The sequence below is a fragment of the Mus caroli genome, chromosome 2 (assembly GCF_900094665.2).
Source record: "Mus caroli chromosome 2, CAROLI_EIJ_v1.1, whole genome shotgun sequence".
NCBI classification, from domain to species: domain Eukaryota; kingdom Metazoa; phylum Chordata; class Mammalia; order Rodentia; family Muridae; genus Mus; species Mus caroli.
In genome coordinates, this window is record NC_034571.1 from 130,791,568 (window position 1) to 130,863,656 (window position 72,089).

The 72,089-nt window shown below is 41.0% G+C and overlaps 1 protein-coding gene across 3 annotated transcripts; it reads left to right on the forward strand.

Annotated features, from left to right (window-relative positions):
- Positions 1-16,802: 16,802 nt before the first annotated feature.
- On the forward strand, positions 16,803-47,504 carry Btbd3 (BTB domain containing 3). 3 transcript variants are annotated; one of them, XM_021149695.2, is made up of 5 exons: positions 16,803-16,968; positions 39,060-39,348; positions 39,840-39,930; positions 40,467-40,585; positions 43,545-47,504. In XM_021149695.2, exons 2-5 carry the CDS (start codon positions 39,206-39,208, stop codon positions 44,575-44,577), a joined length of 1,386 nt encoding a protein of 461 aa, XP_021005354.1. In that variant the 5' UTR covers positions 16,803-16,968; positions 39,060-39,205; the 3' UTR covers positions 44,578-47,504. The 3 variants fall into 3 exon arrangements, with proteins under 3 accessions (XP_021005354.1, XP_021005342.1, XP_029329862.1); XM_021149683.2 differs by lacking the exon at positions 16,803-16,968 and having other exon boundaries at positions 38,473-39,348; XM_029474002.1 differs by lacking the exons at positions 16,803-16,968; positions 39,840-39,930 and having other exon boundaries at positions 39,048-39,348.
- Positions 47,505-72,089: the final 24,585 nt, after the last annotated feature.

The following is a 72,089-nucleotide window of genomic DNA, read 5'->3' on the forward strand; positions in this document are numbered from 1 at the left end:
TTGCTTATGTTGGTTATTTTGTTTCAGCAATAAGAAGGGTTACTAAAATCATATTTTTTATTTCCCTACTTGCTTAACTATCTCCAAAATAGTACTCCCTCGTTATCCCTTGTACCTGATTACAGAATGAATGTAGAGTCCGCTTCTGTACTAGTCAACCTAAGTTGTTAGGAAAGGTCAAAGAAACACTTCTGCACAGTGTAAAGTAAGACTGTGAGGAAGGGTTTCCCAGACCCACAATCCTTGCTACCTTTCTGAGGAATGGCCCTGTACAAAACTAAGGATGAGTGTCTGACTTCTTATCTCGGACTTCCCTAGAGACACCTGCTCAATGTAAGGTATATAGCAACCTTGATGGAGCAGTCATTGGGTGTGTGCAGATTAGTTTTTTTGTCATGTGAACACAAACTAGAGTCAAGTGGAAGGAGGAAACCTCAGGGAAATAGATGCCATCATCAAATTAGCCTATAGGCATGTCTGTGTGGCATTTTCCTGATGGTTGATGGATGTGGGCAGACCAAGCCCATGGTGGTGGTGTCACTCTGGAGCAAGTTGTCCTTGGGAGGCATAAGAAAGGTCGCTGAACATGAGCCTGGGAGCAAGTCAGAAAGTAGAAATCCTCCATAGGCTCGAGCTTTTAGTGTCTGCCTTTACTTCCTACTCTTGATTTCCTGCAGTGATTAGAAGGTTACCTGGAAGTGTAAGATGAAATAAACTTTCCTCTGTAAGTTTTCCTTGTTTCATGTTTTCTCATGGCAACAGAAAACAAGCTAGGACAGGGAGACAACCATCATTGAGCAAAGACCAATATTTGTGTGATTCTGGTCTAGGAATTTTGTATGAAAATTCTAAAAGAACTCTAAATTATTTTTAAAAGATTTCTTTATTTATTTTACATATATATGTGTATATGTAAAAATATATAAATACACACACACATAGATGTATATATATATATATATATATATATATATATACTGTAGCTGTCTTCAGATCCATCAGAAGAGGGCATCAGATCCCATTACAGATGGGATGGTTGTGAGCCACCATGTGGTTGCTGGGAATTGAACTCAGGACTTCTGGAAGGACAACCAGTTCTCTTAGCCACTGAGCCATCTCTCCAGCCCAGAGTTCTGATTTTTGAGTCTTACTCACGTTACAGTGATTAGCAAAACAGAAGGAACAGCATGAGGCCTCCCTCCTCTTAAGGAAACAGAATCTGTTATGACAATTAATAGAGACAAGAACAATCTAGGCTTAGAATAGTATCTCTTTAACTTCATGACAAGAAAGTTTATTAATCAAATTGTTACCCCTTCTCAATTATCTCAAAGTGCATCTATATTTTCCTTGATAGGGGCTTTTATTCTAATTTGGTGACTTACTTCAGCTACTTGTTTACTCATTGTCAGAGCATTGTGTCTGTGTCTTCATCATCTTATATTGGACTGCCCAAGGTACCCTCTGGGTGAATAATCATCTGTTGATTGACTTGTATAGTGATGAATTGAATCTCCTGTTTATGTTCTCATCAGTGGGCAGACCTCTTTCATCCATCATTAATCACAAAGTCTTGAGAACATCAGTGAGCATCTGTCATATCCATCCTGTCCTCCTTAGCTCTCCTGATATAGTTCAAGGTAAAGGACACAGCATCTCTTGCTTCAACTTTTACAATCTGAAACTCTTGTCTACTGCTGACTATTTCCAATGTTGGTCTGTTCTCCCCACTCTGGTTTTTCTAATACTCAAGTCTTTGTGTTCAACTTTGAGCTCAACTCAAGTCTTTGTATTCACCTTCATACCTCCCTAAGTTCATTTCCTCTCACACTTATGATTCTATTATATGTTTCAGCATGAATAAGCAATGACTTTATATGACAGTTCTCAGTTTCTTTACATAATCACCCACCCCTTTCTGGAATGTCCCTCTCACAGATGCCAGAGTGTCTAAACGACTCCTATTTATCTCCTAGCCTCAAAATGTTTCCTCTAAAGCTTTGCGCTAAGTCTTAGTTTATCACCCCACTTCAACTGCCAATGCATGTTGGCTCTGAAGTTGAAACAGCATTCCCTCTAGTATTTCTTTACCTCTAAGCTGTGAATTTCTCTGTAATGGAGTTTCTCTGTCACTGTATATGTTCTTTCCATTTCTGAAACATGATTGTAACAGGTGGAACATGTTTTGTGCAGGTAAGTCATTAGTTCATTTTGGTTGAATGCAAGATAAGACAAGAATCAAATACCCATGTCTTTGACAAATTAGTTCATCCCCTCATTCACTGACTACATTCTTCCTGAATATGGGTAGGCTACTACAATGAGCTAGTGAAATGGGAAGACTTGAAGCAACCTATGAGGCCAGAGGCACTGAAGGCCAAGCTCACTCACTTCAGTATTCTGTTTAAAGCCAAGGATGTAAACATAATAATAACAATGCCATCTCACACATTTATAACTTAACCACTTTTGAAGCACTTATCATTGTATAATACATATATCATATATTAAATCATTATAAAAATTTGGGAGAGTCTCCTGGGCTATAATCATCCCTTAATTATTGACAACAGACCTGAGTTTAGGAAGATTAGGTAACTTGCCTGAGATGACCTACCATGATAGAGTACAAAACCACCCTGCTCCTCACCCTCACCTGTTTCATGCCTCCAGCCATGCACTTTGCTGCACCTCCCAGTCTGACTGTCACAGCAGTCACATGACTTGTCTTGGTTAATAGGATGTGAGGGGTGTAGACATTCACAGGCAGGACAAGCCTTTAGACGACAGGACTTGCTCACACTTGCCCTCCTGTCTTCTTCACTGCCATGGATGGGACCTGCCTAGTCTAGACTGCTACCCAAGAAGCAGGAGAAATAAACACCTAGAACAGATACCAGTTACCTCTGTCATCCCAACCAAGACTTTGTAGACAGCTAGGAAGAAAACATGTAGTAAAATCCAACTAAGACTGGGAAGGTTGCTCAGTTTAGGACTGACTAAATTGCCAATCCTCAGACTCATGAGGTAACTATATGTTTGTTGTCTTACATTCCTATATTTGGAGGCTGTGGTTTATAAAGTGTTACTTCAATAATCTACCAGTGTACAAAAACCAAAGCTAAATGTAAAGAAGATAAAGAACAACGTCTTCTTGTTGAATTCTTTTCTGTAGACATTGGCTGCAATGAAGAGGTCTATAATGCATTAAACACCTATAGCAAGCATCAAATTTGAACATATCCAACCAAAATTGCTCTTTTATTCATTTTCTGGAGATTTTCCATCTGAAATAACTGTTATTTGACAGTGCAGACATGTCCATAATGTTCACTATGTGTAGTTGGAAGCAACTTCTCAAGGGAGGTTAGGTAAAGTTCCTGGGTCAGAAATGGCAGGAGAGAAAAAGCTGGGCAGAGAAGTCAGAAGCAATCAAAGACAATTAGCCACTCAAAAAAGGTCACAAGGCCAGAGACATGAACTAAAATATAGAACTGAGTATAGTTTGGCCCACAGAATTAGGGTGTAAGGACAGGAGGAGAGGAAGACATAATATTTTATAGCTTAAATAACAAAGAAAAATCCTAAAAACATGAATATGGCTCTCATGACACGAGAATACAATGATTTTTTCCCGGCTCAAGCTGGTCTCTGGGTTGGAGAATGATCTCCTTGGTGCTATGAGGCTGAAGAAAGCAACTGATAAAAAAAAGATACAGGTTTCTGTGGAATGCAAATTGACGGGGTCCTACAGATAAAGGACAGTCCTTGGTGATGTCAAGATTAGGTGGGTTAGAATGATAAAGACCTATAAAGCAGACAGGACAAAAATTATTTCACCCTCTCTCCAATGAACCTGTCTTATCTCAAGCTGCTGTCAGGGTCAAGCACATTCCTAGCACCACGGTAAGGTTGTAAAGCTTCACACACCTCTCTAATTGCTTTGTTTACTTACAGTGTGCTGGCCAACTATGTAGGAAAAACTGCCTAGGGTTACTCAGGAGCAATCACTGGTAGGGATGATTCAGAATGGCTGTAGGTATGTCAGGCTGAATCCATGCTATGCTCTATAGTGGTCTTGCACTTTGTCAGGGCTTAGGAGTATTGCTCAAAATCTCTTTTGGTGTAAACATAATATTGACTCACTGGGCTTCACACTTATTGTTCTAATATAATCACATGTTCTGCTTCATAGGCACCAAACTCTACTGAAGTAAACAGAGATGATCTTCAGGTTTCTGCAGTCTCTGTGGATACTTTGAAACAAATAGGTGGCTTAAATAAGACAGACTTAAGTCACTGCACCTATATAAGGTGAGGGCTACAAACAGAAAACTTTGGTATTTGTTTTTTTGAAGCATTTTTTTTAACTTACAGGTGAACAACACCAAGAGATTTAGGTTCCAATTGTTAAAACTGGAACAAAATATTCCTAATGGTATGTCATATGACACATAATGGTCATGATGAACCTACAGATAATACCAAGAATAGACAAGAATAAGACATAATAATTCTCTGACAACACTATAGGACTGTAAGTTCACACAAGCACTACTGGAGAATGTCAATGAAAGCACCATATAGCTCTCATCACTACTTCTAGGTATAAATTTAACAGAAATTTACTTACATTCACTGTGTAGAGGGAGGTTCACAGTATCAATGTTTATAATGGAAAAAAACTGGAAATAAGCTGTTTTTGTCAATAATGAAATCTATTGTTTTTAAATATAACCTGTGATACAGTACACATTGATAATCTAAAATGTACAATTACATTCACAATCAAGAGGACCAAAAGGAATGCATCCCCTGAGACATCCTCTATATTCAATTCAAATGCAGGTCAAGTGAATTCCTGGTGAGCAGGGAGAGTAGTGGTTCTCTGGTGGAAACAGGCAGTGGGCTCAGGGCTTGAGCCACAGTGGCCTTACTCCATTTGTTGATATAACAATGGAGTGATGGCTTCATTGGTAGCTTCAGGTTGTGAAGAGTCACCGAGCTTGTAATTTGTGTACACCCTTCCATATACACCTACTCCAAAAACTATTTTAAGAGTTGAAATTGAACTCCAAACTACTGCGATTTGACCGAAATACATCTGTTTTCCAGTTGCTGAAGTAGAAAATTATTCTTACTGGAAAATTATCCTTTAGTTGTATTTAAAAATAGAGACACAGGTAACTTTTCTGTCTCCTCATTTGAATGAGTTAAGAAATCAGGTGAGGTCACTGGCCCCAGTGAGGTAACCTTTGTAAACTGGAAAAAAAATGTAGACTTGGAAGTATCCTGGGGGACAAAATTAAGTGTGGTTTTCACTTTAATTTTTAAATGATTTTGCACTGTTAATGAGTAGCTCCCTTTGCAAATGATAGCCATTTAAGTGTTTTAGATCAAGTTTTATAAAAGCAGGTTTGTCAATTATATAACGATCTTTAATGTACCCAGATTGTTGCTTTTGTTTCGGGAAACAGAAAATTGCATGGTAGCTTGTAAATGGCACAGTTAATTTCACAGGCTGGCAATGCCTGCAAAGCGAAAGGTCTGCATACAGTGCAGGGACTCACATTTAATCGCATCAAATGATACATAATTTGATTCATTCAACCACATTTTTAGAAATTAATCACTGAGTGTCAGAGTCTTTCCATCCCACATGACTCACTACATCAAATGAAAACAGGTTCTTTTCTATAGCGCTGCTAATCAGTAATAGTCGGTTCTTTCGATTTAGGATTTCAGTCTAGTGCTCAGCATCTGGAAACATTTGAAAAGGTCAGGTTGCTACTCCGTTAGTCAATTTAGTAAAGTTTCAAAATTCCTAATGAGCTTCCTTGTGCCTGCTGACATTCTTAGAATCACCTTTAGAAACCAATGGGAACTTTGCTTGTTAGATTAAAAATTGAAAGCTTAGGTTAGCAAAGAAAATTGGGACGCATAGCCTGGAGCACCCTCCTTTCCCATTGATACGGTCCATCTGTCTCTCAGTTCTTCTATAGGGACTCCATAGAACTTTGAGGATGTACAATGATGTGAGGAATGAAGAACAATGCTTGGTGTAGGATGTATGTTGGTCAGCTCTGTACACTTGATTGGCTATACGTTGGTCAGCTCTGTACACTTATAACAGACACCTATGGCCATCAACTTCCTAGAAGAAAAGGTTTGTCTTGGTTCCCTATTTTGGAGGTTCTAGTCTGTAACCTGTGACAATCAAAACTCAGTAGCCATCTGCCACAGCCAAATATCAACTCAGATGTAGGAAGAAAGCGAAACAGTGTAAATTTTCCTTCTGAGGTAGATGATGAGAGAACTGCTTGCAATTTTGCCTTTGGAATCCTTCAAGACATCTGTGCCATCATAAAAAAATAAAAATAAAACAACAACAACAACAAACTTCTTAGACTTTTTAGAAAAAGCCTGTGATACAGTACATATTGATAATCTAAAATGTACAATTACATTCATAATCAAGAGGACAAAAAGGAATGCATCCCCTGAGACATGCTCTATATTCAATTCAAATGCAGGTCAAGTGAATTCCTGGTGAGCAGGGAGAGTAGTGGTTCTCTGGTGGAAACAGGCAGTGGGCTCAGAGTATATCTTCACAGAGTATGCAGCTACCACCTGGTGATTTGGGCTTGTTGTCATGTAGGCATGAGAGTCGCTCTCCGCTGTGTGCATCACTAGAATATGGCTGTAAGAAAGATTTTGAATTTTGAGAGAAATGGAGGAGGCAGCAATAATAAAGATAGGAAAAATGATAAGCCTTCAGAGGAATGAATACCGTGTTCAGATAGCCTTTGGAAGAGACTGTGTGATGTTGCTGTGCCTCCATGTTCAGGACATCCTGCTCTGTTCTGTTAATACAAGTGCAAGATCACTAGACGTCAATGGTCAATGATGAGCTACTGAATCTCATTTCCTTTCTTTCTGGCCACAGAACTCTTTTCAGCTTACCCACAGGAACTGATAAGGGAAAGCTCTAGGGAGTTAGTATCTCTGAGAACACCCCAAATCATTGATGGATGACACCTACTGGCTAATGGTTCTACTTCTCTAGTGACTTGATCAGCAGGAGGTAGTGAGTAATGATTTTTGAGTTTCTGGCCCTTCATTGGAACACAGCTGTGTGTGTGTGTGTGTGTGTGTGTGTGTGTGTGTGTGTGTGTGTGTGCGTGTGTGTGTGTGCTCTATGCCAGCTCCCAGAGTCCCCAGCACACTGCAGCTCCAGCTGCCTGCAGCCTTACTTGGCTGCTTCTCTCTGATTGTTTCACTTCCCTCCCTTACCACCAGCTTTCCCATGGACCACTGCCAAGCAAACCACTTTCATTTGAATTCTATTTGTGAATTCTGTTTGTTTCTGAAGAAAACCAAAGCAAGGAAGTCGAGTGGTATGCACTTGTTTTGCTGTCATATTGGACCCTGGGAAGCTAACCTGGGAGGAGCTGGAACCACGGGGAGTCCAGTTCAAGTTAGGATCTGGTGGGGAAGAACAGCTACACACAAGAATATTGAGTCTTTCCTTCATCGTGACCAGGCACAGAGTGCTAAACCTTCTCAAACGACAAAGAACAGAGCATGCCCAGGTGGTGTTTTGTGGCTGTTGTTGTCTACTTTTTGTTATTTCCTCATGTTGGCATAAAATGTTGCATGGCAATTCAAAGCCGCATGGAGTGCAATTTACTTGTATAAGGTTATTTACACTACATGCTTAAAGGCATTAAAAAGGAATATACATACATACATATATAGATACATACATATGTATTCATTATATATATATACTTCTGAATCTGAAGGATTCAGTTGGAAACTGGATTGAAACTGGACAGACACCAAATAAGTCTTCCTACAGAAGAAAACATACTTGTCTTCAGTCTTAAACCAAAGCTTAGTCATGTTGCCAATTGGTAAAACACAATGCCTTCTACTGTAATGCTTGGTTCTGTGTACGTCTGCCTCAAAAGACAACAACAACTAAAAAGGTTTTGCATAATGGATCAATCCAATCTATCAATTCCAAAGAAGTTCGGAGAAAAACAAAGGTTCCAGCCCAAACGAGCCAGAAAAAGCGTGCTGTCATTAGCATATGCAAATGAACATATATTTAATTTGTTGAAATCGGATTCAGAATTGTACTGTCTGGTTTTATGTGTCAACTTGACACAGGCTGGGGTTATCACAGAGAAAGGAGCTTCAGTTGAGGAAATGCCTCCATGAGATCCAACTGTAAGGCATTTTCTCAATTAGTGATCAAGGGGGAAAGGCCCCCTGTGGGTGGAACCATCTCTGGGCTGGTAGCCTTGGGTTCTATAAGAGAGCAGGCTGAGCAAGTCAGGAGAAGCAAACCAGTAAGAAACATCCCTCCATGGCCTCTGCATCAGCTCCTGCTTTCTGACCTGCTTGGGTTACAGTCCTGACTTCCTTGGTGATGGACAGCAGTATGGAAATGTAAGCTGAATAAACCCTTTCCTCCCCAACTTGTTTCTTGGTCACGATGTTTTGTCCAGAAATAGAAACCCTGACTAAGACAAGAATTTTGACAAAGCGTACAGCATTTACAGGCTTTTTGGAATTCAAGAAAATGTATGAAGACTTTTTGTTTTATTTAATATTTTTATGGTTTCCCGATCAAAGATTATATTCATTTTTATTATTTATCCACTTAGTCATTTTAAAAAGAGGTTTGTAAAAGTGTAAAGATGATTGAAATATATATAGAGAAATCCTTTTTAAAGGGAATATAAATAAAATTTGAAGGAGACATCTAATTTTAAATAATTGGCATTGTGATGATTATGGTAACATTGCAGAGCAAGAACACTGGAAGGGAACATAGTAAAACATGACAGGATTAATGACATAAACACTGTTTGTATACATGGTGCCTGCAGCCTGGATGCATTGATGAGTCCACACCCTCTGCAGAGCCTCTCACCTGATGCTCATCTCACCCACAGAACTGGCTTTGGCCACTTCTATGGGAGCAGCTTGATACAGCTTGTGCTTTATCCCAGTCTGTCTTTTATTGACAGAATCATAGCGTAGATTTGCTCTTGGTTCTGTGGCTGGATTTTAAGAGAGACCACCAGGAGCAGAACTGAGTGGTCTCATTTAAGGTTCAGCTAGAATCTCTGGCCTCCAGCAACCCACCATCTAAGAGGAGTTGTTGGAAAAAGTCCAGGACAATTTACTGGCAGCCTTCCTAAGAGCAGATTCACCCAACAGACCAAATAGACTAGGAAGTTAGTAAACGCTGAGAAAAGAGACTTCAAATGGTATAGCAGTGAGGTCATGCATTCTTTAGTCTTAGGATAAATGTGGGATACATGTGAAACATGGGGCCATGGTCATTCAGGTCATCCTGACCCAACAGAATATGCCTCTGTGAACTCGGTGATGCCATAAAGATAATAAAGAATTTCCATGCAAGAGTCTTTTCCTGTTTGTTACATTTCTAACATGGAATGTGTAGTGTAAGGGACCAAGGATGTCCTGTGCTATTCTTGCTGCTTGTGCTGTCGTGCTGACAAGAACGAAGGCTCACTGCACAAAATCCTCCTCCTCCTCCTCCTCCTCCTCCTCCTCCTCCTTCTATTTATAAAACCCAAAAGCCTTTGGAGCCACTTTGGAAACACTTATTCTAGACAATGAGAATTATTATTTTCTCCCTGATGGCATTCCACATTCTGGCATGAATAAACTCTTTGTTCTTGGACTTGGTATCTTGGTATGTTTCAACTTGCCTGTTAGATTGATTGTGATTGATTTAAAACAGAAAACTTTTACCATCTTAAAGGCATGGAAAAGACAACTTTAACCTTGGTAGACAAAACAGCATCATGAATCTGTATCTTTTAATGGCCAGGCTCAGTGACACAAACCTGCTATCCCAGCTATTTGAGAAGCTGAGGCAGGAGTCTCACTTGAATGTGGGAGTTAGGATATAGCCTGGAAAAAAGCAAGATCCTGTCTCAATACTTAAATACACTCATTAAATAGCATAAAGAAGAAATGATGTTGTTTGCCTGGTTCCACTTGAAAATCATTTTTCTTCCCACCCTCTCATAAAGTGTTGCTCATAACATCCATCTTTAGATAATCATTGTTTCATAAATTATATTTACCCACTCATTTTTAAATATGACTTTAATTCACGTGCTCCAACCATGGACAATAAGAGGGTAGAGGAAAATAATTTCCTTCTAGCCAAATCTTCTACAGAGGTTGCACAGTTTTATGACAAGTACAAGATTAAATTTCAATATGGAGTGGGCTATGTTGTAGAGGAATGTGGCCATATTAACCAAAGTATCAAACTTTGACTAGCAAGTAATCTTAAGCTATATTAGTGATACTAACTTACAATGGGTGTTAAATATACAGCATTGTGAGTATATTTCAGCATAAGTTTTATAAGCTGATGCAAGTGAATAGATGTAACTATACAGTTGCTATGCATTCATACCAAGCACTTGAGATTTGTCTCAAATTTTACATATGTGTGTGTGTGTGTGTATACATATATATACATATATATATATATACACATATATATGAACCACTCAAAGAGTTTATAAAAACCTAAATGATATCTAGACCAAATATTCACAACTGTGGGATTATGACACAGACATAAGAAAAATTTCAAATTTCTCAGCTGATGGCAACATACTCCTGGTTTACTGCCTTCTACCCTATAATGAAGTGTGACATGGAAATAAGTATTCGAATGTTTATGTGATCTTAGAGAAACTGGCTTAATAAAGTGTATGCTCACAGTCAAGAAAATATTGTAAATTTCCCTTAGAGATTAATGATTTTGTTTTGTTGTTGGTGGTGGTGGTGGTTTTTTGTTGTTGTTGTCTTTAAAAAAGGAAACTATAGCTTGAGGTATAACTTCTACCTTTTATTATTGCTAACACAAAGTGTTTTACAAGAATTTAGTTTTCAAGATTGCATTACATTTAATATTTTAAATATAACACCAATACAAAGCATCTTAGTTTGGGTTTCTATTACTGTGAAGAGACACCACAGTAACTCTTATAAAGGAAAGCATTTAATTGGGAGTGACTTACAGTTCAGAGATTTAGTCCCTTGTTACTATGGAAGAAAGCATGACAGTGCACAGACAGACATGGTGGTGGAGAAGGGGCTGAGAGTTCTCCATCTAAATAGGCAGGCCAGCAGGAAGACAGAGTCACACTGGGCCTGGCTTGAGCTTCTTGAAGTTCAAAGGCCACCTCCAGTGACACATTTCCTCCAATGAGGCCACACTTCCAATAATGCCACTAATTAAGAATCTATGGAGACCGTTTTCATTCAGACTACCACACAAAGTTCACATAGGATTGAAGATACAGGAATAATTAAGATGTGCAAAAGTTATCTTGTTGCTTTGGAGGGGGTTGTTTGTCTGTTTTGCTTTGGGAGATTTCGGATTTTGTTTATTTGAGAAAAGGGACTCACTATGTAGTCAAGGCTTGACTTTAACTCTGGATCTTATTTTCTCAGCCTGCCAAGTGGTGCAATTATAGGCATGTGTCACCAAACCTAATGTCATCATGTTAAATGCTTCTTCAACATTTGTCTATACAACAACCTTAAAAAAAAAAAAAAGAATAGGAATAAGAAAGTAGAATTTGAAAATATTACTGCCATGTTTGCTGACCTCTTAGATAGATTTTAGTCATTTCAAGATCAAATACTCTCCCATTAAGAAGTCTCTAGCGTGACATTGCCTGCTAATAAAGACACAACCTTCTCCTGTAATATGGACCTATGTAATGAGGTGTTCTGAATAGAATTAGTATAATGAAAGACCATGGAAAGGGCTGCATGTGACTCAAGGTAGAATAGTTGTGTTTACTTTAAGGAATCAGGAGGTAGCACATTATGTAATTTTGTAAGGCATCATTCCAAGGTTTAACAATCTTTGAACAATCTGGCTCATGATATAGATTGCAGCTTCTATGATCACCACTACTATTCATCAAATGATAATTTTCTTTTACAGTTTGAGACCAGTCCCATCAATTTTGTTAAAACTCTTCTATTTCTAGGACAGATTGCCCAGATTAATTTATTTCCAATTGTTGTGACGTGCTCACAAAACGAAGGGATTCACAAATTCTCCTAAGAGCATATCCTGATGGTTTAAACATTTTTTCCCCCTGATCATTTGTTTTTGTGAGTTCTAGTGTTGAAGTACTTCATAGAGTAATATTTTATGCGTTGCTGAAAAGGAAAAGAATACTAGCTAGCTCATAGTGTGGCTGGTCACAGAAGTATGACAACATCATCCTGCTCCACCTTGTCATAGCGAGCAACCCACTGTCCCATTAGCAGCCCAAACCAAACCTTTTGTTATACTTGCTTTTCATGTACTTGAGTTACAAATTTCCATCATGCCAGGAGAATTATTATTTTATACTTTACACTTGCATTCTCCTTTTTAAAAAAAGTCATCAAGACAACAAGAAAAGATAAAAGAAAGGAGTTTTAGACCTAAATAAGCTGTACTTCAGATTCACCCCACCTTCCAGTGTCCTGTCATCTGAGAAGCTGAGAATCAGTGAAATGAGAATATTAAGTTATCTAAGACTTATCAACCTCAAATGAAACCTATTTAAAATATTCTGTCATCCCTCATTGGCTTTACCAACCTGAAATGAAAAGTTAGGAACCATGGTGAGGCCAGCATGAGGAAAGAAAGCCCCTGGCATTAACTATCTGATGAAGCATAATTGGCCAAATCATTCATTTCCTCTTAAGGTACCTGTCACATTCTTCTAAATTATAGTCAGGATTCTTTTTCCTGGACTATTTAATAAATTCCCTCAAGATAGAGGCATTGCCTAGAATAACAAATTGTGCTATTTGTAGACTAAATGGAATATTTTAATCATTTTTGCATGCTCCCTCAGCTGTTGGACTCTCCAGAAAGAAATCAATAAAAACGCTGATATAGATTGAGCGCTACAGCATGCAGCCACTCTGGGAAGTTGGGAATTTTGTCAGAAGTAAGCTCCTGGGTTTTTCCCATCCTAGGAGCAAACAGAAAGAATAGAACCAGAACAGAAATTAAAGTAAAATGTGCCAATGTAGTCTTCTATGTCTATCCTTGTAAGTCTGGTGTTTTATCATATACCTAGCATCCATTTCTTATCAGTATCTGTTTAGGAAATTTATTAATAATCAATATATATATATATATATATATATATATATACCCCCTTTCCTGTGTTGGAGCTATGGATATCAATCTTTTTTTCTTTCACCTCATAAATCTGGCTTTTAAGAATTTATTACCCAGTGAATGGAGAAAGGTATTTTCATGGTGCAAATATCTACCCCTCCTGCTTTTATTTTATGTTTGATATTCATTAACAGATGATTGCAATTGTCACTTAATCAGCTTTTACTATGTATTGGGCTTTTACATACCAGAATTTGATTTTTCATAGAGTAGCAAGCTAAAGATAATAATGCTTGGTTTTTAATTAAAATTAATTTACTTAATATTCTTGAGAAAGTTAAAAATTGTATTAGCCAGTGTTGTCCGAAGACACAGAACCAATAGGGTGAGTAGTGTGTGTGTGTGTGTATGTGAGTGTGTGTGTGTGTGTGTGTGTGTGCACATGTGTTATTTATGTCAGCCAAAGCACAAAGCTTAAAGTGGGTCCATTGGCTTGCATTTGGCTTTTGTCCATGAACCAAGCAGTGTCCAGTCTATGAAACAGAGAGTTGTTCCAGTGAGTTAAACAAAGAATGCGAGTTTTACAGGCAGAAGAGATGGAAGAAAGATGGGCCAAGAAACAAATAGAAGTTTGCATGCTTCAAGGACATTTTTATTATAAAGATATAGCACAGATTTGTTAGTTTGCTAGTTTACGAGGATGTAGTCATCATTTCTATCCGTATTTGTCGAAAGATCTGATCTTACTTGTAAAGAGCTCTGTTTTGATTTGGGGATGTGAAACTTTTTTATGAATGACTCAACTTCAAATTTTCCACTTTTCTTTAATTTTCCTGTATTTGTCTATGTTAGATATGCAGCTTATATGTGTACATACTAAATAAAACACAAGTATAGACACACATATACTAGAGTTTGATATAGAGCAAGAGGAAAGAAAGAGATAGAGACAGCAGCACTCACAGAGATGAGAGAGAGAAAGAGAGAGGGAGAGAGACCCTGGGAAGGACTGCCTAAGGCTGTCTGATGGTAAAATTGTTTTAGATTATGGAAAGTCGGATTTTGTATTGAGGTTTTTCAGCTGATTGGATGAGAGTCACAACAGTGAATAGTAAAGTGCTTTTCTCAGAGCTACAAACGTGTTAATGACATCTCAGACACACCCTATCTGAACCATGTAGAAAAATAACTACAGTCGAGAACTTATGCCAAGAAAGTCCACCATAAAATTAAGCACTGTTCAGATAACTATTATAATCCCATATCACAGATGGGGATGGTAAGGCTCAGAGACATTAAGTGATTGGGGTACTAGCAAGCTGTTTATTATGACATATGCATTCTATCTAAAGGGTTTTGAATTGGAAAGCCCAACTGTCTTTCTTATATACATCCTTTTCATATTAATGTTTTTCAAATAAACAAAAAAAAATTTCACAGGGCCAAACTCACACTGAAATGAGCACTTAGCACCTATGTCTGTATATCTTTTGGGTATCATTTTCTGCTGATCAACCTTTGCCAAGGATGATACTGGTCCAGTGCTATATGGAACTTGCCTGCCTTGATAAATATGTCTCTACTTCAAAGGGGAACTAAGCAAAGCTAGAAGACATTCTGTCTCTTATAATCTTTGGAACTTTTCCATCTGTACTTCATATTCTTTCTCTTTATTTCTCCTATATTAATTATACATACTAGTGGGCATGACATTTTTGTACACATACATAATGTATTTTAATCATATTTAGCAACCAAAATCCTTTCTTGCCTATTTGCTCCCATTGCCACACTCCTCTTTGTCTTTTCTTTCATTGTTTGTTCTCTTTTCTTTTCTTTTCTTTTCTTTTCTTTTCTTTTCTTTTCGTTTCTTTTCCTTATGATCCCTGAAGTTCAGTTAGGATTGTTCACAGGAGCATGGGTAAGGGTTATTTTCTGGAATAGCCTTGTACCAATGACTATATCACTGAAGGAAAGGTCTCTCCATCCCTTAGCAACCAGAAATGAATTCATAACCTCAGGGAGTTGTAAGGCCTGCTGAGCTCTTTCCTGCTTCGTGACAGAGTGTTGATGGCTCCAGCCTTGAGCAGGCCTTGTGCTGATAACCATAGTAACTAACAACTCAAGGATGTGAGACCATGCCACATTCTATAATAAGTTACTCCTTCCTCATCTCTTATAGTCTTCCTGGATTTACTTCATAATGTTCCTGAGCCCTCTGGGGGAATGATACAGATGTTCCATTTAGAGTTTAGCTTTCAACAGTTATTCTCAGCATGTTGAACAGTTATGAGTCTGCAGTAATGGCTGCTTACTGACCCAAACAAGTCTTTTTGACCAAAGCTGACAATAGCGTCAATCTATGGACATAAAAAAATATTCAGAAAGCAACTTGACAGATATGACACATCACATCCAGTTAGCAGAATGTAGCAGAATGACAACAGTAGCTTTCCCGTGAGGGCCCATGATCTTCTAGCCACAGTTTTTGGACTAAGTCTATGATAGCAGATAAAGATTTCTTCCTGGGAAGCAAGCCCCAGATTAAAAACAAACTAACAAACAAACAAACAAACAAAAGACCAGAAGGGGTTGGTTATCCCCCTAACAGATTTGCCAGAACTACACCAGTGAGTTCATCTTGCCTGGGAAATTAGGGATGTAGCATGCATGCTCCACAACTAAGTAAGACTGGTTGTGACACTTCTCCCTCAGCAGCCTGTACTGGTATAGTCCAGCTTGGTTTCTTTATGTTTTGTAACCAAAGCAGGTGTGGTTTCTTCAGCAAACAACAGAACAACAATTGTCTGTATTGCTTTACCTTGCTGACCAGTAACTCACTTAAGATTCCACTACTTCTTCCACAGGCGATAGCTAAGCATTTCAGACATTGTACCTCAAAAGGCCAAGACAGGATTCCTGTCTACCATCTTAAGCAATTCCCACTTATTCACTATTGGAATCTTGGACTAAGGGTTAATGATTATTTCCAGAGGAGTTTCAACTACATTTCCAGCTGCCACTTTAACTCTCCAAGCAGCATCCGGAGTATTCTTGCCTCTGAGTGTTCACAAGCTCATAGTTCCCTTCAAAACTTCTGCCCTTATGTTTATCTTCCCTAGCAGGTGAGTTTGTCTTCTCACCTCAGCGCTGCCTGTTTCTACATCTCCCAACTAAGCTTTCTTTAGCACTCCAGCCATTCTCCTTCCTTCTACCATTAAAGAGTGTAGTTAATGTTTGCTCTTTCAAATGCTGAGTGATCTCCTGTTCATATGCTCCACTCATCAGTCTAAAGGGAGTTCTAAACTCAAAGGCAACATGCCTATTACTCCCGAAGACTGCTCTGGAGTCTGCAAAATAGATGCTCCATAAATATTTCGTATCTGATGTAATGAGTGAACTAGAGGAGGAAGTAGCAGTTTGTGGGACAAGGACACGGAGAGCTCCAGTAAGATTTGCTCTAAAGCGCCTCTCCAGTTTTCCCAGCCAGTCTTCCAGAGTCCCCGCCCACTACTCTCAGGGCCGGGGAAGGGGAGGGCTCTGCGCATGCCCCGTATCCAGGGCAGCCTCCGGGAGCGCCTCCCGGCCCCTCCTGGCGCTCGGGCGTGCGTTCACGGTCCCGGGGAGCGTGCCCTGCGTGCGGGTGCCCGCCTCGCCCGCCGGGCTCTGGATCCCTGAGTTCCCGGACCGGGCCTGCGGAACGGGCACCTGGTCGGAGCTGCGAGGGGCGGTAGCGTCCGTGGCCACGCAGAGAGCTGACGGTGAGTGCGGGCGAGTGGCGGCCAGCTGCGCGCGTGCGCGGCGTGGGCCGAGGCGGGGGCGCGCGCCCGGAGGCGGGAGTGGCCGAATGAGGGGGCTCGGGAGGCTGCAGGCGAGGGGCGAGGGGGCGTGGGGGGCGACGAGATACCCGAGCTTCGTGCGGGTTGCAGGGCCGTGCGTGCGGAGCAGGGCGGCCCACGGGACCCCACGGGGCGAGGCGAACCTGGCCGCGACCCGGCAGACGACGTGGGCCAAACCACCTCGGTGGGGGCGGAGGTCCGGGACGGGGTGGCGGCCACTTGCATCGTGCAAGGCCGAGTCCGTCCCGAGCGCACCGAGAGCACCTAGGGGCCGGAGCAAACTTCTCCCAAGAAACTTATTGGGGCGTGGCCGTCGGGGTCGGGGGCTGGGGATCCTGGGGATCCAGGGGATCCACGCCCTGCCTTTTCCGCCCCGATCCCTGCAGGTGCGCCCTCGCCGGGGTCCTGTTGCTGCAGAAGTGCATCCTCCAAGTTCCCAGTGCCTTGCAGGGCCCATTCGCTCTAACCTAGAGGTTGAAGTTTGGTGGCTTGGTTCTTGGTTGTTCGTTGCCTCGGGAAGGAAAGACTCTTACTGCCTTTATCTCAAAGAAAGTAGTATTGTTAGGGCGTGCTTCATAGTCTGTGTGTCAAGCAACCTATTGTCCCATGTGCGCGTGCAGAAGACTAGTTCATTCTATTTGCTCATTTATTTATTTATTTTTAAAGAAGGCCGGTGGAGATAAGTGGGCTTTTTCTTTTCGAAATACTCCCGCCACCTCCGTAGTTCCTGCTCTAGGATAGTTAGTTGTCTGTGCGGGAGCTTCGCCGGCGAGTTTTAAATCTCACGTTGAATTGACTAATTCAAACCCAAGGCATTTATTTGTTAAACTATCTGCATGTAATTCTAAGTTCAGAGACACTGGTTTGGTAAGAGAAAGTCAGGACTTTAGGTTTTACAAAGTAGTAGCATTCGGTTTGTAATTGCTGGGATGAATCTCCTTGTCCGGAACACAGAACAGCGGTTTGTCTCCCACTGAGAAGGGGGGAAAAGACTCAAAATGCACAAAAGTGGTTTGTTTTCGGCAGAGGAGGGAGAAAACTTCCTAACAGTCAAAGTCAAAGTTGAGCTAAACTATATGACTCTGGCATTTTAAATTCCTGTTGGAACTACGGTCCTCCCCTTGCCTCCCGCTTGGCCCCTTGTTACAGCCATGAGGCTGTCTATCTCAGTTTAACCTTTCCTCCCAACCCTCTAACAGGGCCTCACACTTAATGTAACTCAGTCTCTGGGAGAATATCCCTTCTTAGGCTTCTTGAATCTAAAGGGTTACTGTGGGTTTCCATAGCAACGGGTCCTCTAGGGGAAGTGGGCGGGACCTGCTACCATTGGGTTCTAAGCAGGACTCTTCCTTTTCATTCCCCCGTCTTAAGTTCTTCAGCCTCATTGCAGGTAAAGATGAGGTCCGATTCCAGGTTTTTGTCTCTGAGATAATTAGAGATTTCCATGGAAGGATACTTCTCAGAGTTGAGTAGTCCTCACCCCTTTCAGAAACACTCATCTGTCCACACTTGATTTGTTTAGCAAAGTTCCATGTTCCTAACACTTTTCCTTCCACATACATACAAACCTGTGAATTGTGAACGATGTTTTTTAAAGCACTAAAAAATAATATGTTTTACCATTTTATAAACATGAAATATCCTACAGCCAGGCAAAGTTAAAAAGGAAACTGAAAAAAAGGAAAACGACTCTCTAACAATTTGTGAGGGGGAAATGCCACTGTCAGCGTTTTTACGTTGTTTTATTCCTAGAAGGTGTTTTCCAAGACTATTTACAAAACTCAAAACCACTTGTAATATAATACTTTAAAAATGGCAAAGGGAGAGAGGCTCGGAACTCCTTCCTAGCAACACACAGTCAAAGGTTTTTTGTTTTTTGTTTTTTAAAAACAAAACAACCCTCCAAAACCCCAATAAAGTAGGCTAGACATATGTTGCCTATGTGTTTCAGACTTCACTGTAAGTAATGAGTGTTGTGGATTCAGGTGTATCCTTAGGGCTGCAGTGATGTGAGCATGCATTGGCCCTCTTTTGTTTTTGTGTGCTGATACAGTTTCTGTTAACTTGCTATTAACCTAAGCTTGCACCATTGCACTGTGGGAATGAAATGTTGCTGGGGATCTGTTGTCTGGACCTGGTAACCTCATGGTGCAGAAATAAGATTTTATATTTTTTTAACCCAATTACAGCTTTTCTCCCCACACATTAAAAAAACTACCAACCCCAGTCTAGTACAATAAAAGATCCCCGAGGACAGGTATTAATATGCCTTCATTGATAGGTTGTTTTGAAAAATTAGTTGCAGCTATAGCTGAGTATTTCTGCTATTTCCAGGGTTTTTAAAGCTTTTTAAAGCAAATAGCATTTACCTTTATTTCAGACTTTGGGGGCTTACTGCAACAGATAGTAAGGAAATTAAAATCATAGTCACATCCCCTGGCCGTCACCATCTGTTTACTGCTTCTCCCTTCTATTTGGCTTTTTGTGCTTTTCTATAAAAGGTCAGACACAAGTTGGCTTTTTAAAGTTTCTGTTTGCTTACTCAAACAGTCTCACTGTATAGCCCAGGCTTGCCTGGAGCTCACTGTGTATTCCAACCATCCTCCTGCCTCAGTTTCCTGAGCACTGCGATTATAGGCATATGTCACCATACCTGGCTTTATGTGCTTTTAAATAGAACATTTTAATTAGCATTATATCACACTTGTCTCCTCTGCCTTTAAATCATATGAACAAAGGTTTTTATGATGGATAGGTCCATTTGATTGAGTCTTATTTATTTAGAGGTTTTTTTGTTCTGTTTTTTAAATACTGCTTCTATTTTCAACTCCCAGAATATACTGTTGTAAAGCCTAGATTGGCTACTTGCTGGGTGGCCTTAATTATTTACTGTTTAAATATCTTTTCTTAGGATAAGGACAACTGTAGTGTGGAGCTTTGGGGAAATGGAATGGACAGGGAGAGCAGTGTGGTGGCAGAGCCTATGGGCTCAGTACAGTCTAGGAAACAGGCACAGCTTAGGTCAGTGCCCTGTGTGGAGGAAGTCCTAGCGTCTATGATTTGTTGGGCAAGATTTACAGCCCAAGAACTAGGTGAACTTCTTTATGGCTCCTGAGGCTTGTTAACCTGGCTTTTGCAGTGACCTGTCCCTTCCTGACCTACACTGTGGTCAGATGTTCCAGCACCCAAGTGTTTAGTCCATTCTGGTCTTCTGTAAAGATTGATTTAGTTTTAATATGCTTTATATCTATTGAAGTTGGTGATTTACTGCTGCTGGGAGTTGTCTGTACTAGTACCAGTCCTGCTTTGCTTTTAAATGGTGATTTTTTTTAAGTGAGTTAAATACATGATATATAATTTTTTAATTATTCATTACTTGTTTTGGCTTTGGGTCTTTTGAAGTGGAGTTGAGATTTATTGAAAACTGCATATAGATTTTAAGAACAAGGTTTAAGAGGAGAGATACTCAAGAAGAAAGGCCTATTTGGAGGTATTAACGTGGGCTCTTCCCAGTCTCTTAATTACTCATTGGTGATTTGTGTTATAGTATTTTCCAGACAACAAAATACTTCCATTTCTTTAAAATAATATTTAACCCATTTTATATTATAATGCACTGTACATTATTATCACAATTTTATACTTCCATGTTTTTAAGTCCAATTGTCTCTTTGTCCTTTATGATTTTTCCTGATAAATGGTCGTGTTTCACAAGTCTGGGGTAAAGTGAACCAAGCAAAAACTTTGGAGACTTGAATCTGTTGGCCCTTTTTTCATCAGTACACCAATCCAGACCTTTATGCCAAAGTCTTTTATTTAGAACACATAGAAAACGAGTAGATCAGGTTACATGGTTTAAGAAATCCGTTTATTTACCTGTCCTTTCAGATAAAGATGCTAGATTTAAATTAATCTGTAGAGTTGTAAAGGTCTCCCAGACTTGTTGTATCTGTGGCCTTCTATCCCAGTCTGGTTTTCTGTCTCCCAAGTGGTAACCGAATGAAAATAAGAACGTGACTCCTCCCAGGTATAGTTAAGGGGAAGGGTTTACTATAGATATGAGGGAGAGCATAGACAGGAAGCATCTGGAAGGGTCTGGAGTGAACTGGGCCAGCAAAGTGGCCCGTGAGAGGAGAAAGTTGGGGAGAGATCCACAGGGAGAGAAGAGAGGATCAAAAGAGCGTGTGGGAACCAAGAGAGGAGCCAGGAAACCATGTGGCCAGAATGACGGAGGTTGTATAGGATCTGAGGTTTAGGATGGGGGACAGAGTGAGAAGCTGGGAACTGCCCAGGTACTGAGTGAGACTTGTTCCAGGTTTCTTTGAGACCAGACAGCAACCAGTTTGGGCTGTTGCTTTTTCCTGCATATTTCCCGGACTCTACTTGCCAGGTGTTCTTCTTGGACTGGCCAGAATAGTCTTTCAATGACCTCCACTGAAGGAGGGTCTAGAATTTATGGAGGAATTTGGCTCTCAGCACCCTCTTTGCGTAGTTTCATAAGTGTGTTTACTTTACTTGTTGACGAACACGTCCGTACTGTTGGGGTCTAGAACTCTTAGTGTTGCACAGTGAGGAGGTGGAGAGGGCATCTGTGCTTTGGAGAAAGACCTCTCGGCTGCTACTTTAGTGTATGTGGGAAGGACGTGATTGTTTGAATCTTGAGAGCTAGAAATCACTGTTGCATTTGGCAAGCACCATGCTCCTGTAGAGTGGTCAGTGTTCCTGTTGGGAGACAGGAAAGGTGGCTCTTCAGACCTCCCATCTGCCTCAGGAGAATTCAGTTTCTTCAACAAGGCCCTGACCTTTTTCTGCTGGAGCTCTTCCTTTGTTCCTCTTGTACTCTATCAAACTGGCTGGCCAGTATAAGGCATGGTGGTTTTGTGTATGTATTTTATGACTGCCTGTTACTCCAAAAGCATTGCCTCTTATTCTCTTGGGTGCAGATAATGACACTTGTATTTGCTGTTTCATAATAATTACGTTTCAAAATTTTTCCTTATGGTGAGTTGCACTGGCATTTTGTAGTCTTATAAAATGATTCTGGGCCATGATCAGTAACTGTTCCTGTATGAACTTGTGTTTTATTTTGATAGACAAAAGAGGAGAACAGTTTGACTTCTGGTTTGTCATGGTTTCATATCAGGACAAGGGAATTTATCCTATTTGATTTACATTTGAGACTTTTTAATATTTGAAAGAATGGTATTTGAACATAAGCAAATGGCCATTGGCATCTGTCACTTACCACTGGCATTTCTTAAAGTATTGAACTGATTTGAGCTTCAAGTATCAGTTTGGATCCATTCCATTTCTGCATAATTCTTTAGAAAGTTCAGTTCACGAGAAGACTGAAATGTAGCATAGTCAATCACAGTCATGTTTTCTTTGATGTGGGATAGGAGTCAATTACTGTGGGGTATTTGGAAGAAAATATTCCTGGTTACTAAACTCTCCCCTCGTTTGTGGACAGCTTTGGAGATAATCAGCCGTCTCTTCTTGAGTCACTTCTGTAGTTGATTTGTATAGGCTTTTTCTCTTTTTTACTAACCTGCTACTTTGAACTAGACCAAAGCTTACTTCCTCCCAGCCTTGATGTGATACTCACAGTATTTTAATATAGTATAGTGCATCTCCCTGCAGTTTCCAAATGTATGTTACTACCTGCCCAGACAGCTCCAAATACTTTTTTCACTAAATTGCCTTATAAGACAGTCTTAACAAGCCCAACACTGAATGGTCTTTCTCTGTAAACCTGATCCTTTCTAGGGCTATTCATTCTAAAACCGTGGATGTGACCTTAACTTTTCTCTCCTAGACCTACATCTGGGGTTATTCAGAACTGTGCCTTCAACCAAAACCAGAAAGTAGCCCCTTTCGTCACCTCTCCTCTTAGCATCTTCGTCTCTTTCCTATCAATTCCTGCTGGTATTATTGCAGTGGCCTTCCAAGGGAAAACTAGACTCCTGTCCTTAACTTGTTCCTATCAGCGTAACTACTGGAATGGTTTCTTTCTTCTCTCCTGTTTTGCCTCTGCTGTTACCTCTTCTACTTTTCCTAGTTGTTGTACCCAGGGCTTTGCTCATGCCAGAAAACTGCTCTGTCTACCACTGATCTATTCCCTCCACAGCAAAATGGTCTTTTCAAATTTTAAATCAGCGTAGGCTTAAAACTCTCCAGAGCCCTCTGTGTCCCACAAGCCAGTTCCTTCCGATTCACAATCCTGTCCCACTAACTATAACCTTGCCCCCGTTTCTCCTCTCCTACTCTCCACTGTAGCTGTTCATCCTTTCTTGCTAACCCTTGGACACAGTAGGCACATTCCCATGTTAAGTCTACGTGCTGGACTTTCCCTCTGCCTGTAATATTACACACTCCCGTCATGCAGATCCCTCCATGAGCTCCTTGACTCCTATAAGTCTCCGAACCCTTCCACCTTTCTTAGCGACCGCAAACCCGAACATAACGGTAAGAGGTACACTCCTTGCAGCATGTGCCTTTTCTATACCATAACTTACCTTAGAAATTACGTATAAGATATCATTATTTTGACTTTGTGAATTGCTTCTCCCCTCCATTCCTGTTATACCCTTGGGGCTCAGTGGGACATAGATTGAAGTCTGTTGACTGTCCCAAATGGCTATTATATAGAGGATGTATAGTAGATATTTTTTGTGGGTGAGTATAGACTTCTTACTTCCTTTTTTCCAGTGCATTTCTAAGAAAATAGTATTTTCATAACCCTTTGGCACTTGTGGGCCTAACACTGATGATTGATCATCCTACCAGCAAGGATGAAGTTCAAGAACTTGTAGCTTATGGTGAACTGTAATGCAGAATGGCTCGGAGGATTAAATGGGATTATTACCTGTGAAGTACTAAATTATACACATGTGTGAGACCAGGTCATTTAGCTGTCAGGAAAGCTGCCTTGGCCTCCCTATTCCCATCTTATTATGTAGGTTCTAGAATCTTTGAATGTCAGTCTTGTAAGGTGGCAGTAGTACTGCCTAAGACATCTTTTTAAAACATGCTTGAGTGCCTTGGTAGCTCTCAGCGATGTTCTTTCCCTCTGCTTGGTTCTTTACCCATCTGTGTCTGCTTCTAAAGTTAAGATAGACCCTCTTTCTCTCTCTCTCTCTCTTTCTCTCTTTCTTTCTCTCTCTCTCTCTCTCTCTCCAACTGGAGATTTTGGTATCAGAGCATCTTTTATGTGTCCCTTAAGTCTATTTTCTTCTGGTGCTCTTTCTGAAATCTCTTCAGTGACATGATTTTGACCCTGCAGAGCCATTCAGAGGCACATTATTAGATGTAATATTAAATCTACAAAAACAGAGTGTCTCATTTGTTTACCTTGAGTTTTCCAGAGAAGGGGCATTGCTGTCCTCCTGCTTTGGTCACTAGTTGTCATTTTAGTTTGCTTAGTTTGTAGCCTCTATTTGGGTCCTTCAACTCTAAGAATGCAATAAAAACTCACCCCCTTTCCTTTTTCTATGGGAAGACAGTGTCCTCTGACCTTCAGATTCATCCTATGAAACACACACACACACAGACTGAGAGACTAATTTTAAATCATGATGGTGCTCTCTCTAGACATACATGAAACCAGTAGCTCTCATATCTAAATCCAAAATTAAGGATTTTTTTCTTTTTTTTTAAATTTTTCTCTCACTATGTATTTAGTTCCTTATGTGTATGGATTTTATGGGTAAGAGTAACCCTGCATATTCAGTTGCATAGTGTAAAGATTTTAGCCATGATCTGCACACAGAGACTGCATGCTAGAGAAGCATTGTTCTCATGCATTTGCCTTGTCTTTGAAGCTGACTGGATCCACAGTTTGTTATTAGGACAACTTAATAGCACAGTTTCAACTCATTTTATATTGAGTTCTCAGTAGTCAGTACCAGTGTCCAAAACCAAAAGGAAAGAAAGGCTTGACCTCTTGGACGATGAATCCTGTTTCCTGTAGGTTCAGCCATTAATAGGCATGCCTTAGAAAAACACACCCTTTTCTACCTTGTTGAGGGTTGCCTGTAGGTCCTTTGCTCTTTTCTAAGCCCTGTGAAAATCTTTGGTTTTATTATTTTTTAATGTACTCATTTATTTGTTTTGTCTGTTTTGAATTGCTATCTCACTTCTCTGTATCAGCTGTTTTTGTTCTGTTCTGTTTTGTTCTGTTTTTATGTCATATTCCTGTTCATTACTGAGGGACTAACTCTGGACCTTGGCTGCTGTTATATTTTAAGTCTCTGCATAGAGAAGGGTTGCTAATAAAAACCACCTCCCACTTTTTTAATGTTTGTTAAAGGAAGATGTAAGTAGCTTAAAGTCAAATGCTTTGAATGTGACTTAGGCTGATCTACATGCCTAAATAGCCTGGAAATCCATTAAGTTCTTAATCTTACTATCAACAGTGCAAATGCGGGGAAGGTTCCCAGAAGCACCTTTTTAGGAGGAGGGTTCAGGCCTCAAGGAGCTGATGGCAGCTGGCAGAATGTCAGCCAGTGCCCTTCCCCCTGCTTCCTGTCCTGCTGTGAAGACTGGGTTGAGAGCTGCTTCTTCCACTCGCCCTCCCTGGTAGATTAGGGCCGAAAGACTCTTGAGTGCTTGAAGCTGGAGTGCCTTGGAAATGAACTGTTCTCAATGTGGCCAGGAGTGGAGAGAAGGGTGTGCAGTTGAGCCATCCCCACAGGACGCCACAGGACGCCAGCACATAATTAGTAAATGCATATAGCTGCTTTATTTGAGTAGAAGTTCCAGTTAACTTGTGACTTACCATTCACGAAGTGTTTATGTGAGATCCGTTCGTGTCTCCCCTGAAGTCTCTAGCTGGTTTCTTCCCATCGTGTTGCCAATGAGCATCTCCGCACAGCCTGCATCTGTCCTGAGCCCTGTTAGCAAATGGCTCTGGCATGGCCTCAAGGTCACCGTCAGGCAGGATGTGCCTGCGACTTTTTTTTTAAGGTTAATTGCCCTGTAGATTTCCAAAGCGGTATTGATGAACTTTTTGTACCTCTGTCATGCTAAAAGCTGTTAGATCTTCTTGTACTTTGGATGGATTTTTTTTTTTTAATCAGTGTATGGTTTTGTTGATATATGTCTCATTTTTTATCCAGTGTGTGATTCTGAGCATTGTGATTAGAAAACACTGGTTCCCTGAGATGTGTGAACCTCTCAAATGTTGGCACGTTTCATTATACAGTATCAAGGAGTCAGGTAATACTATAGCCACTTTCATCAGAACAGTGTTAATTTAAAGTATTGGGAAGTTTTCTGACTTGGTCATCATGGTTTCCAAAATTTCTGATTTTTTTTTTCCTGAGAGGTTTGAAGTGCACCATCGGAGGTAAACATTGTCCCTTTCTAAGGCCAGGCTTACCTTCTTTTGAGAAACTGTCAGAGTCTTGATAAACACACCTTGCTAATTCTCTCAGGTCACAATAGCTTACAAATGCTGCAGGTTTGACTCACACAAATTCCACAAAAGCTTCACTTGAGGCAACCATTCTCTTTCAGTTTCACCAGAAATGCCTTGTACGGGCTTCTCGTTTCTTAAGGTGGTATGAAAAGGTGTTTTTCTGCGGCTTCTCTTAGGTGCTATGAGACATGACTTGGGTGACACAGCTAAGGAGTGTGGAGATGGGCTAATCCTCCATCCTGTAAGCTGCTCACCAGTTGTATAAAGGCCCCATTACTGGTGTGGCTGGGGGAATGAGGAAGGAAAGCCATAGTCCTCCTTCAGTATGTCTTACCTTCTGCACGTGCATGCCCACTGGGGTGACCTTCCTCAGGCTTTGCCAGGCTGTGGAGCAGTCCTTTCCCTTGACTTTGTGAAGAAGATCCCTTCCTTTTCTGTTTGTGGCACAGAGCTCTCCTGTGGAGACTCTGAGTTCTGCATCACTACTGCCAAATGCTGTTCTGGGAGACTCTCACTGGTGCCTTTCTAGCTACTTCCCCAAGCAGTGCTATCCAGAAGTCTTTAAGATACATGATACTTTTAATTAAACAGGTCCACACAGAATGTATTTACATTATACCACCTCCCAGAAATATGTATTTTTTTATAGCCAGAAGAATTTACTATTGATTTCTTTTTCTTTTTATTCACCAGAATAAAGTCCATTTTATCCCAGTCTTGTGAGGGAATGTGTAGATGAGAGCTGAACTGTAGATCTGCCTTGATCCCCATTTACACGGCTGACAGATTGACACAAGGGCCTAGAACAAGACACAGACGTGAGCAGTGAACCCTTCCTCTGTTAGGAAGTGATCCGAACCTAGGTGTGTGCAGGTGGTGGTTTGCTGGGAAGGCATGAGGCTTTGGACTGCCCTATTCACACGGGCCTGTTTTACTGATACGTTTAAAGATAGGGTTTGTCTAACGTAGTGGAAATTCATCCATTCAATGTTAGATACAGATGAGAAATCTCTCAGAGCCACAGAAAAGTCTTTTTAATTAGAATTTTTTGAGTTATTCATATGACTGCCTTGCTTTTTTCATGTGGATCACAGAATTTATCATCCTTTCCAGTTCATTACATCACTAAAACTCTCTACTGGTGCTATAAATAAATATGCGCAACCATGAATTGAGTTTGGTTGAAAGCAGCTTTGTCCTGGTAAGTGATCTTGCCCCTGGTTAACCCACTTGTCTGTGAATGTCTGCATTGCATTAGATGTTAGGCTTCTAGTGAACCAGAGCCCTACTTTAAACGCATGTAGGGACTTGCTTTAGGTTAAGCGTTAGTATTTTTCAGTTGCTTTAGCTACAAGCTAAATGTAGTATTATAAACTTCCTGTGTGCTGGGACTTGTTTGGGAGAGCCTCAGGATACATTTAATGGCTCTAGGTTCTTTGCCACTGCACCTAGTCTAAGCTTGCACCACAGACACTTGGAAACACTTAGACCCCAGTCTCAGACCATTTTACCTTCGGATCACTTGCACTGCTTACATTTAATATCGGCTGCTAACTGGACTTGGACTCGTTGAGCTTGAACTTTGCTCTTATGTAACCAGAGAATGCCAGGTGTGTGGGTGTGGCCTGTTAGCTCTCCATAGAGATATGAGATGCAGCCCCAGAGAATGCACTCTCATCTGGTACATAAAGCAAGGGAGTGCAGTTGGATGTAGAGAGTCAAAATGGCAAGGAGTCCTGGGCTGCAGAGTGAAGGAAGGGGCTTGCTTGTGATCAGCCCATGGTGAAAGGGGGGCTGTGAGAATGACAGGGTGCAGCAGAGCATCTGTACTACCAGAAAAAAAAGAGGACAAGTCAGGAGAGCTCTAGTGAGGGAGCCACAGTGGGTCATAGAGACCCAGAGCACACTGTGAGTCCTGTGGCTTTTTCCTGATTGTGAAAGCAAGATAGGGCCACTTTTGCCTGTGGAGATATTTGTGTATTCTCCTGGTGTGCAGCAGAGTCCATTCCCATTGTGTTGTGATAGGGTTGTTTGGTTTTTTTGTTTTTTGTTTTTTGATGGAGAGCATCTCAGTACAGCTCATATTTGGCCACCTGCCATTTAATAAACCTCTTTCTTTCTCTCTCCTCTCTCTCTCTCTCTGATTGATGTTATTTTAAATTTTACTAGAGGATATTAGTGTAAACAAATAGTGAATCCTTACTAGTTCCATGACTTGCCCACAGCTGCCTATGTAAAGAGAACTAGATGACTTAGATATAAATTATGTTCTGTCTTTGGAGCCTAAGGTTGGCTTTGCTCTGATTCCACTTGTCATCACACTGACGTGGATATCCTATGAGACCACGCAGCTGTAAACTGTGTCAAAATGTGTTATTAAGAAGAGTTAAGAGTTACCCCCTCTAAAGATGTATGCTAACTTCAGTGACAGTTAAGGGCCACAGCACATGCTGTGTCTAAGCATTGTGTGATGTATATTGGGAAACCCAGATTTAATAACAGGTTTTTGAGAAAAGAGTCAGATTTTAAGAGCAGTTAGATTATTTTATTTTTACCTGTGAGTAGTACAAGCACTGACCTACTTAAATAGTAATCTTATGACAAAAAAATAAAGTTACTGAGCATATTACTGGGATTGAACTTGTGTTTCAATACCTTATTTTCTTGTTGTATTATAAGAACCCAGGGTAAGTGTAGACATTCCTTAACATCTGTTCATTTTACAACAGCAAGAGAAGGGGGCAGCAAAGGAATGCTTTACCAGTGCCACCCTGTTTCCTGTGGCAAATGGAGGGTTTCTCAATGTTTCTTGGTGTTGATGTCATTAAGGTTAAACAAAAATTTACAGTACACTGTACCTTCATAACATCTTTCACAACACACCTAAGGAATTGCAGTTTGAAGCAAATTAAAAACCCAGTCCAGGAGAGATGCAGTAGGTGTTGAGAGTGCATATTGCTTTTGCAGAAGATCTGGGTTCAGTCCCTGCAACCAAATGACAGCTTACTATTACTGCCTGTAACTTTCGTGCCAGCAGATCCAGTGCCATCCTCTGGCATGCATGAGTAACTGCATGCATTTGGTGCACATAAGCTCATGTAGACACATAGATACACACACACACACACACACACACACACAGAGAGAGAGAGAGAGAGAGAGAGAGAGAGAGAGAGAGAGAGAGANACACACACACAGAGAGAGAGAGAGAGAGAGAGAGATCTTAAAATTAATTAAAAGCAGCATAAGCCATGTTTAATTTGAACTTAGAAGAGATTTTGCTGGAAGTTAGTTTTTACAGTATCCCCACCATAGGCTTCTTTTGCAAGGAAAGTTGTTAATAATTTTGGTAATGCATATATCTTCTTAAACTTTCATTTGAAAGTGTATATTTCAGAGAAGGTATGTTAGAACCAAGCATGGGGGGTGGGGGTGGTGCAAACCAGATCCTAGTACCTAGAGACTGAGACACTGGGATTCCTCTGAGTTTGAGAATAGGCAAATCCATATAGCAAGACCCCACTGGAAGGAAGGAAGGAAGGAAGGAAGGAAGGAAGGAAGGAAGGAAGGGAGGGAAGGAGGGGGAGGGGAGGGGAGGAAGGAAGGGCAAGCATACAAGAGAAGGCTGTGAAGGTGCTCTGTCATCTCAGTCACTGCTGTTTTCTTGTTGTTTCCTAGACTTCCCTGAGCATCCAACCGTTCAACTTTGTATCATAATCAATTAATGGAAGTTATATTTTATTCTAATTATATGTATTATAAAAATGAAGAAAGAAACCTCATTAAGTACTAGTTAACTGATACCATATGGATGTATGTATACTGGTGAATCCAAACACAGAATTTTCTATATGAAAATAAGGTATTGGAACAAAAATTCAATTCCAGTAATAGTATCCTTATAATACTAATCAGGCACATTAAAGAATAAAATTGGAAAGGTCTTGATAATCTTTATTGATGAAGTGTTTTGGTGTGACCAGATTGTGGTAAATGAAGGGTTATTTCTATAGGGGAACATCATATATTTGGGTAGCATTTGTTTAGGGTACTTATTTTTTAGAAGCGTTTCATTAAGAGTTATGAGTGCAGTATAATTTTGTCTGTGACAGATTTGGAATCCCAATAATGATCAAAAGCGATGCAGAATAAATCTCAAGTGGTTTGGGACTCAGCTGGATTCTTTGTTCCCATTCTGTGTGCTCATTGGAGCAGGGTCACTTTCCCATTAGAGTAAGATGTTCGTTATTTAAGTTTGTGAGTGACAAGTGTTTGCGATTTCGTGATCTGATTGTGATGTTCTTGGTGATTCTCCTCCTAATATGGGTAAGGGTTGAGTCCACCAAAATAAACCACCATCTTTGTGGTATACTTATGTGCTGTTTTGTTTTGTTTCTTTTTTATAATTTACCAAAGCACATTAATTTTCTGTCTCTGTCATCTAAAGCAAACAGATGATCTAGAAAAGGTCACAGTAATGGTTTGGAGTTGTTCCATTGTGGTCATTCCCAGTAAGATTAGAGTTCCCTGTTGGATCAAAGCAGCTTTCCTTCAGAGATCTTCCAAAGAGATCTCAGGGCCTGAACTTTCTTTGGATTCATTGTTTTTAAGTATATCCTAAGTCATATGGGAGAGGGTATGTGTTCATTACAATCATGTTTCTCACTTTTAAACTAAGATGTTAATATATGTTATTCTGTTGGTCTGAATATACACAGTATCTTTTTGGTCTTGGGCCTCGCCATTAAGGGCTGTGTTATCTCTCTAGCCCATACACATCATCTTTGTTTGTTTGCTAAAGATAGATTTATTTATTTTATATACAGCGATCTGACTACATGTATGCCTTCAGGCCAGAGAAGGCACCAGATCTCATTATAGATGGTTATGAACTACCATGTGGTTGCTGGGAATTGAACTCAGTATCTCTGTAAAAACAGACAGTGCTCTTAACCTCTGAGCCAGTAACTGAGCATCCTTCAAGGACTTGTTCCCCACCCCTGGCCCCCAGTTTTATGTTACACAGTTGTTAGATTAGTCTTTGATAAATCTCTCTAGCAGCTTATTACTCAGAGAGAGAGTTACTGGTCTCTATTCATTTCTTTTCCTTACATGTTTACTTGTGCAGTGAGAAAAATCACGGAAGTGGGATGCTTTGCTGAGCCTGGCAATGGACGTTCTCAGGATTTCCACCTACATTTTCTACCATGTAAACGGTTGTCATACATAGTAGCACCCTCAGTTGAGAATACCCTTTATCAGATGCCTGCATGATAGAAGTGCTGTTGCTCTAATGTGGGTCAGCCAGAATTCTAAGTCCTCATCTTGTCTGCCTCAGAGAGTAATAGTTAAGCAACCTAGAGAAAAAGATGGCTTTCTTGCTTTGAGTTGAGTTGGATTATTTCACTGACTTCATTATTTTATACCATTTATCCCATTATTTTATAGAGTACAAGAAAACTAATGGTTACAAACATTAGATGTCTTAGAATCATTACAGTCCAGATTAAAGTCTAAGTTTGTGGGAGAACTTAGTAAAGCATTGTATACACATTTATGCATAATCATAGTGTTAAACTATGTGTTTATATACATGTCTTTGTATATGCCCATACGTGCCAAGAGAGGGCGTCATATTCCCTGGAGCCAGTCAAAACATGTGCTGGGAACTAAATTTCAGTTCTCTTGAAGAGCAGTAAGTGCTCTTAGCCACTGAGCCATTTCTTCAGCCTAGAAGTAGATTTTTTTTTTAAATTAAAAAAACCCAGCGAGGAAATTATTTATAAGATCATTTAGGGTACATAAAATGTTTCATCTAAATATTTAGAAATCTAAAATACTTTTATCGGGGTATCTTAACCTTAATAGCTATGTATAGAGTATCACCTGATAACCTTAAATACGCCCTTTCAGGATCATCTCATTCACTGTCTGAACGAATCATTTGAGATTTAAATGAGTTGTTTAGTATTCTAAACAAGGTGTGTACTGAGGTACAGTGTGTTACAGAGCTCTAATTATTGGGTATATAAAATACTACAAAGGCTTTTTTTTAAAGAATTAATTATTCCTGCCTACTGACAATTGATGTGTTCTGAGTTTGAATGCTTCCCACCTGATTTCAAGGTTAGCTGGAGTTCTTTGCAGTAAAGGAGGTGACTTAGTAAACTCACCATCAGCCTTCCTTACCTTTCCAGACTGAGGTATGCCTTGCCCAAAGGCTTGTATTAGGTGTCATCACTGTGGTGCTAGAGCTCAGAATGGCTCATTGAAAGATTCCAGTTAGAGATGGCTCCTGTGAGCATTGCTGGTCAGGAGGCTAAATGACTGCTTGCAGATTCTGGCTTTGTTGTAGGTACAGAAGGGCACTAGCCAGCCAGCATTGGCCACCTCCTTGTTTGTGGCTTGCGGTGTTGGTTCCAGGTGTAGATTTGGTGGTAGCCATGCAGGATTCTGAGATTGCCGAGGCCCTGTTCTAAACACATAGTTCAGAGTCATGATTATCCAGACTTGAAAATCAGAGCAAGCTGTAAAGTAACTTGGAACCACAGGTAGGGCCAGAACACACCTGGAGGGATGAAATGTCCGCAGCTATGCTGCTTGAAGACGCTGAGAGGATGGTAAGGCAGAGCCTTATATTCTGGTTGAGTTTACTCTAAATGGTGCTTTCTGCGTGAGTCCAATTGCCGCTTACCGTGAGAGCTTACCTTTGTAGACCACTTTAACATTTATCAAAGTGTTTTCACAAACATGTAATTTTGACTTCACAGTAAATGTGAGAGGGCTGAGCCATATGTAATTATTCTATTTGGCATATGAGGAAAATGAGGCTCTCAGATACCAAGTAACCAACCTTCAAGTCACTTGTTAATGGCTTTTAACTTTTTCACTATTCATGCTGTCTTGGTCAGCTCTTCATTTATCTCCAAAATTAGAAAGCATGTCCCATGTTTTCTGGCAGCTGCTGCTATCTTTAGAGATGGCCAGCATTTTGCCACTTATCTCTCTAACCTCCCAGACCACAAGCATAATGCTTGCTTGGTACTGAAAGGACACATAAGCCAATCCCAGGCAGCATTCTAACCCAACTCATCAGGTTGAACTGTTTCCTGTTACGTCCTGTGACTCGGGGTTGAGAGTGACACACTCTCAGTCTACCACATTGCCTTGGTTTTTACCTGTCCTGTAGTAAGCCACGTACAAGTCCGGACAACGAGACTAGAGTTAGAACAAGCTAAACTAGAGTTGCCAGTGTTGTTGTTGCGGACACAGAATCCCATGTTAACCTGGAGTATCTGGTTTTCTAACCTTAGGTTTACGTGGAGAGCCTCCTGAATATCAGCAACTTCCCCAAGGCTCTTCCATCCCATGAGAGGACTTTCTAGATCCTGTCCATTTCTTGCCTGAAATGCCCCAACAGGGGTGTGGACCATGTATGTTATTGGTGTGGACCATGTATGTTATTGGCTTTTGTCTTTGTGAACTCTGTACATATATTTTTCTTTTATAGTAGATTAGAAATACAAACAGAGGATTATGTGTGGTGTGGTTGCTGTAAGTGATACAGCGGGTTGTGTGGGACAGACAGAATATGGCCAGCAGACCTGCCTTGCAACCCAGGTGTCTCCCTCCTGTTTACTGTGAACCTTTCTTTACAAATCCCTCACACTTCTGTAATGCAAGTGGTCTGTCAGTTAGACTGCTGCTCTCCAGGATTCCAAGAGTCCCTTTCCCAAACTGCCTATGTAAGTTGCACTGAGTTGAGCCAACTGGGAGTCCTGTGAAGAAAGCATGATCCTAGTGAGCCTAAGCTCTGTTGATAATTTTCTCATTAATTCAGAATCCAATGAAGATAGATAATGGTGATTCAACTTTCTAGCAATTATAAAATCAATAGAAACCCGCTGTGATTCGCTAGCCTTTGGACCCAGGTTTCTGCTCCTCCCTGGTACAGTGCAGGCTCTGCACTGTGTATTTTGGAAATGCTTTCTTTAAAGGTTGGAGGGCTTCTTGACCTAGTTACCTCACTAAGGGAGATTAACTATGACTCAAAATGCTCTACAAAAGAGAAAGTCTTGGAGCAAGTGAAACAATGCTAGTAGTGACGAGGTTGTCGATGAGTTTTCCAAACTGTTGGTGCTGTGTCTGGATTGGAGAGTGGGTAGATGAGATTCTGTTTATATCTATATGAGGGGGTGCAACGTATTTAATATGTAGCAAAGTAGAAACAGAAGCAGAGAACAAAGATACAGGGATTCATACTAGCTTATTTGGTTTTCCCTCATAACATTTTACTGCTGCTATTTTCAACCTGTCGTGACCCCTTTGAGAATTGGATGATCCTTTCACAGGGGTTGCCTGAGACCATTGGAAAATACAGATTTCACATGAAGATTCACAACAGTTGTGAAATCACAGTTATGAAGTAGCAATGGAAATACTTGTAGGTTGGGGTTACCACAGTATGAGGAAGTACCTTAAAGGGCCGTGGCTCTGTTTTCCTGTATCTTGGGTTATGCATTACTCTGAAAGGCAGCTGACAGCTGTTGTCCTTCCAGAAACATCATCCACACATGCATGCAGTTTGGTGGATTTCGTGTGCATTCTGTTAAGTACATGGGATCTAACCATTTTTTCTTTCTGATAGTCCCTTGTCTTCAGTTGTTGATGGGAAGGAGCCTTGGATATAAAGCTTTAAGTACCCCAGAAAATAATTCACTTTCTCAAATCAGTCTTTAAAAGGCTTGACTGTATCAAGAGCAACATCAAAACATAAAGAATAAAATAGAAAAAAATCAGTTTGAACTTTATATTTTCAACTCTTATATGTATGCTCTGCTCTAAGTCAGAATATAAAATATGACTCGAACTGGATTAAGCATCGTTGGTTGGAGAAATGCTTTTCCAAACAAACCTCACTGTTCAGCTGAGAAAACTGGGTCCCTTAAAGATGGATAGGATTTCAGAGCCCCCTTCCCGTGCTCTGGCAGTTAAGTGGCTTAGCCAAAATGGAACAGTTTCTTGGTTGCTGCTGATGCCAGTGTGCACAGCTAGCTTTCTGAGACAGAATTAGGGAGTTGATTATTTAAGGGTTGGCTGTTTCATCTGCTTGGTATTTTTGAAACCTGTTGTTTACCTCTGAGGATCTGGAGTAGATCTTCTCGTCCAGACAACCATACACTATAGACTCTGACTTGCCTGGCCGCTCACCTGGATCTTAGAATATGCCATTAATCAGAACAGAAGAATTTTAGAACAAGATAGGAGGAGAGGTTAAATTCTTGGTTCAAACTAGATTAAATTATCTTGAATTGTTTGGTCATCTGTTTGAAGAAACTATGTTGGCGGGCCTAGAACCCGGATCTTTGGGGAAGTCTTTCTCAAACTTCAGTGCTGTGCACAGTGTGGAAAACTTGTGAAAATGCAGTTGTGATCCAGAATCTTATGATTCCAAATTCCCTGAAGGCTCCGGTGACTGCTGCTTTTGGCCCTGGGACTGCAGGTTTAGCAGCAGTGTGTGGCCTGTCTTTAGAGGAGGAGAGGCAGCTGTGTGTGTGTGTGTGTGTGTGTGTGTGTGTGTGTATCTCTTAACAGCCATCTCACCAGCCCCTGGCCATGTGAGAGAGAGTGGCCTTCTACAGCAAGCACTGTTCTAGGGCGTCCATAGCACTCAGTTCTCCTATTCTTTTCATTTTTCAAGTTTTTCTACAAAGCTTGGTCATTCCAGATATCTGGGATCTTTAGGTTCAAAAGAGGGTCTTCTAAAGCCTTATGTAATTTCCTTTCTCAAACTACTACATGCACTTTCCCTCTTCTCCTTAGTGAGGCAGAAGCTGTAGTTTTGGAGACTTTTTGTGGTGCTAGTCATAGCCTTATATAAGATGAGTAAAGACCTCAAATCCTTACATGTTGTTCTTTTGCTTCTTCTGTTTAGTCTTCTTCTGTTGCCAGTTAATAGTGACAGCCTCAAAACAGCTGGTTCCCTCTTCCATTCTAATTGATTAGTTCTGACCTGAGAAGCCAGATATAGGGTCTGTTAGAAATGTTTGGGATTTACGCTCAGAAGTGCCTCTTATCAGAAGGGCTTTGCAGACAGGTTTGATTGAGAACTTGAGGAGCAGCCAGTAGACAGGCCGTCTGTTTGACCTGTTCCTGGTAGGCAGCTCACTCAGGAGCTGCTTATTTTCTTAGTGCCTTTTCCTCGGTGTTCTGTGTGGGTGAGTGAGAGTCTATCTGTCTGTCTGCCTGTCTGTCTCTCTGTGAGAGTGTGTGTGTATATTGGACATAGCTGTTTGTGTGTTATGTGTATGATATGTGGGATGTTTGTATGTGGTGTGATATGTGACTGTAGTGGGTGTGGATGTTTGTATCTGTATGTTTGTGTGGTGAGTGATGTATATATGTAATGTATATAGGCGTGCACGCGTTTGTGTGTGTGTGTGTGGTGGGAGGCAGAGGTTGACATTGTCTTCCACTGCTCTCTGTTATTTTTTGAGACGAAGTCTACTCATTTACCTGTAGCTGACCAATGAGCTAAGGCTAACTGGCTACCAAGGCCTAACTAATAACCCTTACCTACTGCTAGAGTTAGGGTTATAGGTACAGGCTGCTGGGCTGTGCTTTGCTTCTCTTCCTTCCTTCCTGTGCTGGGGATCCAAACACTGGTTTCCATTCTTGTATTACCAGTACTTTATTTTACTTCTAGATACTTTCCAACAGGTTATCATATCTCTAACATTAGCCTCAAAGTACAGCTGAAGGTGACTTGCAAGGGTATTGATGTGCGGTGTCTTAGCCCTGCAGTCTAGAATACAATGATTGTCATAAATAAGCAGCAACTTGGTTCCATCAAAAATGGGGATAGGTAGCCTTGTCTGTGTCTCTCTCATACTCTGTGCTCGCAGAGGCTTTCGAATGGCTTTAAATAATGACAACACAAAGGAACGCCTTTGGAATGATTTAGGATTAAGATGCTAGGGGATTTAAAAACTTATTCTGGTATGTAATACTGTTAGTTATAGTAACAGTGTTCTCATTTGCTGAGGAGTCTCCATGCAGGCGAATGTTGCATAGCACACAGGGCCAGGACTCTGAAGGATCAGGGACCAGAGGCAGCAGATAGCCTCTCTACTTTGAACAAACCCGAGTAATCCCACAGATGGGGTGGGAGTCACTCTAGTCACTAGTCTGCCTCTACAAACTGTGAAGCTCCAGTAGATGCTGTTTTACCGGCAGCTGCCCGAAAGCCTTATTCTCATGTAAAGCAAAGAGATCTTTTGCCTTTTAACTAGTTAATAGGAGACTTTGATCATTTAAAATAGCCCTACTACTGGTGCTGTGCTAGAGTTTATGGATTATTTAAAATTTGTATGACAAGATTAAATGTAGGCTTAAGAGTAGCGTTGGATTTTGAGATCCCGAGCAGTGCCCCATCTGACTTATCTGCAGTGAATCACAGGGTTTAGACACTGATTATCAGAGTTGTCTCATTTGAATGAATGCTATTTTCATATCTACAGTCTGCCTTATGCTTGAGTACAGCTAAGTATGCTGGTGGAAGCTCATCGTAATTAACTGTGTTTTGTGACCTGGGACACAGGTCCAAGATCAGTGCCCAGCTAGAGAACATTGGAAGCAAGCTAAATGCGGAGCCTTAGCAAAACATCCAGAGACTAAAAAAAGACACCCCCCCTCCCCTACCCTGGCTGGGCTTAAATGTGTTTGGTTTAATTTCAGCACATTGGTTCCCTTTGGCTTTATAGTCTAGGAGATCCTGTTCAAAATACTTGCAAGTAAATGCTGCTAGGAGGAAGATTGTTGCCAGAAAGAGAGATTAGACATATGTGTTCCCATTCTTTGTTAATGGCTTTTGCTTGTTTTGGTTGAAATGAAAATGTTCCTGTACTAAAGAGAAATAAACCCCTCCCTTCCTGTTTGCAAATGTCTTTCATTTGCTGTTTATCTTAATTAAATATACAGTAGAAAAGAGAATGTAACTGCTGCTCCTTTAATATCAGAGCTGTGCACGCTACAATAGGTGTCACTGTTTGGCTTCATCCAATCCTGATTGGTGGCTTCAGCTATTGGCTCGGAGCTCTGGCTGTCTGACTCCGTCTGCAGGGCTGTAATACCTACTCTCCTCTCCCGATCCATTCACCACACAACTTCACCGGCCGGCCGCACTGACTCGCTGGGCTCACCACGTCTTGCTAACCTAATTCAGAAAGCAAGCGCCTCAGCTCTCTCTGCCTGCCTCCTTTGCTCAGCTTTGCAGGTGATCCAGAAAACGGCTGGTTTTATGCGCAAGTAAGAAAACCAGGAATCATGATGGGAATGTATTTAACAGATCCGGTCCTGGATAAAACTTAAAGCCAGTTTCTCTTCAACATAGTGAAAAGGTCACCTTGCCTGGCTGGGAAAAGCAGGAAAAAAGCAGCCTGTCGGTCTCTGTTAACATCTTAGCTCCGGCTAGCCTCTTTGCCTTGATGTTTGAGCAAATTTGCGAGATCTAGCTCTAAAGAGAGACATCCTGTACTCATGGTAGATGATAAAGAAAAGAACATGAAATGTCTCACCTTCTTCTTGATGCTTCCAGAGACAGTAAAGAACAGGTCCAAAAAAGGTTCAAAGAAAGCCAACAGCAGCGGTGGCGGTGGCGGCGGCAGCGTTGGCAGTGGGAGCAGCAAGTTGCCCCCAGTTTGTTATGAAATAATTACCTTGAAGACTAAAAAGAAGAAGAAGATGGCTGCTGATATATTCCCCCGTAAGAAGCCAGCCAACTCCAGCAGCACCACTGTCCAGCAGCAGCACCAGCACAACCTCTGTAACAACAACCTCATCCCGGCCCCCAACTGGCAGGGTCTTTATCCCACCATCAGAGAAAGGTAAGCGCCCTTGCTGGCAGGCCAGCGTGTTTACTCTCAAAGTTTGCCAGTGGTGAAGTCTCTGTTTTTTCATGACCTGTAATGCAGTTTACCACGAATCCCGGCTCCTCTTCCCTGGAGGCTCTACTGGAAATGGAAAGCTGCCTTGTATCTTTTCCAAAGCAGTACAGCTGTTTTCCTCTTAGATAAAAATATTTTTGCAAGCTGTAACATTTAAGCAGCAGGGTTGTGTCTGTGGAGCACAGAGACAGGAAACCCTTCATTTGTCCTAAGCCCTGTAAAAGTTTAGATAACTTTTAAAACTTGAGTTCCTTGCCATGTGTATGCAGTGATTTCAGGCAGTGGTGTGGCTGGACCCTTTGTATGCTCTTTAGCTGGGAAGTAGAACGCTGAGCTGTTGTTGCTTAGCTTAACTCTAAGTTTTGTGTGTTGGGGAAGGGCTGCTAGGAATACAGGCTGTTGTGAATTAATGACTCGCCTCTTGTTTGTAGAAATGCGGTGATGTTCAATAATGACTTGATGGCAGACGTACATTTTGTGGTTGGGCCACCAGGTGGGACTCAGCGGTTGCCAGGACACAAAGTAAGCAACAGCTGCATTACCGGTTTAGTCCTGAGATTTACATAGAGGGACCCTGTCAGCACAGAGCTTGGTGTGGGCAGGCAGCCCGCCGGCAGCCACTGCATGGTTCTCCCAGTTACAGAGAATGGAGACCTTTGGCCACACTTCATTTTGTCTTTGTTTCCTTCTACACGGTTGTATATATCAGCCAGAAACGTGCCCTCCTCATTCTCCAGGGCTAGGAAATGTTGTAACTGGTTTGGAAAGTCCTCTGTTTACTGTACCTATAGAAATCCGATAAAGAACCCATGGTTTTATTTATTTCCCAATGGGGTGGGAGTGTATATTAATGTCAAAGCTTTGAGATATTGATAGAGAGCCCGTTTTGTGTGAAAATCTCATGCTCCCCTGTCAGGGTGCACCATAGCCTGGCTGTTTAAAACTGCGGGTTATGGACTTTCCATGTTCCCGGCCCTCATTGGCTAGCTGATTTTTGGGATTGACTCTGCAACTGCTTTCAGTTTAGTGTGTGAAGTGAGCTCTCCCTTTCTCCACAGTACGTCCTCGCTGTCGGGAGCTCAGTGTTCCATGCAATGTTTTACGGAGAACTTGCTGAGGACAAAGATGAAATCCGAATCCCAGATGTCGAACCTGCTGCTTTCCTCGCCATGCTGAAGTAAGCATTATGTGTGTGTTTGGAAAGAGTTTGCTTGTGCTGTGTTCCTGCTCTGCTGGCCTCTCAGTCAGATCTGAGTTTCCTGTAAGCGAGAGAGAGGGGGTGCTGCTTGCCTTGTAAATGGTCTTAGAGAGAACCGTGCTTCTGTCCTATGGAATGTCGCAGGCAGTTAGAGTCATTCCTTAGCCTACAGCCTAGGGGCAAAGAGCTCAAGTGGTGAGCTGCTTTTAGGGACATTTTAAAAGAAAAATAGCTTTCTGGAATAAACACTGTTTAATAGGGATGCTCTCCTTCTGAAAGCAGTACACTTTAAGGAGGCGTCAGAGAAATATACCTTTACTTCACAATGAGAGCAGTGGTGTACCTTGTTTCGCTAGCAACACTAGGGCGACACATGCCTTCTGTGTTGTCTAATGCCACCAGAAGTGGAACTAAGTATCTCATCTTTGACTACATATATTTCACCCACAAAATTGGGAATGCAATTTTTTTGATGAAGAGATTATTGAAGGGATTGTTTCCTATAGTTATCTGTAGATTAATACAAACAATCTTAAATTAGTAATATAAAATCGTAAAAAAGATTGTGGTAGTCACATATTTACATAAAAAATTTCATATCTCATAGATCCTTTACAGACTCTAATGCATGTTAATCGGGTACTGGGAATCATCTTTACCAGTGTCTAATGCTAAACAATGAGATTAAGCCTAGTTATTATAAGTTGTATTTATAAGGTTTTTCTTAACTGTTCAAGGTTATATATTGATCTGTGAATTTCATTTCATTGGAATAAATTTAAAAAACAATGTTTTTGAAGAAAAGTTGCCAAGTGGGTCAAAAAGTTTGACAATATTCTTACAATTTTTAAAACAATCATTATTTTTTATTTACTGCTTACTGAAAAATAAGTTCTAGTCAGTTTCAGAGTTTTTAAGTATGTAATTCCCTGGTCCTGTAATGGCTTTGAAGCCTAATTGAACTAGAATGCTCCCAGTGGGGAGCGGGAGCAGGGAGATTAAAGGCAAGTGAGCATGTGAAGGACCATAACAGTAACTGCTTCATCACTTCTTAACCTTCAGCATCAGTCCATTAGAGACCACCACCGAGAATCCTCTCGACCTGTTTGGATCCATGCCCTTCCTCACTGCCTGTGAAGTCCGCTCTGTGTGTGACAGTGCCATCTGTTGTTGGTGGAATGCAGCCCTACTTAGCATCTTGGCCTCACTGAAGTCCAGTAGAGTGTTGTTTCCCAGACACATGTACAGTCAGGAAACAGGAGCAAGAATGTCGGAAAGTTACATCTTGATCAAGTCATTTGATACATTGTTTGCCAAATATCTTCTCGTGCAAATAGATGTATTACCTAGAGCATATTAGTGCAGTTTTTAAAAATTATGGAGTCAGGTGGGGTGGAAAGAACAGGGCGTGAGTGAGGCTCCATTTGCCTTGTTGCTATGCTACAGTTGCAGCAGTAGGAACTGAGGTTTCCCTCTCCTGTGTCCTAGGGGAGTAGCTGTACTCAGAAAAGGAGTGGCAGCTCCCTTGAGTTCCAGCCCATATTCTGGATGCTCTCCTGGTCCTGGCCCTAGGCAAAGCACAACTGTACTGCAGCTGTGTTGTTGAGTGGTCTTGCCGGTGTAACCGGCTTAGCCTATAGAGAAGACAGTTTCCTGGAAGAAAGTGTTTATTACTGAGGAAACCTTTTGGCTTGTTTATGTTTTTTTTTTTTTTCCTCTCGAAAGCTAATCTTGGTTTCTTAAGTTAGGTATGTTTTACAAACATGAAATAAAATTACTATAAAAAAAATCAAAGTACCCACTGCTTTAGCTTAAAAACTTTGATAAATTTTCTCATTGTTGTTCATGGGCAAAGTTCTCACTGATTATCCTTTTGTCCTGTAATATAAGATAGCAGGTCGTTTCCACCTTCACAGACTGTCTCAAGAAATTGCCAGTATTCCCCCAAACAACAAGAAGTATTTCATCTCCTAAGATAGCTACAGCTCCCTAAAGCACAGAATCAGTGTGCATGTGAGCTGGCTCTCTGCTTTGTCTCTGAATAGATGCAGGGGAAAGGAATGTTTGCTTTAGTTCTGAAAATAGGACCAATAGGAGTTTAGAACTTTAATACTCGCAAGATTTATGGAATTCACTGAAAAGGTAGTGTTGAAGTTTATGTGGTGATTTATTAAACTTGGAACCACTTCAGAAATATTTAATATCAGGTTTTATTTTGTGTTTTAGGAAAGTCCCAAATCATTAAGATTTTTAATTTTGACCTTATAGTTTCAAAAGACATTTGTTTTTATTGAAACAGAAAGTGGAATAGAGCTATATATGTCTACTTTAAACTTTGCTGGTGCTGAAGAGAGAGATGGCTCAGGGGTTAGGAGTGCAGCTTCTGCAGAGGTCCAGGATTCGGGTCCTAGCACCTTCTCAGGTAGCTCACGGCTGCCCATAACTCCAGTTCCAGGGAGCCAGTGCACTCCTCTGGACTCCCAGAGTTCCCAGGTGCCCAAACATACACGCAGGCACACATATATAATTTTTTAATAATAATTTTTTTAATAAATAATTTTTAAGCTATAGGATTGGGAATGTCAGTGCTTTAACATTTAATACAGTATAATAGAAATTTTCTGTGTTTTCGTAATCTTATCTCTGATATTCTTTTAGATAATTGGAGTATCTCTTATTTTGTTGAAAATAGACTGAATTTGTCTTTATAAGATAGAAGATGAATAGCAACACAGTTAATCCATTTAATTATATAAGCTTACTGCTGAGCTGAAATCCTAATACCTTATGACTGTATTTCAGAGGCTTCTTTAGTGTGTTTGTAGTGACTGTCACATGAAAGTATGCTCTTGGACAGGCTTGAAAGCAGTGGCTTCCTTCCTTGCTGCTCATGTACGTTGTGTGGAAATCTGCTTACATGCTGGCTACTTTCTTTCAGATACATCTATTGTGATGAAATTGACTTGGCTGCAGACACAGTGCTGGCCACACTGTATGCTGCCAAAAAGTACATAGTCCCTCACCTCGCCAGAGCCTGTGTTAATTTCCTGGAGACCAGCCTAAGCGCCAAGAACGCCTGCGTACTTCTCTCCCAGAGCTGCCTGTTTGAGGAGCCAGACTTGACACAGCGTTGCTGGGAGGTGATTGATGCCCAGGCTGAGTTAGCGCTTAAGTCTGAGGGATTCTGTGACATCGACTTCCAGACGCTCGAAAGTATCCTCCGCAGGGAAACGCTGAATGCCAAAGAAATAGTGGTTTTTGAGGCAGCCCTGAACTGGGCTGAGGTAGAATGCCAGCGGCAAGATCTGGCTTTGAGCATTGAAAATAAACGCAAGGTCCTAGGAAAGGCCCTGTACTTGATCCGCATCCCCACCATGGCCCTGGATGACTTTGCAAATGGTGCTGCACAGTCCGGGGTATTGACTCTCAATGAGACCAATGACATCTTCCTCTGGTACACTGCATCCAAAAAACCAGAGCTGCAGTTTGTGAGTAAAGCCCGCAAGGGCCTGGTCCCCCAGCGTTGCCACCGATTCCAGTCATGTGCCTATCGGAGCAACCAGTGGCGCTATCGGGGTCGCTGTGACAGCATCCAGTTTGCCGTTGATAAGAGGGTGTTCATCGCAGGCTTTGGGCTGTACGGCTCCAGCTGTGGCTCTGCTGAGTACAGCGCAAAGATCGAACTCAAACGGCAGGGCGTTGTCCTGGGCCAGAACTTGAGCAAGTACTTCTCAGACGGATCCAGCAATACCTTCCCTGTGTGGTTTGAGTATCCAGTGCAGATTGAGCCAGACACCTTCTACACAGCCAGTGTGGTGCTGGACGGCAATGAACTCAGCTACTTTGGGCAGGAAGGCATGACGGAAGTTCAGTGTGGCAAGGTGACTGTCCAGTTCCAGTGCTCCTCAGACAGCACCAATGGCACTGGTGTACAGGGAGGGCAGATCCCCGAACTCATATTCTACGCCTGAACTTTTCTTCTTTTATGCAGCATGAGGTGCCCGCATGGGCCCTCCTTGCCTGACGCTTAGCTCATCCGCAGATACGTGGTCAGCACAGGTCATTTGTAATGAATGAAGCAGTAGGCAGTTTCTAATGTCTTTGAACCTTGTAATTATGTACAGGCTAAAATGCAACATTCCGCTTTTAACTCTATGCTTAGAAGAGCCAAGTTCTTACTCAGGCTTTGTGGGTTTCTAGTTGCGTCTGTACGCCTAGGGAGATCGTGTGCTTTTCCAAGTGCCCACCAACCTCCTACTTCTGTACCTCTGAAGAAGATTTTGGATCAACTTGAATTTCCTTTGATGAATGGAAATATGTATCCTAAAGTAGTATCATTATTTTTAAACAGAACCCCTTTCTCTCAATAAATAAATAAAAGCAAAAACAAAGAACAGGTAAACCTCAGTGTACAAATTTGAAAGAATATTTGCTTTGTAACAAATAAACTTAGAAAGTAAACACTAGGCCAGTAGTCAAGTCTGACTCTGTTCTTTTACATTTGTGGCTTCTGGGCCTTGCTTTTAGAGTCTTTGTATCTTACATTCATATATGTGTTACTCACTAAACAGTTCAGACTCTTGATGTAAGGAATTAGATATTTGTTTAGGCCATGATTCCAACTACAAAGCAGACTTATATTCTTTCAGGTTAGAAGACAAGATACCAGAATGCAGACAGCTTCCTTCAGAAGTGATGAAATTGGAAAATGTCATTGTTGATAAAAAGAAAGTTTGCAAACTTGCTAATTTATACTCTAATGGGTAAAAGGGAAGCCTGAAAATGCCTATACAACCAGCAGTCAGGTTACCAGTGAGAAAGAAGCATATACAATTCAGAAAAGCCACTCTGGCCTGGTAGTTTTGGACCCCCCACGAATACACACTCACACACACACTATTGGTTTGTTCTTAAGTCTTACTGCATAGGACTCCCGTTTCTCCACCCCCTCCCCTGTTAAAAGAGGACCAAACAGTTCTTTAGAGGTATGGAGTAACGGTTTTGTAGCACTACTTGTCAGTGTGATAAAGTACTTTTTATGCTTTTTCTTTTAAATCGAAACATTCTTTATCTGATGTTGACCATAGACGATCTTATTTGTTGATTATGAACAAGCTTCTGGACTGCTAGAACCTGGCCTCTGGCCATCTTAAAGTGCCAATATATGACTGCAGGGTTTTTGAAAAATGGTTCGGAGTGACACTGGGTTATACCGAGTATTCACCTCATCAGCATCACATGCAGTTCTTATTTGTCCATGATACCATCCGCAAAGAGGGAAAAGCTCGCAGACAACTTCTCCTTTTCCATGATGGCTCGTGTTGGCTTAGTGCCTGTGGCCCTGGTAGTGTCCAGTGTAGTCACTTGAAGCTGAAATATCCATGTGTTTCTGGGCAGCTTTTCTGCTCAGTGTGATCCTGAGATGGCTCCCCGCCACCCAGAGTGTGGTCCCTGGCCGCCTCCTTCTCCTGCTCTGTAAGCCAAAGTTGACTTATCTGGAGCAGGGGCTAGTCCTGGGGTGTGTGTGTCTGCGCAATATGTGCATGCAAATGTGCTTGCCAACTCAGGAACTGCCTCCTCTCTGCCTGGCTAGTGGTGGGTGTGTCAGAACTAACCCACACACCCCCTGCCGGTACCAGCAAGGCCCAGTGAGTGACTGCTTTTACTCACTGGGCATCTGGGCCATTTCTTCCCTTGCAGATATGGGCTTGTGGCCTTTGGCCAGCTTCCCTGGTGGAGGAGAGCACTGGATTATGGGAAATGTTTTAATCATTTTGCCATTACATACATCTGTTAACATAGTTGACCAAAAGCTGTTATTGATGACAACTTTCCAAAATTATCTCTTAATTGCTTCCTAATAAAGGGGATGACAGGTTGTAGTTTTGGCAAAGCATCAATGAGATAAAGGTAACATTGTCAATTAAAATTACTTCAACAAAGGTTTTTGTTTACAATTATGGTTAAACATTTCAGTAATTCATAGCTACCATACAAATTGGTATGGTACATGCAAAGTGACTGGAAGGCACTTAATTTTAAGCCAGAGGAGAAGGAACTTTGTTTAGCACAGATTGCATCCTGTAAGATAGTTGGGCTGGGTGTGATAGCCTTAAAGGGGCAGTGTCTATCCCCAACTCTCTCTTACTGTGACTGAGCCACCCTCCATGTGGCTGGGCAAGTGCAGTTCACTGAGGATGGAAGAACTTAACTTACTATTAATCATTATTATGTTTCCAAAAAGATATATCCACTTTCTCACTTGGCCTATGCCAAGAACTGTGGGTAAGATTGAAATGCTGTACCTAAAGTAAGAAATTTTAGGTTCTGAACCTATTCTCCTGTATGCATTTTCAGCAAACTGAAAGATAATGCGCTTGCTTTGGTTTTCTTTGGTAATTTTGAACTTTGTAGTTTGTAAGAATAAAAATCATTGTTCTGACAGGGCTGGCAGCTCTAGTGTATAAACACAACTTCATTAAGCAGAAAATGCTGTAGATGCTTTGCCCAGCATACCTGGCAGTCTTCATCATTGTTCATACTGGGGATAAGGGTAACTAGGCTAGCAGTTCTAATGCAACATTCTTTAATCATATCTTAAGATAGTATTTAAGTAAATGGTCTAATTTCTACATAATTATTGCACTGAACTGTCTTTTTTTTTTTTTTAAGGTGTTTAAATAAGCTCAGCTAATTCAGGACACTGCATCCAACCATGCATCAGTGTGCTTGACTTTAGCAGCTTACCGCATTATTTATGAAGGAAAATATATAAATATGAAGTACCTCATGTTGAATGTTATTGTACTGTATTTTTAATGTAACAGTGCAGATCTTGTTAGACACATGAATGTGTATAATCATGTTAAATGCAAATAAAATAAAACTGGTTCATAGATTTGCTTTTTTTAGTATTTTTGTTGCCCTTGAAATAGTAAAAAATTAATTCTGTCACTTTTGGTGCCACTGCATTTACGACGATTGTTTCATGGGAACATTTGTTTGCAAAGTGTTCGATATCTTTGATTCCTAAAGAAGGTGTAGTTTGAGGCAAAAGCATCAGAGGACAATGAATGTGTTAATCAATTGTATTGTTCGAAGCCTGACTGCTCAGTAAATAAGAATGAGTGAGTGAGTGAGTGAGTGAGTGAGTGAGTGAGTGGATGGATGCCTGTATATTCCTGTCATGGAGTTGGTGGTTGGCTGGCATTCGGAGCTGTAGTCGCCATAGTTCTCTCTATGTACCCACTGTACTAAGAGAGCAGTGTACTGAACCTCATCTGCCTTCTCACAGGACCTGCATTGCTGTTTGCCAAGGTCTTAATTGGGTCCAGAAATAAAATAAACAAACTCCCAAATAAGAGTTTTAGTGTAGTTGTTATATACTCACTTCATTTCCCATACTGCTTCCCAGCCTCAGTGCTCTTTGGCCTTTTGGATAACAATCAGATGTATATCCCTGTGTCACGTATATCTCGCTCATAACACAGCCATATACTCAATCGTAATTCTATACATAGTTATACACACATACATATTTTCTTTGTACCTTTCCAATAATTGTTCTGTAGACTTTATTATGAATCTTTCACCTATCCAGGTTCAGACTGTACTATGGACTTGCTCAAAAGATTTTTGGAATTACTCCTAAGTATGAGAACTGGAACCCCCCACCCCCACCCCACCGCATCCTCATCTTCTTAACCACAGCTACAACCTGAATTGCAAAGATCTTTAATCCACCAAAGTCTCAGCTTTCATCTCTTCTTTGCTGCTATTTAAAGTTAATCCGCATGTTTGGTTGCATTATCCCAAGACAGTTGGGAATGATCCAGAGCCATCATTGGGACCCAAGATTAACATGGCACTTAAATTACACCCTCTGGGTTGACTCGATTGCCTTGGAAGACTTTGGACCAAAACTTGAGAGAAAACTGCAAAGTAAACTAAATAGTATAAAATGTAGGGGCCCATAGAAGCCAGTGGGTTATGAGGATCTGCCGAGTCTTTGAGAAGCTTCAGTGGAAGCTAATCACGCCTTTGCATTTCCAGGGATGACGTTCCTATGGCCTTCGCAGCAGTATCTTCCTCTTACTGACCAATTGTTTTTCTTGTTTTAAACGCTTCCCTCTACCTTTCATAATATATATTCCAATAAAACCACTTCTGGAGAATTTTCTTTCAAAACAGAGGTTATGCATCTATTTCCATAACCAACAGTGGTGGGTGGAAAGTTTCCCAGTTGAAAATTGGCCAGCATTGGGTAAGATGAAACTGTAAAAATGGATTGAGACTGCCACTCTGAGGATGCCATGATGCTGAGTGCGTGCTGCTGGCTGCTGCCTGGGGCATCTGAGGATCCTGGGCCCTGTTTCCTTCACATCAACCTCTTCCCTCGGTTGCCTCTTTTGAGCCTTTCTAGTGGGCTAGTAATGATTTCCATTATGCAGGCTCTGTCCTTGTGATTACTGTCTAGTTGTCTATTAACTGGATGTCCAGTGGAAAGGATTTTTGCTCAAAGACTGTTTTAATGCTCTTAAGTCTAAAAAGCCCCAAATGTGGAGCTAAGTTGAACAGATCTGCCATATCTGCTTTTTGGGTCCCTCTGTAGGACTCTTTTTTGTTTGTTTGTTTGTTTGTTTTTCAAGACAGGGTTTCTCTGTATAGCCCTGGCTGTCTTGGAACTCACTTTGTAGATCCGCCTGTCTCTGCCTCCCAAGTGCTGGGATTAAAGGCGTGTGCCACCACCGCCCGGCCCTCTGAAGGGCTCTTTACACATCTCTCTGAGCTGCTAGTAATGAGCAGAGTGGTTTGTTAAAGGTTTCTGGGAGTCTTCCTTCATTAAGGCCATAGTAGTATAAAAAATGACTTAAGTTAGGACGTTCTTTGGTTTTTATTACTTTGAGGAAAGTTTTATATTTAAGAGACTTTCTTTTATGTCAACTACTTCATCTGTCATTTTAGAAGAACTTTTGACAAAAAAGCTAAATAAAAACAAGTCATCTGAGTGACCTTGTTAATTTTAACATGAAGGCTTGTGTGAAACCAGAATAATCTGAGATATTTTGATATATGCCAGTCTTTACAAGAGATATCCAATTTGCATTTGCCTTCCTCTCAGAAGAATGGTAATGACTATTTAAGGGTATGTGAATACCCTTCAAAGAGAGTACCACCTTCTGTTATCCTGCAGAATGCCTGAGAATGTTCTTTTGAGACATTCTATGCATCTAATGGAATTCTAATTTTTGTGCTTCCCAAACTGTAAACCTTAAAAAGTATTTCGGCATCTTTTATTACAGTGTTGAAAGTGCACGAATCCTTAACTAATTCAAAATTGAAAGTTGTCATCAATCTTTACTCTTAAAGAAAAATTCCACGTCTAAGAATATTTATAGACAGTAGTGGACTGGAGATCAATGTCTTTCTGGCTCCAACAAGACACAGAAGGTTTAATGAGTCATTCAGAGGATTAACCCACTGCTCATTCAGTCATTGATCTTTTATTGGTCCTTTGCTTAATCACAAGCAGTCAGAGGTTCAGGCAGGCAGGCCAGGAAGATGAGTGCTACATTGTTTAGGGAAGTTGTGGTTGAAATGAAGGATGCTCTAATGTTGGATATAGAAGAATCATGGGTGACTGAACCCAGTTCCTCAGAAGTTCTGATGTCAGTCCAAAATGGTGTCCAAGTGACTATATCCAACAGGCTTCCTCCCAATGCTACTGCTGCTGTCTGCAGATAGCACCAAGTATCACTGACCCAGAAAGGGCTATGTGAGTACAAAGCAGCAGAGCTGAGAGGAAGGCTGGAACTCCTAGCAAATCATTTACATGGATTAGCATTACCTTCTGCCTGGAAGAGAAAATGATTGCTAGCATAAATAGTCAATTGTAGTGTGGACTATAACAGAAGAAATCCCAAAACAAAAATACTGAGACATCCCAGTGTGCCAGCAGTAAAGGGTCCATGTAGAATAAAGCCACAGCCTGTGTGCTGGGGTTGGAATAGGGCACTGACCTAGCAGGAGCAGGAAGCAAGCATTCTATGGGTCAGACTCATTTATCTGGCTTTTTAGTCAAAACCAAAGAGGATTGAGAATAGATAAGGCAAGCTTTTATTTTAGGCACAGATCTCTGGGCAGGAGAGACAGGATCAGGCTGGAGGCCAGGAGAATGTTGGGTTGAAAGAATAATGTAAGTGAAGACTAAAACAGCTAGGAAATGGTTAAAAGGATGACTATTTGAAAGCATAGAGAGATCCCCAGGGTATGGCTGAGTTTTGAAATAACCATTATAAAGCAACTTAATGAAGATGGAGAAACCTTGCCTTACATTTATTCTTAGGGAGTTTTGCATTAACTAAGTAGTTGTCTTATAGAAACCCTTTGAGATTCTCCCCTTACATTCTTTAAAGAAACTGAAATAAAATGTAGAGTTGATATAGCAGCTAGTGGCTCAACCTGAAGCTGGATTGTCATCCACATTTAAACTTTGACTAAATCTGCATGGTACCTGAAGCAAGTTGCTCTGCCTCTAAACCTCATATTTCCAGGAAAATGGCGATAATACCTTCTCCTAGAAGAGGTAGGCGATGACAATATCCCAACACTCCTGTGGCAGTGCTTGTTGAACAGAAGATACACCTATAAGTGCTCAGCAAAACCGGAGATGAAAAGTCACAAAGTAAACCATAAATGTTCCTCATGAGTGCATATGTACTTTCAATTTACACATTCCTTTAGCGAGTTGTCAATGTAGAGAGTTGGACAAAGCCTTGGTGCTGCCGTTTTAAATCCTCCCACTCAGTAGCCACCTAGTTTGTAAAGCTACAATGGGCTGTATTGTTGAGGAATTCTCATACTCTAATTAGCTTTCCAATGCGAACTTTAATTTTATCATGTTAATGAGATACAGAAATGATTTATTGTGGTGTGGATGGTTCTGACACATCAGATGCCTTCTCTGCTAGGATTCTTCAGATGACTGTAAAAGCTGGAGGAGGGTGCTATAAAGGATTCTTAGGCATTTTCCAACACAAGTCTATTTTGAAGGTTTTTATTTTAATTCTTTATTAATTATAATAATCTCTTCTCATAATGCAGTCTTGGAGGGTTTGAGATATGACTCCTGCAAATATTATGTGATTAAAACTAGTTGTAGCATTGCTATTGTTTGTTGTTGGCAGAAAGTTTGACCTTTACCGAGATGGATATGAATGGCATCGGAATTTTAATGGTGAGTTACATTCATTTGAGTAACCACAGGTGTCTCAGCAGTACTGGTGATTCTAACCTGACCCCACAGTTGTTGGCAATAATATCTACCTTGCCTGGGAGTGCCTCCATTCCTTCTAAGGCTACACTCCAGCCAGCCAGAGCCAGACCTCTTTTCCACGGGTACTGACATCTGGAAATGAGCCCCCTCCCTCCCCATTTTTGTTCCTTCAGATTAGATTCTCTGCTCTTTTCTAGAAGAATCCTTGAAGGAATTCATTCTCCAGAGATTTGTATTTAGAAGGTGGACGGAGGGCATCTGATTTGTGTGGTACTGAGAGGAGTGGTCAGGATCCCAGAGCAGCTGACAAGCAGAGAGCCCCTGAAGTGGGCTGCTTGGGCTGAGGAAGCTCGGCTTTGTCTCTCATCCTCCTGGGGGATCATTCTCATGGCACCAGAAAATGACCCACAACAGGAAGGACCATTTCTCATCTCTCAAGACTTACATTGGAAATCATCATTTCTACAGCATTCTGTTGGTCAAAGCTGGTCACAAGGCCACTCAGCTACATGTGGGGAGTTAAGTGCCCTACCCCTTACTGAGGAATGCTTCAGAGATACAAGAACAGGGCCAAGGATTCAGAATAGGGTGACTGATTGGGCCATGAGCACAGTCACCAGGATGTAGCATTTGACCTAGGTCTTTTGTTTGTTTGTTTTCCTTTTGGAGACAGGGTTTCTCTGTGTAGCTTTGACTATCCTAGAACTACCTCTGAAGATCAGGCTGATCATAACTCAGAATCACCTGCCCCTGTCTCCCTATTACTGGGGATTAAAGGCATGCACCACCACCGCCTGGTTTGACATAGGCCTACGAATAGATTTTATGGTCTTTCTTATTCTAGAACTAGATTCACATAGAGTTACCTACAGAGCCATTATTTGTACTAAAATCACTAATGGTGAAGAATTGATAGGGGAAAGGTAAAGTCTCCACCACTCCCATGACTTCAGTTCCCCCAAACCGGTGTGGCAGCTTTTTCTCTCCACAGGGCTCTGCTAAGCCATCCTTCTCAGTTCTTGCCCTCCAGGCGAAGTTTTCCATCACTCTCAGATTCCTGAAGCCCATGAACACCTCAGACGTATTTTTTTTTCTAGTCACAGCTTGACTTTCAACTGTAATCCTGTGGACCCCACTGTTCCGTCTTCCTTAAGAAGCCAAAATAAGAAGATGTGAAAACAAATTGGAGTTTTGTTGTGTTTCTCTGCCCATCTTTAGTGACAGCATTGCTCTCTGAAGACCTGCCATGTTCCTAGGCTTCGTCTGGGTACAGAATAATGAGGACACACTCAGTTCTGACTCAAGCGAGTCAGAAGGAAAGGAGCTGTGCTTTCCTTAACAGCCTACCCAATTGCTGTAAGAAGGAGCTGGGCAAAGGTTGGGCTTGTGGAGGGAGAAGTTAGGGACTCTACTTACCATGAAGCCTTGTATAGCTTAGCTGTCGCTTCTTGTATTCATTTCTTGATTTCCTCAGGACTTCCTGCCTGAGCCACAGTGTCCAACATGGAAAGCTCTGTGGTGGGTACTTAGGGTCATGTTCAACACCAAAATAGAACAATGATGTTAGAGCTTGTTGATATTTAATGAGTATTGTCACTCTTTATTAGAAGCCCAGGGCTGTAGGTATTGGTTTGGTTGAAAATAGCATTTGGGCTGAATGAGAACCCCTTCATAGCCAGTGGCTTCCAAAAGTTATTCACTGGTGATGGAGGAACTGGGGCTACAGCTGAACACCAGGTCAAACCTTCCTACCTGTAGAACGTTAAAGCTCCCATTTCCATTTTAGCTATCTTCTCTGCACAGGAAGAAAATGCCTCCCTATAATGATCATGGCTCAAAACAATCTAGCCAAGCAGAGGAAACGACATCTATTCTAGTAGGATTTATTGTTTGTTTGTTTGTTTGTGTTTAGGCAGGGTCTCACTGTGTATCTCTGGCTGTCCTAGAACTCACTGTGTAGACAAGGCTTTTCTCTGCCTGCAGAGGCTGGGATTAAAGGCATGGCCCACTATACTAAGCTCTAATGGTTATTCTAATATTCCAATATACAAATTAACTAGATGGGCAAGAAAACTAAGTGTTTATTTTATTAAACATTTATGGTAGGTTTCCTCATCACTCTTTAATGTCTTTAGTGTCTCATTTTGAAGGCATGGTGAAAAAGGACAATACAAATGAACTAAGCTCTTCCCCAGAGCTCAAAAGAAATGCCCACCTTCTCAGTTAAACAATGACTAGATGCATATATTCTAATCCATCCATATAAGCAACTTTCTTTGGCTTCTCATGTAACAAAGTTCCAAAAATAAGCAGGGGAGTCTTCAGGATACCAACACCAAGTAAAATGGGGAGGATAGAGATGGCAGGGAAGTAAAAGGGGAAGGAGGGAGAGATTTTAGACAACATGGCACACTTTCCTCCTAAATGGGAAGGCTTTGGAAGGATGAAAGAAAGGTTCAGGTTCCTTGGGGGCAGGCATGGCTCTGGCCTAGAGCCGTACTATGAAGATTACTGAAAGTGGTTCCATTAGGTCTTCTTGCCCTGGCTCCCAAAGCCTGTAAGGATTTGTTTGTGGGTTTGCTCAGCCTTTGGCTTACAGTTGAATGGATGACCTTTTCCAGGCATTTGCTTGGTGGTGTTTTTATCTTCTGGGCTTCCAAGGGAGTCCAAAGTGCAAGCCAAACCCATGACCCGTTCAGGCCCAGGGATGAGGCAAGAAATAAGGCCATTTCTGACAGGTTACAACAGAATCCTGCCCTGAAGACACATTGAGATGGAAAAAGTACGTGAGCTTCGTGAGCTTCCTGATCACCAGGAAGAGCCAGGCCTTGCTCCTGACAGCCTCAAATACACCCTGAGGCCAGCAGACACTTGAAATCTCCTTACTGCTCTTACTAGCTCTGCCCCAGACAGAGTGACATCAGGCAACAACAGGAAGCCAGAGGTACTTTTGTGTCCCCACATCTTCTATTATGACTTTCCTTCTTTTCTCAATGACTTCAGCTCGAGCCAGCTCTAATTCTTTTTTTTTTTTTTTTTTTTTTTTCGAGACAAGGTTTCTCTGTGTAGCCCTGGCTGTCCTGGAACTCACTCTGTAGACCAGGCTGGCCTCGAACTCAGAAATCCGCCTGCCTCTGCCTCCCGAGTGCTGGGATTAAAGGCGTGCGCCACCAACGCCCGGCCAGCTCTAATTCTTGACCTTGGCCAGCTAATGCCATGCCCTGCTTGGCCCTCACCTCAGTCATTAGCAAAAATTTAAGATTAAGGAAACTTCCTTTCGTGAAAAAAGTATTAATACCTCAAAATCAAATGGTCACTTCACAGAAGTAGAAGAACAAGGAAGGGCCAGATTGGTGGAAAAGGCTACAGTGGCCCTGTTGGGACAGTGGTAAGAATTAGGCTGTGGTGCTAATGTGTGTCACCAGATCTATCAAATGGCTTCTTAGAACCTAAATAAAGAAAATGGTCTAGTTGCTCAGTTTTGTCATATATGACTTCTATTACATGAGGGACATTTAGTCTCCCAGTCTCCTGTATCAGCACCCTAGTTAGACAGACATATCACTGTGTACAGCCAGAACCCAGTCCCTCATTGGTCATTATTAGAGTTGTCTCCTCAACATCATGCCTGATTGTAAGCAGCTCTCAAAATCATTGGACTTTTTTTTTTTTTTTTTTTTTTTTGGTCAGGGAAAGCCATTTGACCAATCCCTGCTGACCTATCATTTTGTGCTAACCCTGAAAGTGTGTATAAAATTGATGTCACTGGTCCCCTTTCTTCCCCAAGCACTTTTCTTTCTGGTTCACAATGAAAACATTTGTGCAGTCATCAGGGGACATGAGTAGGCCTGCATGCACTGGGAAACCTCTAACTGAGAGGACTGTTTATTTATCATCTAGAGATGTCCTTCAGGAGATCACATTTCCATCATTCAGGATGATAGAAGCATGAATCTCATTCAGGTACCAAGACAAAAACACAGAAGCAAACACAAGCTAAGAAATGCACCCCCTGCTTGTTTCCACAGCTGAGGAAGTTTTTCCTGAGGCCTGACTTGTTACCACCAAACAAAACAAACGGAAGCAAAGGTTTACAGTCTGAACTTCCTCAAGAGAACATGCACCTCCCTGTAAAGTCTACCATTGTGCATTTGGAAGTTTCCATTATAAAAAAAAATATTTAAAATTGAGGAAGGCATAGGTCCTCAGAGCCAATAAATAAGCTGCACTTCCTGGGCAGAGGTAACTTATTCATTACATTTAATTTGTGGTTTTAAAAGGATGTGCTTAAACAACTTGAACTAAACACACGATTTCAGAGTGAACCTGGCTTGTTGTACTCTTGTGTAGACAAAGGGGCCTTGTGGTCAACTCTTCTGGGGCAATGTGTAGAGATAATCTCTTGTGCACTGTGGAAAAACATTGACCTATCAATAAAATGCTAATTGGCCAATGAGCTGAGGTGGGACTAGTAGGAGAGAGAGGAATTCTGGGACTGAGTCACATGATAGACGTTTCATTCAGACACAGAGGAAGATAGTCACATAAAACTGAGGACCAGGTAACCAGCCACATGTCATGGCTTAGATTATTTTAAAAGGCATAATTGAGTTATGAGCTAGTGGAAATGAGCCAAAGCTATTGACCTAGGTATTTAACCATATAGAAGAAGTCTCAGAGTCATTATTTTGGGGAACTTATGAATAGATAGGAAAGCCCACAGTTACAGCATTGTGTAATGTAGACTAGATTTCCATACTCCTGAATTTTAAAGCTTAACTAATATATCCTAAGTGGATAATATGGATTGATACTTTTGCTCAGCTGCTAAAATGAGGGTTCCCAGTTCATAAAATTCCTAATTAAATAGAGAAGCATTCTAAATTCTTGATCTTTGTTAATCATATTTAGGAGAAGCCTGGAAGTTGAGATCATGACTTCATTAGGGCATTTGCACAGCTCCCCTGGTGGCAACATAATCTAATTTTAGCAAATCTTAATTGCAAGTGCAGCAAGGGTTTATGAGCATCTGAGATGAGTCTCAGATACTCTGGTTTCTGAATGCAATGCTCAGTGTCTTCCACCACAGACTCTGTTTAGCTGTGCCTCACAGTTACAGTGCTCTGGACAGTCATACAAATGCTTGTCTGTACACTCTATGTGTAAGCATGAGTTCTAAGTTAAGCTTACAAACTATCATATGTTGGGCTGAGCAAAATGTGCCTTATAACTCTATTTTGACCATTGTTTGTAATGGCCTAGCGGTCAGGTTCAAGTTTCAAATTCTTGGCCCCGCAGTGCTCTGTACCTAGGAATGTGGTTAAGGGATCCTGAGCCCATGTGCCGAGCTTGTAGCCATTTTGTTTCTGCCTAGAAGAACAGATGTCATTTTACTTATTCATGGTTTCCACTACCCATACATTGAGATTGGTCCACTATAGCCCAAGAACGATCTCTGCCATGTATGTGAGAACATCCTGGTGGTATGACCTGCGCTTAAGAGGAAAGTAACTCTATGCCATTGGGACTCAAAAAACTGAGTCCACATACCACTTGCTGCGGAGGTTTGACACATGGGTTCTAGGTGATCATGCATCCCTGATTAAGAGGCTTAGAGGCACTGTGGGGAAAATGTTGTTCCGTTCTCCTTTGTTACTCTTAAAGGCTAAGTGTTCATCAGGCTTGTTATCAAGCCTTATAGACTTCTTATTTTATACCTAATAATTATAGCCTTTGCTTTTCTCTTTTTCAATAGATATGCATCTTTCTTGCTACCAAGGTATAATGGATAGTTTCATGTATCAATTTGAGTAGCCTAAGGGATACCCAGATACGTGATAAAATTTTATTTCTAGGTACATCTGTGAGAGTATTTCTGGAAGGGATTATTATCATTGAACCAATAGTTCAAATGGTAACATAAAACTAAACAAACAATAACATTAAAAATCTGACCCTCTGTTCACCCTCACTAATATGGATCAGTTAATATACTGAAAGCTCTAAAAAGAATAAAGGGTAAGGGAAGGGCAAAACCTCTCTCCTTGAGTTAAGATGCCCACATTCTTCTGTCCTTGACCGCTCTATCCATGGTCATGTCATCCTTTCTGCCACTATCCTCAGGCATTCATATTGTGTCCATGAGGTACTTATACCAGTGGCCCCATCTTCTAAGCCTTAAGATCTGGACTGAATTATACTAGTGGCTTTATTGGCCTCCAGATTACTTTTTGACTTCTAATATTACATGATTCAATTTCAACAATAAGCCCTCTTGTTCATCTGAAGAACGGTGTCTATGAATGGAAATACAAATATGAGTGGACAAGACAGGCAAAAATCCCTTTATTACAGAACTTACATTCTAGCGAGAGACTATGATGAATGACATGTGTCAGTTTTACATATGATCTCAAATTGTTTGCTGCTCTGTCAGTATGAAGCAGCATCATTTTCTACTCCTTTGAACTTTGCTGGTTCACAGTATCCAACAGACGTAATGGCGATGCTCTGTGACTTTGAAGGCCATATCAAAGGTCTTGATCACTGTCAACCTCAGACACCCCCAGAACTATAAGTGATAATGGGGTAGACAACTACGATGAGGATGAGACAGTTGTTTATGTTGGGCGTGGGGAGCAGTTGCATATTGTATTCAGTTATATACTCCATCCTTTAGGGCAGTAACAAGACATGGACAAGAAGACAGCTTGAAAGAGGGTCCTCGACTTTCAAGATGTTCCTGCCCCAGCCATTCCAGTTACTCACCAGCTGAATGGTCAGATATGAGGAAACAGAGATCATCATATATATTTTACTCTGTCCAATACAAATTCACAGAGTTCTGAACAGACAAGGACATCAGTGTTCCTTGCACTAAGTTTTGAGAAATGCCGAATAATAGCCCCTACATTGATGCTGAGCTCAGCACTTCAGATTCAATTTAGTGCATTCAGATGCCTCTTGCTACTTCATTTGAGTGTCCAAATGGTCATCTCAAAATCAATTTCCAGGGGAATTATTGATTTCTTCTACTCCTGGACCAAACAACAAAACAAACTACTACCATCACCACCAGAATGTACCTGCTTCTGTTTAGGCTCTCAGTAAATGCCATGACTCCCAATCGAGTTGCAAGGCTCTTTTCCCACCACTGACCATATCTAATCTATTAGTAAATCCTACTGTTTCCTTAATAAAAATAGATCTCCAGTCTGTGCATTTCTCCACATCTCCTCTACCTGCATGCAAGCTCTCCTGGCACTGTCTCTTAGCTGGAACAACTCTCCTGACATCCAGAGAATGCTTTTCATTCAGCACCCAAGAAATGTACACCAGGATCCCGAGGTTTGGACAGTACAGCTCAGTGAATGGGTGTACACATAATTGCTCCACACCTCCCCAGTCCTTTAATAGTAACAAATCATAGGCATGGAAAGAGAAAAACTAAAACAGCAAACCTGTGATCACATACAAAATATGTATGACCAGAAAAGAAAATAGAGTAGTATGTACACATGAGCACACACACACAAATGCCCACACACATGCATGAGCACAGAAGTCCACACACACACACACACACACACACTTATTTTAGTGTATGTTTCCCCTAGGCTTGATAATATGCAGCCATTTTGAAGCTAAGATGCTGTAATGACTTATAGAAGACCTTGGTCTGCAGTCATGAGAGCAAAATAAGCAATACATACTAGGTAGCTCAGTGTGTGACCATGGAAATGACATTCTCACCATTCCCTTGTGGATGGAAAGAAGACAGACTGAACCCATCACCCCAGATTCTAGTCGTCACTCCCTTTTTCCTAGTTAAGCATGATCTTAAAAATGTTGAAGTGCCTAAGAGAATGAAATTAGACTGAGTTAGGGACCTGTCAGCAGTGCTACTGTTCGGGAGTCACCCATGGTTCTGGAAAGAGTCCAGGAGCCTTCTTTACTTGCCACTTGAACTGGAAGGAGCTCTTTCTTTGATCTGCCAGCTCCTTCTCTATTTGAGGTGATGTCACAGCCTTACATGACTCTGCATGTCTTGGAACCTTGTCTAGAGGTGGCAAGGAAATAAAGAAAGGATAGATGTTTAATAAAAACAACAGAAATGTGGGCACAGAAAAGCTGGGATCAAGTGGCCAGAACACTCTGATAGAGAAGCCATGGCGACCCAGAAGCTCAGGTTGTTATATATGCTGAGTTGACCAGCGAGCTGGGGTTGTTGCAAACATCAGAAGAAGGAGACAGGGCTGATGGGATATAGCTGAATCAGGTAGGAAGGTTTTTATAATCTCAATGGGAGCAGTCTTTGTAGGGGAAGCAGCTCTAGGGGGGTAGCATTTCGGGCAGACATTTTCCAGTATGAAGGCATGAGGGAACGACAGTAGACATTTTCAGCACACACTAGCAACATTTGCACTCAGGCTGGAGGCTGAAGGCTGGAGGCTGGAGGAAGGTTTTGACATGGCCAGCTCTTGTTAAAACCACACACCCACTCAGGACTTCACACACTGAAAGATTCCTATTCTTCCCATAGGTTAAATAAATGCTTTTTTTTTTTTCCTATTAGAGTCTTCCTAGGAAAGTACTTCAACAACAAAAACAACAACAACACACATGCACATGTGTGAAGAAACACTCCTTTCATTCATATCAGAGCTTGAGGGAGGACTTGGGCACTGACAGAATGACCCCTTTGGCCACTTGAGGATTTGGGGCAGAGCACAAGTTCAGATACCAATGAAACAATATCATTAGAAAGAAGAGCCCATGGAGGGGCTATCCAATAATAGCCATGTGGGCCAGGGAGGCATGAGAGGCAACTGTTGCTGAGGGAGACGTTACAAAGAGCTTAACAGGAGACACCAGCCTCTGACAAATGAAGTGAGTCTAGAAATTGCAAGAAAGGAAAGATCTGAATCCTGTCATATGTGTGTGGTAGCCACTGAATCTGTAGCATCCAGAACAAGGTATCAAAGTAGCAGTCCCTGCCAAATAAAACGTGCAAGTTCTGGGGCATTTATTTCAGGCAATATTGGAGACTCATATAGAAGAAAACACAAAGTTTTCAGGTTTGATGTGTAGGCCTAAATGTAGAAGATATTCCAGCAATCCCCTCCCTCTACATGGTGTGCAGGGGATGATTCTTGTGTCATGGGACTCAAACTGCTATGTGATTTCCTGCACACTGAATGTTCTGCATTACTAGGCTGTCATAGATGATGCTGCATTAGCAACTGTAAGAAGAGATACCATAATATGTGATTGGTATTTTGGCGGCATTCACACTTCTGGAAAGCCAACAGCCATCCTCACAAAAGGACTAAGGTAATTTTCCTGTGAAAAGATGCAAATAGTTTGGAACTGAAACCTCTTCCAACAGCCAGAAAGCGTGTGAGGTTGTTGGCCAGGCAAGGCTTTCAGGAGTTGGGAGAGAAGACAGATTCTCAAAGACACAGTGTAAAATTTTGAACTGCTAATATTTTGACAAATAGTCCTTAAGTTGCTTATTGCTGCTTAGTTAGAACTAAAGCAAACCAGCAGCTTGGGGCCTTAAACTAGCCTCAAAGATGATGGGTAAACCACATCCAGGCCATCAAACTCGCCGTGCCATCCTAACTCACAGCTACGTAAAACTGAAAGATAAATTCATAAGGAGAAGTGTATTGCAGACATTCATCTTGAGTTTGTGGCCACAAACTCTTAACCGATTGAAATGGTTAGACCAGTGTTAATACTTTTGACCATTTCTTCCGTGATTGGTCAAAGGGCTGAAGCAGTTTTCCTGTCTATTGCTCATGCCATCCAGGGCAGTGTGCCATCTTTATGTCCACCTCAGAAAAGGTTCTGGGGATGAATGGATGAAGACTGGTTACAACTAGCTTTAATTTCTTTTCCTGGTCTAACCTGCCTGGCTCTTTGATATTCTGCTCTCTTACTGCTCTCCCCTTTCCTTAAAGCTTGCTTAACCTTTCTTCAAGTCTGATTCTTTATCTGAAAAGGTGTTCTAGGGGAAGTAACTATAACCTTAGGGCACCTCACCTAGGGTCCAAGGTGACTTTTTTTTGCTATCAGTTAACAGCAGCTGTTACCAGCTTCTTGAGTGAGTCATCATAGAAGCAAAGCCTTTCTACCCTAGTCAGAACTTCAGCTCACACCTAGCCTATATCTTAGTGTGAGACCCAAGAAGAACTTCTCTGCTAAGCCTGACCCAGATTTGTGACCCAAATAAAGTGTATGGAGGTAAAAAAACATGTAATTTTTAAGCCCTTGCAACAGTAAGACAACCAGTTGGGGATAACCAATACAGACTTTGTAACCCAAATAAACTCAGACAGGATGTAACTTCTCCCAGATTCTATGAATTCCATATTTTTTTATTGGTTTAAATTCCAGTAAGCTGAGATGACTGAGTTCTGCTTCAGGAGGCTATAAAAGGCTATGTTCATAAATATGGCAAGAGGAGTCTAAGACAGGAGGAGGAAACTGTACACACTTTTCAAGCCTCTACTTGTGTCAAATGTATTACTGTCTGATTGTTTAAAATAAAAGACCAAATATAGTCACCTGGTAAGGTAAAGTTACAGAGGAGCATGATGCAGGCAATTGAGACACTAGGGTTATTGATACTGTTTAATTTCTATAGATGTTTAATCCAATTTAATTTATTCTACTATTTATTATATTTAAAGTTTATTTTAATGTGTATTTATGCTTTGTCTTCATGTATGTCTCTGTACCCCAGAAAGAGGGCATTGGGCATAGATTTGCAGATAGGTGTGAGCTATCATGTGGGTTCTGGGAATTAAACCCAGGTCCTCTGGAAACATAGCCAGTGTTCTTAACTGCAGAACCATATCTCCATCATTAATTTTCTTTCATTTTCAATCAACAAATCCATACATATAATGTTTAAAGTCCTTAACAGTCCATCCCACCAATATTCATATCAAAATCACTTGGAGTTGTTTTCTTGCTACATTCTCCATAAGTTTTGATGTGCTACCTGCTAATAAAATCTGACTACTTACTACTTACAAATATGATTTTTTAAAAAAAATTCCATTACACCGTTGTCTTAGAACTGTAATCTACTTTTCTAACACACACAAGTTCCTTCCTGCTTGCTTCTAAGAGCAGCACTGAGAAACAAAGATGAAAACCACCTGCTACCAGAAACCCATAATTACTTTTCCCTGTACTAGAAGGTGCCTCTGTCCCCTCAGTTCCTGGTCAATGTCTGCCCTTTGAAATGGAGCCTCCAAACTCATACTGAGTGGTATTTAGACAACATTTTCTACCTGCCAGGATACAATGAATCTAATGTATATTCCTGCTTTCATATTTTTATTTAATGTTTTAAACTTATTTTAATCTATTTCCAGTGTATTAAAAGAAAAAAATAGTACATAAACACTAGGAAACAGACTGAAGCAACACTTGACAGTGTTTTGAAGTAAAGTTGTCTAGAGATTTCCTTGCATTGCTTGACATTACAGGAGGTTGATCTGTTATAGAACCTTCCAGAAAAAGTACCATGGGTGTTGGTGGTCTTGTATGTTGTTGGATACACATAGGAAGTATGGCATCTTTCTTCTCGGAAGGCTTTGTGAGCTCCAAAGGCGTGAGGTTTGGCCTGTTTTCACATGGAGTGTGAGAACCTGTCAGTACTTTTAAGAAATGGTACCAGGAGATGTAGATAAGTATTTTCAGTAACTTGAGCCTTCAGAGCCAGTGATTGTCAGTTTTGTTGAAGCAAGCATTTCCTCTGAGGTTCTAGGGATGCCGTGTTTTGAGTTAGAGGCCCTCAGTCCAGTGGAGCTCTTCAGACACACCCATCTCCTTCCATCTTCATACACCTGGGAAGTCTGGCGAAACCATGATGGAAGAGGACAAACAATATCCACCCAAAGACTGCATAATCTACTCTCCCCATATTTCTCCTACACCCTGCTGAGTGTTCCCCGCTGTTCATTAAGGCCTTTATTTCTCCTTTGGCATTACACCTCCAGGTAGATGACATCATATGGATTGGGTCCACTGTCTTATTCGTTGCAGAAGAATCTAGGATTTAACATGTAGTCAAGACTGTCTTAAGAAAATCTATGAATCAGTTAACTGTTGTTGCCAGGTAACAAACTACCACAGTATTCAGATGTTTCAAATCAGTAGTTCTCAAATTTTCTGATGCTGTGGCACTTTAACACAATTTCTCATGCTCTGATGACTCCCAAACATAAAATGACTTCATTACTACTTCACAACTGTAATTTTGCTACTGTTGTGAACTGTAATGTAAATATCTGATATGCAGGATATCTGATATGTGACTCTAAAAGGGGTTGCAACCCGCAGGTTGAGAACCCCCGTTTTAAACACATAGAGTTTGTTATAAGTCATACCTCCATAAATGTGTTATTCAGCTCTTCTCAGCTGACCTTTCCTGTGTGCCTGTGGACAGCAGTCCAGGAAGGACACTCTCTTGTGTTTGAGGGTGTGCTGTCTATAGGTTGGTCTGGGTTGGGCCCAGTTGATGTGACTTATCTCTGTTTCATGTGACCTCTCACATCCCATCAGGATAGCTTTAGTTTGTCCTCATATTCAAGGTAGTAAGCACTTTGAGACAGTGACTGTGAAGTTCTCTTGAAGCTTAAGCTCCAAATAATCACTTTATCACATCTTCCCTACTGTGTTGGCTAGTATAAGCTGTAAGACCAGAAAACTTCAAACGGTAAGGAAAGAGGTTGTACTTTGTGCCGATAGAAACCATAAGGTTATATTATAAAGGTTATGACTTCAGAGAGGAGTTGAAAATTGGAGACATTTTTGCAAGCAGTCATCCAGAGTCAAGATAAATGTCAATATGAAGATTGACTCTCTTTGTCTCATTGCTGGATACAAAGAAAGTAGATGTGAACCCCCAGTGTTGCTGGCAGCTTCACTCCTACTAGGAGGGAAGCCAGCCAAAGGACCAAGCCAACACACAGTGAGAAATAAGGCAAGACGCACAAGAGGAAAGTACTGAAGCTCCCATGATATTGTTTACTCCTGTGTGTTGGCCAACAACCCATATCCCTCCTTAGATCTTACAGATAACACCAGTCAATTCTGACATTATCTGGGCCTGTGGTATTGGTGTTTTATTTTTAGAACACAGACACACAAATGGTCCCATAATTCAGTGAAGGAATACTTCACTTCTCTTTAAAGTAGTGCCTCCTCACCCAAGACAACCAAGGACCTTCTGTGGAAGTGAAGAGAGTGTACAGGATTGTCGAAGGCAGTGACTAATAAGAAAGTCAGCATCTTAGGACTGAATAGCAGGAGAGCTTACTCCAAAGAAGCTCATATCAGTGACTCTAATCCTGTATTATGGAATATTCAACAGGCTGAAAGGGTCACTTAAATTTTCAGATATAATTTACTGTCTCTTACGGGAGAAATTACATGTTTCAGTAGACAGTTACTCGAGCTCTTTTTAATTTACATCTTCTGAAATGTTCCTTCAGTTTATTTTCTCCATATTTCCTCCAGTCAGGATTTCTGTTAAATATGTATTTACATCCATAAATGTTATTCATATACTAAGTGTACTTGCCATGAACTTACTTTCCATTCCTTTAAGATTCTAAACTACTTTTTTCTAAGAATTAAACTCTCTCTCTCTCTCTCTCTCTCTCTCTCTCTCTCTCTCTCTCACTCACACACACACACACACACACACACATACACACAAATACACACGCATATTTTCAGTAGTTAAAATTTTCACTTGTTTTGAGACAGCACTAGATAGCCTGGAACTTGCTATGTAGACTAAATTTCAAATACAGTGAGAGCTACTTGCATCTACCTCTCAGGTGCAGAAATTGTGTGCCACTATACCCAGCCCCAGTAGTCAATTTTTAAATGCTGTAGATTCACGAAGAACAATGAAACACATCTTTGCAAAGTATTCATGGCTTCTGTTAGTCACTCTTTATTAATTTTAACAATAAGTAAATGTATCAAGCTTCGACATTCAACATCACTAGAAGCAATAATATTACATGGTTCAGCTCTGAAGATGGAGGAGGCATTCTCAATCTACTATGATAAGAGGTCAAACATGGATGGACATATGATGATAGAACATAGGAAGTCATACACAATTTTAGATATATGTATCAGGAAGAAAAAGTGTGAACAAATTTTTATCAAGTTTGAGTTAGGTCTAGTCTAGAAAGCGTTTGTAAATATTTCAAATATAAAGACTGAGTAACAGTGAACGTCTGAGAATTTCCATCTCAGCTCAATGATGTAGAATGTTTGGCTTTAGGAGAATAACCACATACATCACTGTATTGGACATCAGTGTTGTATATACACTGCACAATATCAAAAGCACTGGTCATATAGACTGTGAAGTAAATGAACCTCCCTGCACTTGTATGGACACAGTGTATAATCAGCCTATGTGTGGTAGCTGTGTATTAACATCCCTTGTATTATTGGTTAAACAACTGCTTAGAAATGCTGTCCAGTTTAATAAGCTCTGTGTATCCTATGCCTCAGTCCTTTGTTCTAAGATTGTGATGGTTTGGATGAGAAATGTTCCCCATATGGTCAAATATTTGAACACTTGGTCCCCTGTTAGTAGTGCTGTTTGGGGAGGTTTAATGGCCTTGCTGGAGAATATACATCATTGAAGAAGGATTTGAGAGTTCATAGCCTCAGTCCTCTTCCAGTTTCCTGTCTCCTCTTTGTGTTTGTGGTTGGAGACTGAATCTCTCATCTTTCTGCTCCAGCTGCCTGCTGCCAAACCTCTCGCACCAATATGGATTCTTTGTCTGGGAATCTAAGCAAAAAAAAAAAGCTCTTTTTTCATAATAATTGGTTTTGGTCATGATGATTTATCAAAGCAACTGGGAAGTAACTAATACAAAGCATTTCTTAGTAAAAAAAAAAAATGTGGGCCTAGAGTCACTTATTGAGAGTGCCCCTGTTTATTTTGCATCAAGCCTCTCCCAGGAGAATGACTATGGCTGGAAAGGAAAGAGGTAGTATTCACCTCACCTTAGCCAGTCGGTTGTTTCAGTTGTTTCTCAGGAGCTATCACCAGCCAAACATGATTCTTCCTTTTCTTGAGAAATGCTTTCTTCTTCATCACAGATAACAGCCTTTCTACTGTCTATGTAGAGGCTTTATGGACACCCATCACTGTGATGGAGTCTCCACATATGCCTTCCTTACACTGTCAACTTTTAGGGAAAATCTGTGTTGTCCTCAGATGTAATGGTAAATGCTCTAACTTATTATTTTCTCACTACTCCACACTGTGCAAATGGCCTTACTATCTTCACAGTCTCTTTCAAGGTAGTTATAGCTTTCCAGGATCCCAAATTTTAAAGACATTTAATCTGAAAATATTAAATAATTTAAGTCAAACTGGCCTAGAACCTGGGGCACAATGTCTTCCACAAAAAAACCCTCTCAGACATGTCACAGAGGATTTTCAACAGAGCCAAGCCTGGAATAGGATATTATGGTGATTTGAATGAAAAGAGATCCTCTAGGCTCACAAGAAGTGACACTATTAGGAGGTGTGGCCCTGTTAGAGTAGATGTGGCCTTGTTGAAGGAAGTGGTCACTGGAAGTGGGCTTTAAGGTCTCAGATGCTCAAGCCATGTCCAGTGTATCAATCACTTCCTGCTTCCTGGAGATCCAGATGTAGTACTCTCTGCTACCTCTTCATCACCATGTTTGCCTGCATGCCACCATGTTTTTCACCATGATGATAATGGACTAAACTTCTGAACTGTAATATTTTTTCTTTATAAGAGTTGTCCTGGTCATGGTATCTCTTAACCTAACCCTAACCTAAGACATATATGTAGGCATTGGGACAGACAGTGTCTAACTCCATCATCATATTATCTGTGAGTTCACACTTAGGGGATTGGGAGCTGTGTTTTAGAGAGAGATTAGAGAGGGAGCTTATTTATGCAGTAACTCTGTCTCTTGTTGGCTGTCTCAAATTATTGAATTACTTCTAGACATCCTGATATGTGTGTGTGTGTGTGTGTGTGTATATATATATATATATATATATATATATATATGTATATATATGTGTGTGTGTGTGTGTGTGTGGTCTATGTGTTTCCTTTGTGTCATGAAAAAATATACTTGATTCATAGAAATATGGAAAGTAGTTGAAAGCTTTGTTCTGGTTCACAGTTTAAAGGGTATTAGTTCACTGGGGTAGGGAAAGACATGGTACCATGGTGGCATTCATGGTGGGAAACTTGTGGCAGAGTCTATCTCGTTATGGAATACCAGGAAGCAGAGAGCATAACAAGAACCAATGGTTAGACTATACTCTTAAAATACCTACCACTAGTGACAGATTTCTCCCAGACGCACCTCCTAAGGTTTCCAAAATTTCTTAAAATAGTGCCAACTTGGGGACCAATGCTTTAAAATATAAGTTTATGTATGACATTTTGAATCCAAATATTAACAAGATACAAGCAGAAACTTGAACTTATTACTTCTGCTCTGTAATGCCTATTATAAGAATGAGTCTAGGCCACCTTGATGGAGGGATCTGAAAGACATGAAGTTAGGAGAAAAGACATCCAGCTAAGGCCTTTCTAGTTGTCATATTAACCTTTGGAAGCATGAACAAGCCCTGCCCAGATCAGGTGACCTGACTCCAGATCACAGAATAGTTCAATGAACCCATAGATTCCATAACCACAGCAGCTATTTGATGTCAGAAGCATCTACATTTGTTATATAACAATAGATAACTAGTGCAGTTACCATGGGTTGTTTCTGGACTACAGCCAGTCAAGCATCCATTGCCAAGCGGCCTTTGGATGCATGCTGATGGCAGCACAGATGTTCTGTGAGAACAAGATGTAGCAGCTGGCACCATATGACCTTCCAATTGACAAAGGCCACCCACAGAGTTTATTTCATTACTGGACCTGCTCATTGCTAAGGCTGTGTGTTATGATTTTAATGTATTCCTTTCAAAATTCTTGTGTTCAAACATAACGACCAATGTGACAGTATTAAAAGAGGACCATTAAAAACTTACTAGGTCATGAGGGCTCCTCCTCCCTCATTAGTGGAATTTTGGTCCTCATTAAAAATGGGTTACTTAGCCTTTGGCCCTCTTGTCCCTCTGCCATGAAAACACATGTCATCACTCCCCTCTGGAGAACGCAGTAACCAGGTACATTTTTCCAAGTTCCGAGCAGTATTCTGAATTTTCCAGTGACTTGATCTTGGACACCACAGCCTTCAGGTTCACTTAGGAAATCTAAGGTATTAGTGTTATAGAGATTTCACATTGCCTTTTGGGACATTTGCTTTTGGAACTCTGAACTAGTAGGGGTGATGGTAAGGAGGCATGAGGCTGCCGTACTGGGGGAAAGCCCAAGACACATGGAGATATTCCAGTCACCACTCAATACATGTCACAGGTAACAGCAAACTTTACCACCAGATGTGTCCATGTAGCTCAAGCACCCATAATCAAGCCCAGCAGCCTAAAGCTGAAGTCCTGGGTAATGCTCTGGGAACAGTCTTCCCCTAGTGTCCCTTGTCCAAATTCCTCAGCTATGTAATCTATAAACAATAGGTGGGTTTTTTTGTTTGTTTTTTGTTTTTTGTTTTTTTGGTCTTATGGGGTGACTTGAAGTAGCAATGGAAACATCATTTAATTATTTTATCTGTTACTTAGTATGGCCAAATTGCATTGTCTATTGGTTGATTGATTGATTGATTGATTGATTTTTCTCATATCCTATTCTCCTTATTAAATATTAGACTAACTCTGCTACTATAGTTACTTATATTGACCAAGATAGTATTAACACATAGTGGTCAACAAAGAGCTGTCCAATGAATAAAAGAATTGATGTTTATCTTATAGAACTAAAATAAAAGTTTCTAGAAGATACTGGAAGAGGGGTGCTTGTATGAACTAGAGATTTTTTTTTATAATATGTGTGTAAACTATCCTGACAAACATTCCAGTGTTCATTCAATACACATTCATGGAGCACCTGCCCCGCAGTACAAGCCAGCCTCTCTAGGAGCCCTTTCTCGGAGATGTACTGATAACTGAAGTATGTGGCACCATGGGTAGAGTGTGGCTGCAGAAGTGAGCCCCTTACAAGACAGAGGGTGACAATGGTTCCATGGCACGAATATTTTCAGGGTTCTGCTGAAAGCACCAAATAAAACAGGTGCCCCATAATGCTTGTTGACTTGAGAGCGAGCAAACATGTTTCTGAACCAGGTAGAAAGCAGAGGGAGCAGGAGGGAGTAGTACCCATTAAATGTATAAGAAGCACAGGGTCCCAGTTTCCTTGCTGTGCTATCATAAAGAGCCATCACAGAGCCCAGGATAAAGGATCCAGGAACCCAGTACAAACACATCCCTGTCTTTTGAAATCAGGTCCAGTAAAAAGACATGAAAAAATAATGGCATCTCCCTCAGGTTTCTGCTTGAAGGTGGATTCATGCAATATCAGCGCTTTATCCTGGAAGCTCCCCTGAGAAGGTGCACTGGGGAAGCAATTTGTATCTCTTTTAACTAAGACAGGAAGCCTTGAAGTCTGTGGGCCATCCACTTCCCTCAGACTCCCATCCAATTGCTGAGAAACGTGTCAGATCTGAAGATTTTGCGGGCTCTTAACTGTTTGTGATTTCCCCCCCTGGCATTTACATCTGAGGCAAATGAAAAGCCTTGGATTTTCCAGCTGAGTTAGGATGCTGAATATGTTCTTAGGTAGGGTGTGCCTGAAATTAATTAAGATATATAGCAAGTTTATGTATATAAACAGGAAAACAGGATACATTTCATTATTGTTTATTAAATAAATGAGAACAACTAAAAGATTTATGTATGCTTTCTAAGGTCTTAGGCATTTTTTTACACACTCCCTGCCCTCATTCTCTGGAAGAGGGTATAGCCCTGCTACTTTGTTGAGTAAGAAAATTGAGTTTTAAAATTCAAGTAGAATAGAGAAGCAAGTATATGTAAGTTCCTGATTCACTAAGTTCTTCTTTTTACAATGCTTTATCTAACAATGAACTTTGGAGAAGTCTGTGGATCTTGCTGAGCCCCCAAACATAACCATCAAAGACATCAAAGACGGCATTGCTAAGATGGTTTAGTGAGTGAAGGCACTTACAGAGTAAATCGAGTAACCTAAGTTAAATCTCCAGAGTCTGTGTAACAGACTCCACAAAGTGGCTCTTTCACCTGCACACATATGTCATGGCATACAGAATGCCACCATCCATACAGGTCATATTCCAGACATATACAATGATGATGGTGGTGGTGGTGATGCTGATGATTGCTTTGTCTAATGGAGAAGACAAGGATGACGTCCATTAGACCACTGACAGAAAGATGATTCCATGCCCATGTAAAGCATGAAAATAATATCAAAATAGACATCTTTGTCAACATATGAACATTATTCATTGTATGTTATGTATTCTTCACTAGTTTAAGAGTTCTCACATATTTATCTAACCTCTATTATAGGAAGCAGTATAATGGGCTGAAAAGGCATACGTGTTTAAGTGCAAAGTCCTGTCTCATGGATATCATAAGCTTCAGGTTTCCGATTTATCATTTCAGGCTGTACCATCTATAGCGTAGTGTGATCGTTGACTGTTATTCTGTGTATGAAGTAACTTATACATGGCCAGCCACCTAATAAGGCACATAAGCCTTACTTGTCTGTCCTCACATTTAAGCCAGCAGATAAGAGCCTTGAAGGCTGAAATCTGGCACAGTGCCTTGCAGATGAGAGTTTCATAAATATTTATCAAATGCATGGATGCATGAATAACCATAGGATGAAAACATATTAATCACTGTAATGTGAGCAGTAGAACCAAATATATTTCAGCAACTTTCCCAAATAGGATACTATTGTTTCACCACCTGGGATTTGCTTTCTGGCCTTCCTAAGAGCTGATGGTTTTTTACCACGTGTCCATTTCTGACACCAGGCTCTGTCTATCCACCAACCCTAGGACCCTGGTATCTTTGTAAATCAATAGTAGAAGAAATTGCTTCCTCATCAGAAATCCAGAAGATGAGAGCCAACCATCATTCTACTAACTTTCAACTGGAGAATCTTGATCACATAGTCACACCTGGAAACAAGGGAACCTGGGAAATAA

Coding starts and splice junctions, on each gene's coding strand:
- Btbd3 (XM_021149683.2), top strand. CDS start 39,002: ATGGTAGATGATAAAGAAAAGAACATGAAATGTCTCACCTTCTTCTTG. Junction 39,349..39,839: donor TATCCCACCATCAGAGAAAG/GTAAGCGCCCTT, acceptor TCTTGTTTGTAG/AAATGCGGTGATGTTCAATA. Junction 40,586..43,544: donor GCTTTCCTCGCCATGCTGAA/GTAAGCATTATG, acceptor ACTTTCTTTCAG/ATACATCTATTGTGATGAAA.